The sequence below is a fragment of the Desmodus rotundus genome, chromosome 11 (assembly GCF_022682495.2).
Source record: "Desmodus rotundus isolate HL8 chromosome 11, HLdesRot8A.1, whole genome shotgun sequence".
Classification (NCBI taxonomy): domain Eukaryota; kingdom Metazoa; phylum Chordata; class Mammalia; order Chiroptera; family Phyllostomidae; genus Desmodus; species Desmodus rotundus.
In genome coordinates, this window is record NC_071397.1 from 82443450 (window position 1) to 82515538 (window position 72089).

At 41.7% G+C, this 72089-nt stretch overlaps 2 protein-coding genes and 1 long non-coding RNA gene across 3 annotated transcripts; 1 reads left to right on the top strand and 2 right to left on the bottom strand.

The window, feature by feature from the left end:
- Positions 1 to 17118: 17118 nt before the first annotated feature.
- IL22RA2 (interleukin 22 receptor subunit alpha 2) lies at positions 17119 to 30965 on the bottom strand. The gene is made up of 5 exons (XM_024551666.3): positions 30842 to 30965; positions 27494 to 27629; positions 24942 to 25120; positions 20019 to 20188; positions 17119 to 19042 (listed from the first exon to the last, which is right to left on the bottom strand). The coding sequence occupies exons 1-5, from the start codon at positions 30900 to 30902 to the stop codon at positions 18893 to 18895; spliced, it is 696 nt and encodes a 231-aa protein (XP_024407434.1). The 5' UTR covers positions 30903 to 30965; the 3' UTR covers positions 17119 to 18892.
- A 9849-nt stretch (positions 30966 to 40814) lies between these two features.
- IFNGR1 (interferon gamma receptor 1) lies at positions 40815 to 58787 on the bottom strand. The gene is made up of 7 exons (XM_053914008.2): positions 58654 to 58787; positions 51001 to 51115; positions 49932 to 50095; positions 48213 to 48376; positions 46131 to 46311; positions 43378 to 43505; positions 40815 to 41962 (listed from the first exon to the last, which is right to left on the bottom strand). The coding sequence occupies exons 1-7, from the start codon at positions 58733 to 58735 to the stop codon at positions 41396 to 41398; spliced, it is 1401 nt and encodes a 466-aa protein (XP_053769983.1). The 5' UTR covers positions 58736 to 58787; the 3' UTR covers positions 40815 to 41395.
- On the top strand, positions 58749 to 62996 carry LOC128779540 (uncharacterized). The gene is made up of 3 exons (XR_008425570.1): positions 58749 to 58878; positions 60073 to 60268; positions 62796 to 62996. It is a non-coding gene; the product is annotated as an uncharacterized lncRNA (long non-coding RNA).
- The last annotated feature ends 9093 nt before the right edge of the window (positions 62997 to 72089 follow it).

Genomic DNA, 72089 nt, shown 5'->3' on the forward strand with positions numbered 1-72089 from the left:
ACATGCTTTGGTGTCCAGGTTTGGAGTTTCCGGTTTGCGATTTCTAGGCACACTTGCCTCTACATACCAGATGACTTTTTAATTGGGTAAAATGATAGTGAGGAAGGCACATCATGCTCCTGCAAATATTTTGGTCTTTTTTAAAAAAACTCTCTTTGCAAATAAAATATTACTATTAGCATGATAATTCCTTCTTATATTGCTTTATTTTGAATAATCTAAAGATCTTAATCTATCCCACTTCATACCAGTCAGAGGCATACTTATTTACTCTTTTGAGAACTATTTGTGTCTTTTTTCTATTTATCAATTGCTTTGGGGTTTTTCTTATCGATCCCTAAGAATTCTTCATCTATTAAGGTTATTAAATTTGTTCATTATCTGTTGCAAAAAAATCACACATTGCTTTTTGTCTTTTAAATCAGCTTATGTTAAATTTTAAGATTTAGAAAATTTAAAGTTGTATGGGGTAAAATCTATTAATCTTCTTCTATTAAAACTTCTTCCATTGTTTTTATAATCTAAAATTTTTCACCTTCCAGGCACCAGAAAAAAATTGGTAAAGCGTTTTCTTCTAAGTTTCTTTTTGGTTTGAGTTTTTCAGTTTAATCCTTTGGTTGCCCTAAAATTTGTTTTGATGCGCGGGGTGGTAGGACGATCAGAGTGTTCTTTCGACTGTTGTACAAAGATGGGCCCACACAACGTGGGTCCTATTAAAAAGAAATGAACGAAGACATCTAAAGCAAAACAGCCAAAGGCAAGAAATCAATTAATTGATATTCTCCTTGGAAAATGTCTTTGCAAAGGAAAGAAACTAAGAAAACTTTCATGCCACCTCAGGTTAAGCCCAAGGTTTTTAAAACACAGGGAAACCTCTCTCTCTTTTTAAATCTTAGTTATTGAAGGCATTCAAAACATTACTTTTACCTTATTCTAGAGTACCCTTATCTGGTCCTCTTGGTATATAAAGGCTTTGAGAATTCTATATCTATATCCAGCTCTGTGTGTGTGTGTGTGTATACTTCTCATTTGGCCGCTACTCACCGCCTGCACCTTGTGAAAATAAAATCACGCTCCAGGGAAAGAGGGACTCAGAGTTGTGATACAAAGGACGCGTTGGGGTAAATCTCGGCCATGCTGCAAGTTAAGACCTCAGGAGGGTATTATGATCGAGATTGAATCGTATACATAAATAAATCCCCAGCCAATGCTTGATTTGAATAGATATATGGAAGTCGGGGACGGAATTGACCAGATGCTGGACCATATGATAAACACAGTGGGTCATGGCGTGGTGTAAAAACCGGGCATTTAGATGGTACAGCTGGCCGTGCATAATCTTCTACTAATTTATGAGGCAGGAGCATCTGCTCTCTAGCTGCCACTCTTCCCAATTTTCTAACAGCCTTCTCCTTGAGTTTCTGCTTTAATCAAGAAGCCCCCACCCCCTGCTGATGGAAAGAAAGGGGGTCACCACCAGGGAAAAATGACATGGCCCAGAATCCTGCCTTTCAGAGAAGAAAGAGAAATACCGGGGAGATTCTTGGTCTCATTCTGAATAAACTTCTGTATTGGTTGGTGACATTTTGAAAATGCTCTTCTAAATGGAGCGTCTTGGCTGCCATCCTTGGATCGGGCCTTTCTCCATAAGGAGAAGGTCCTCTCTGTCCTTTAATCCAGAAGAGGAGAATTTAGGCCAACATTAAAGCCTCACTTTGCTTCCAGTCAGAGTTAGTATTAGTTTCTGCTTATTTCAAATCAACTAGCATTACTGGGGACCACACAGGCAAAATTGAGAGGCAGAACGATGATGCCCTCCTTGCCCTACCACTCCCCTCAACAAAAAACCTTGGAGAGGGCCCATCTCCCTACTCACTGGTCTTACCATCTTTTGGCCTACTGCCTGCCAGGGCAGGAAGTCATGGGTCCATGCCCTTTGTTCCCTGCTAGACTAGGCCCAGCTTTCTACCACCCTTTTGTTCAACCCACCTGATGTATTAGTTGATAGAAGCTTAGAATATTTCTATTTTAAAAGGAACTTCTACCCCTTTGAATATTTTAATTTGATACTAAAATATTCAAAGGAACAAACATCTTAATGACAAAATTTTGTTTTCTAGGACACGTAGATAATAGAATTTAAAGAGAAGGAGCACTTTACTTTCAAATAATACCACTTTGGAAGAAACCCATTGGGCTACAGCTTAGCAAAGGCTTCAGGTCTTACTGTGCCTCTAACAGCTTTGTGATCTCACTCATGGCACGTAGCCTCTCTAGGCCTGTGCTTCCCAAACTTCACAGTGGGGATGGCAATCTCCAGCTTATTTTACAGACATATGGTTTAAGCTATAAGATATTGAACAGATGTAAGTGCCTATGATTATATCCATGGACACGTAGGATAGTAGAACCATGAGTAATTTATCTAATCTATCTGAGTAATACAATTTATCATCCAAACTTGGATACTTTGGAGGACTACTCAGGAAGCTGGGTAATAGTGAATTGTTCTGCAAAAACCTGGACATGTCTCCTTGGCCATAAGAGGCCCTAGGAGCCATATGTTCTAATTACTCATAAAATCAGCTTTGTCCCTGAATACTATACATATAAGAGAGGACGTGTCAATCAATCAATCAATCAATCAATCAAAGCTCTTTCCACTGATATTTTGTTATATGTTTGGGGAAACCAAGCACATTTGAAACCATCAATGAATTTGATGACCTTCCAATATTGCCCTTTGACCTAGTTTCACCTTGGCTATTTGTAGCCATGGGAGCCTTTGGCTGTCCCCACCCAATAGTATTGATGATGCATAAGGAAGCATGCCATGTGATTGAGATGATTTCTGCAATGTTTTGCAGACAGTGCACAAGGGTCAAGACAAGACTGTGACCCTGATGACCCCCTCTCTCCTCCTCCTTCAGCTCTACCCATTTTTCCTGGGGTTTCCTTTCATGCTGTCCCTCCATGCCCATGATCTCCCCACCATGTCCTGTTCCAACATGAGACCATATTAAGTGATGGTGCCCTGAGTTTTGATGTAATGAAATTTCCCAAACTCCTCTGATCATGAGAATCACATGTTGGTGGAAATGCAGACTGGTGCAGCCACTGTGGAAAACAGCATGGAATTTCCTCAGAAAATAATATAATAAATATGTTTGCAAATGATACCTTGGACAAGGGTTTGAGCTCCAAAACATATAAAGAACTCACATGACTCCACTCCAGGAAGACAAACAACTGAATTAAAAAATGGGCAAAGGACCTGAACGGACACTTCTCCAAGGAGGACATACACAGGACCCAGAGACATATGAAAGGATGCTCAGCATCACTAGCCACCAGAGAGATGTGAATTAAAACCACACTGAGACACCGTCTCATACCAGTCAGAATGGCCATCATAACAAAATCAACAAACAACAAGTGTTGGAGAGGATGCGGAGAAAAGGGAACCCTAGTGCACTGTTGGTGTGAATGCAGACTGGTGTAGCCACTGTGGAAAACAGTATGGAATTTCCTCAGAAAACTAAAAATGGAACTGCCTTTTAACCTGGCAATTTCACTGGTGGGGTTATACCCTAAGAATCCTGAAACACCAATTCAAAGAACCTATGCACCCCAATGTTCATAGCAGCACAATTTACAATAGCCAAGTGTTGGAAGCAACGTAAGTGCCCATCAGTAAATGAATGGATCAAAAAACTATGGTACATTTACACAATTGAATACTATGCAGCAGAAAGAAAGAAGGAGCTCCTACCCTTCACGACAACATGGATGGATCTGGAGAGCATTATGCTAAGTGAAGTAAGCCAGGTGGTGAAAGACAAACACCACATGATCTCATCTATAAGTAGAACCTAATCAACAAAACAAACAAATGCACAAGCTATAACCATAGACACTGAAATAAAGAACAAACTGACAGTGACCAGAGGGGAGGTGGGAGGAGGTAATGGGGGGGAAAAAGGGATAGGTCATCAAGGAACATGTATAAACGACACATGGACAAAGCCAAAGGAGGGTAGGATTGAGGGTCAGGGGTGGGGCAGGGGGACAAGGGAGACAATTGTACTTGAACAACAATAAAAAAAAGAAAGAAAAAAATAGAATACAGTCAAATCCAATCTTACTTGAGAAGTAAAATTGAGATCTTAATCTCAATTTAGCAAATAGGCTGTTATTTTCTCTGCCTTATAAGTATTCTGCATACTTTCGCTTTCTTATCAGCACAAAGAAAGAAATTTTGCAACACAGGTCTTGAATAAACAAAGACAGCGGGGGGGGGGGGGGGGGGGAGAACCAAGATGGCGGCGTAGGTGGACACACTGCGCCTCCTCGCCTCCTCGCACAACCAGAACTGACAGAGAATCGAGCAGCGGGGGGCACCGACACCAAGGAAATAGAAAATGGACATTCATCCAGACTGGTAGGAGGGGCGGAGACGGGCACCGGGGTGGAGAGGACTCGCGTGGCTGTGGCAGGACTGAGACTGGTGGAGTGTGGGACAAATGGCGCAGGCAGTCCGAGCACTAGCAGACCCTGCGGTCCCACATTTGCACAGATAAACCCAGAGGGCCGGACTCAGAGTGGCGGAGAACATAAACCCAGCGGGTAGCACCCTCTATCTGTGGGCACCACATTCGCCCACAGATAAACTGGACGAACGGAGAGGAGCGAAGCAGACCTCCCAACCCAGGGCTCCAGCTCGGGGAAATAAAGCCTCAAACCTCTGATTGAAAGCGCCCCTGGGGGTTGGGGCGGCAGCAGGAGAGACTCCCAGCCTCACAGGAGAGGTTTTTGGAGAGACCCACAGGGGCCTAGAGTGTGCACAGGCCCACCCACTCGGGAACCAGCACCAGAGGGGCCCAGTTTAATTGTGGGTATCAGAGTGAACGATTAAAATCCGGAGGAGAGTGAGGCGGGCGCCATTGCTCCCACTCGGCCCCTCCCCCACGTACAGCGTCACAGGACAGCGACCAGCGTTACCCCGCCCCGGTGAATACCTAAGGCTCCGCCCCTTAAAGTAACAGACGCACCAAGACAAAAAAAAAAAAAAATGGCCCAAATGACAGAACACTTCAAAGCTCCAGAAAAAATACAACTAAGCGACGAAGAGATAGCCAACCTATCGGATGCACAGTTCAAAGCACTGGTTATCAATATGCTCACAGACTTGGTTGAATCTATTCGAAAAACAGATGAAAAAATGAAGCCTATGCTAAGAGAAACAATGGAAAATGTACAGGGAACCAATAGTGATGAGAAGGAAACTGGGACTCAAACCAATGGTGTGGACCAGAAGGAAGAAACAAACACCCAACCAGAAAAGAATGAAGAAACAGGAACTTGGAAAAATGAGGAGAGGCATAGGAACCTCCAGGACACCTTGAAACGTTCCAACATCCGAATTATAGGGGTGCCAGAAGGAGAAGAGGAAGAACAAAAAATTGAAAACTTATTTGAACAAATAATGCAGGAGAACTTCCCTAATCTGGCAAAGGAAATAGACTTCCGGGAAGTCCAGGAAGCTCAGAGAGTCCCAAAGAAGCTGGACCCAAGGAGGAACACACCAAGGCACATCATAATTACATTACCCAAGATTAAACGCAAGGACCTACATCCAAGATTACTGTATCCAGCAAAGCTATCACTTAGAATGGAAGGGAAGATAAAGTGCTTCTCAGATAAGGTCAAGTTAAAGAAGCTCATCATCACCAAACCCTTATTATATGAAATGTTCAAGGGAGTTACCTAAGAAAAAGAAGATCAAAAATAGGAACAGTAAAAATGACAGCAAACTCACAGTTATTAATGACCACACATAAAACAAAAATGAGAGCAAACTAGGCAAACAACTAGAACATGAGGGTTGTCAATAAGGGAGTGGGAGGGGAAGAGGGGGGTAAAGGTATAGAGAATAAGTAGCATAGATGATAGGTGGAAAATAGACAAGGGGAGGGTAAAAATAGTGTAGGAAATGTAGAAGCCAAAGAACTTATGAGTATGACCCCTGGACATGAACTATGGGGGGGGGGGAATGTGGGAGGGAGGGGGGTGGGCAGGATGGAGTGGAGTGGGAGGGAATGGGACAACTGTAATAGCATAATCAATAAATATATTTAAAAAAAAAAAAAAAACAAAGACAGCGGAAAAAAAGAAAAGAAAATGTCCTCAAGATCATTTAAATCAGTGGTTCTCCAAGTGTGGCTCTCCAACCAGCGGCATCAGCTTCATCTGGGGACTTGTTACAAATGCAAATTATCGGCCCTGTGTTGAACAGGAGCTCAAGAGGTGGGCCCAGTGGCCAGTGTGGTGACACGCTCTCCAGCTGATTCTCAAGGTAGATTAAAGTTTCCGACCACTGCTTTCGACCAACCCTTTCTTCTTGTCCTTCATTTATGGATGAGGAATGCTGGCACTCTCTTCTCTGACTCTGGGACCTTGGTCGCTGAGGTTAGGGACGGACAAATGCCATAATCCCTAGATGATTTTGAACAGGCTGGGAAGATAAACAGTAGCAGCTATTGAGGTTGGGGCATCATGGGGTATGGTCCTCAATTCCTTCTCCCCATTCCCAAAGTGAGGAGTCTTGTCTGTGTAGGTAAGGACTCAAGTCTGCCGAGGGGTGTGCTGAAAAGAGACAAGGCTTCTGAAGAGCCACACCCCTGTGGTAAACCAGAGCCTGGTGTTGATAGTAACACTCCACCTAAGAAATCCCCTGAGAACCCAGACGGCAAGAAGCCCCAGTTCCCTCCAGAGAAAGGCCGGTTTCACTCGTGAAGAAGTTTCAGCTCTGCTTTCAGTGGTTAGTCTCTGCTTCTTCTCAGGGTGGCTGGTGAAAAACTCTTCTAATTAGTGATGCATAAGGATCATCTGAAGTGGTAACCCACGGGTGGATACTGCTGTGGTTCGGTCACACGTCTCCCCCGTCACACTGGTGGGAAAGAGTGAGTGCTCAGCAGAGATCAGACGTCCCTCGTTATGTTGAAAACAAGCGTTGCCAAGCTCCAGCCACTGACTGCAACTTTCACAATGTTTTCAGCGTTCAAGTACAGTATGTACTCCCATTAATTTCATATCTTTCATTTACTCAACTTAAAAAATACTCTTTATGTCAGAAGAGTTTTAAATTTACCAAAAATTTTGTGAAGATACTAGAGATTTCCCGTATACCCCACACTTAGTCCCTCCTATTATTAACATCTTGTATTAGTAGGGTATACTTGTCACAGTTAATGAGCCAATATTGATTGAAACATTATTATTAACTGAAGTCTATACTTTATTCAGATTTCTTCTGTTTTTACCTAATGCCCTGTTTTCTGTTTCTGGACCCCATCCAGGATACCACATTACATGTAGTCATCACATTTTGTTTGGGTCCTGACCTGACCTGTTGAGCAGTGAATCAGTTCGAAATGCTGATACTCTGGTTGCTGCTATTGCTGTGAGTACTGGAGTCCTTCGGCTCTGACCCAGGAATCTCATGTCTTCTGCCGGGGTCTAGGAAACTTTCACAGGCTAACTTGTTAGCTTCCACTAAAGGTAAAACAACAGACCTCTTACGGTTCTCGATAACTTGTTTGTTGTGCAACTGAAGTATGCAAAGATGATATGGAATATATATTAAATTCATAGATATTTAAAATAATTCAATTAGGTTATAAAAATCCCTCTTAAAAGTGATTATTAAAAGTTTCCAACCTTATAAGCACAGTAATTAGGCTTGTGAATTGAATTTAAAAAAACCTCAATGAATTTGAACTTGTAGTTTTCATAAATCAAGTACCAACTGAACAAAATGTTAACATCCCCTGAGTAATTTTTTTTCTGGCACAAAAGCCACTGTTGAGGATGTTGTACATACTTGAACAGAACTCACAATTTCTTGGGTTGCACAGTACAAAACAATTTCAGTCTAAGTTTTTTTTTAATTGCATATTGAAGGAGACTTTTGTTTTTATTTTTTAAACATATTTTATTGATTATGCTGTTACAGCTGTCCAATTTTTTTCTCCCCTTTATTCTCCTCTGCCCTGCACCCTTCCTCCCACCAGCATTCCCTCACCTTAGTTTATGTCCATGGGTCGTACATATAAGTTCTTTGGCTTTTCCATTTCCCATACTATTCTTAACCTCCTCCTGTCTATTTTGTACCTTCCAATTATGTTTCTTATTCCCTGTACCTTTTCTCCCATTCTCCCCCTCTCCCTCCCCACTGATAACCCTCAATGTGATCTCCATTTCTGTGATTCTGTTCCTGTTCTAGTTGTTTGCTTAGTTTGCTTTTGTTTTTGTTTTTAGGTTTGGTTGTTGATAGTTGTGAGTTTGTTGTGATTTTACTGTTCATATTTTTGATCATCTTCTTTTTCTTAGATAAGTCCCTTTAACATTTCATATAATAAGGGCTTGGTGATGATGAACTCCTTTCACTTGACCTTATCTGGGAAGCACTTTATCTGCCCTTCCATTAAAATGATAGCTTTGCTGGACAGAGCAATCTTGGATGTAGGTCCTTGCCTTTCATGACTTTGAATACTTCTTTCCAGCTCCTTCTTGCCTGTAAGGTTTGTTTAGAGAAATCAGCTGATAGTCTTATGGGCACTCATTTGTAGGTAACTGTGTCCTTTTCTCTTGCTGCTTCTAAGATTCTCTCCTTATCTTTAATCCTGGCTAATGTAATTATGATGTGCCTTGGTGTGTACTTCCTTGGGTCCAACTTCTTTGGGACTCTCTGAGCTTCCTGGACTTGCTGGACTTAGTAAGTGAATAAGACACTTAGTAAGTCCATAGGTCTGGGCCAGCCAGAAGCATGATAGGCTAGGAGAGAAAACCTAAATCTAGATGTGGAAGGAGGAGGGAGATTGGGAACTCCAGTGGGGACAAATCACTGCCCCCTCCAAGATGCGATAACATACAAGGTGTTCACAGGTTGCTTGCTGCTGTTGCTGAAGGGAACTCAGACTGGCAGTAGCCAGGTCAGCCTCAATCAGAGGCAGCTTGTGCTTCTAAGCCATATATAATAATCTTTATCCCTACAGAATGGACAGCTGCTCGCAAGCACATTGAGAAAAACTATTGTGTCTTGGAAAGAGGCTGAGCGGGTCATATGTTCTCAGAGTAGGTCATCTTGTCTGTTGATTCCAGAGGTCCTACAGCTTATGTGTGCTGTAAGAACATATTTGGGTCCAGCCTTGGCTATGACCCCTTCCTACTAGCTTGATGATCCCAGAGAACACCCATTTGGGATTGGAAGGTCAGGTCACGTGGTCACTTAGCATTCTATGGCCAGCCTTTGAGCCTCCCTCCGAGCCTGGTGACAAGCCAATAGTTGTTTTCCAGAACTAGACTAGTTATTTGCTGAAAAGGGTGGAATTTTGCTCCCGAACCCCAGAAGCTCTGGCTGTGTCCTACCACGAAGCCTTGCCACAGACTTCCTTCTTAGTCTCCGATCAAGTGTTGTCTCTGCCCATCTATTTGTCATGTGCTAGCCAGAGTGATCTTCCTAAAACTAAAATCTGATACAGCTTTTGCTTTTAAAAATCATTAATTAATTCAGTCACAATACTTGAACATCACTTATGCACCAGTTCTAGGTCATGAGGAACCAGCAGAGACCAAGAGAGAGCAGCCTTGCTTGTGGCCCTGCTAAATCTAGTGGAGCCTGGGGAGAGTTGGAAAGAATGCAAACAAACAAAATAGGCAAAAAGTGTGATAATGCCAATGAGTTGAAAAACGAAGTCTTGTGAAACATAGTAATATAGAGGTAGGGAGACTTACTCTAGGCGGGGAGGGAGGGGAGGCCTTTCGAGGAGAAAACATGAAGCTGAAACCCACAGGATAAGGAGTCAGCCAAGTGAAAAGGGAGGAGGGACACCCCAAGGAGAGGGAACACGAGGTTTTCCCGTCCTCTCAGTCTGCAGGCTTATGAGATAAAGTCCCACAGACTACGTGCGACAAGCAAGGACTTGCACTTGCTTCACCAGCTGGGGATTATGTTCCACTATGCGGAACAGAGACTCAATTCCAATGGCTTAGACAGATCAGAAACTGAAACTGCTATGTGGAAATTTAGGTTCCTCGTACTACAGTGTGAGTACCTCAAATGGGGTAATTGACCGCCTGGGGTAACTTGTTCTGACCTTCAAGAATATAACTGCTCTTTCCGATGCAGTCATGGAGGAATGTGTCTGGCACCCAAGACATTCTCTGGGGTTTCTCCCAGTCCTTCCATGTCCAGTGGTAAATTTTAAGGACAGCTACTGGAACTAAACTCACATGGGGCTCCGAGGCCCCGGGGATGAAGTTCTGGGTGAGTCACCCACCATGCATCCTCAATAATTTCAGGGATAAAGACAACTAGAACACGGAATAGGTATTAGAGGAGGGAAATCACGAGTTCCTACTACATGCTTCTCATCTCCAGCTTCAGAAAGATGATGCTGGAATCTTTCCCCGGGTGTGGCTTTCTTTGCCATTAAAGTTGATGAAGTTGAAAAGTTGCAATTACCAACACCTCCTATAAAAAGTGGTGAGGAAAGGGGTAGAAAAGGAAGAGAATTTTAAAAATAAGCGTATAGTATAGGTATTTATACCTAATTAACCAATTAGATGAGCTGCTTGTTCTGTAACTTGGATTGGCTAGAAAGCCAGGTCCTGTTTTGGGTCAAACTCACACTTGGCAGTTTCTCAGTTTATCCAGTAAATGCTTAGGAGCAGTAAACTACAAGTCTTTTCATTGTCCAACAAGGTCATCCTTGCCGCACCAATTGCTATTTATTAGGATATTTTACTACTCGAGATAGGTGTTAACTTCTGGGGGGGCTCCGCCCGCAGGGCCCCCCCACCCTGGCCACCACAGATGAGACTAAATCTACCAAGACAAGATCTGCTTGGGGAGGAAAGGTGGCCGATCTCTCAAAGGAGAAGGGCCAAGAGCCTTTTCCTCAATGGGCTTTTATTGGGTTCAATTTGCACAGGAATACAGGTAAAGCTCATCAATCATTGTCAGGCAGTAAGGATCAAACAACAGATAACAAACAAAGAACTCTGAGGGCTTATTCTGAGTCAGGGTCAGTTAGCTAAAGGGCTATAAGACTTTGGGAAACAAACTCATTTCAGGCTTGGATCCTTATCATTTAAATTGAGGGTATTAGCAAAGCAGGTTTCACAGGATTTTATGCATCCTTTCTTAGGCCTGATCGCCCTGGGGAATCCACCCTTTCCAGCACAGGGCTGCACTGCTCTCTGTCATTGTTTCAGTCTTAAGTCAGGCAGGGGAAGTAAGGCAGCCAAGAGATTAGGAGACTTCTTGCAGACAGAATGAGGACTCAGGCTATGTCAAAGCCAAGGGGAAAGGGTCCATCACCCCCTTTTTCTATAGCCCCCCCAAGTCCTTCCCTGTGGGCCTCTTCATGACCATGCCTGTCTTAGGTCGTCCCTTCCTTGAGGAATCTTACCCATCATTGGCTAACTGGTCAGGCTCAGGGCCAAGCAGGGTAAAGTAAAGTGGGCAGAGGCGGCCCCTGTCAGGGAGATAAGCTTTGTCTCCTTAATGGCTTCTGGTCCCAAGTTCTCTGACTCAGCCTTAGCCATGGGGGATTACAGCTTCTGAAACTAGGCAGGGCAGTTCCCAACATTAACTTTTAGAAAATTGAATGTCATGTACATTATTCTCACTAGAGTAAGGCAAATAATTTTTTTTTCCTGTAGAGATAAAAATGATTTTCCATGGAAAATATAACCTTAAAGGTTACAGTTTTATTGACATGTAGGACATTAATTGCATTTGTATCTAAATTAGCATTCTTTCTTTCAATGACTCTAAATACTTTTCCCACTCTCATAATCCTTTGAATAAGCTTTGCCATTCTTCTGGTTCCCATATTCATAAGTTAAATCTTTAAAACACGCTCACTTAAAGACACACACATACAAACACACATATACAACCCACAAAGCAACATGACTAAATACCCACTGGTATGGCTAAAATTGAAAATAATAACAATACCAAGAATGTACAAGGATGTAGAACAACTAGAATTCTCTTATTGCTGGTAGAAATGTAAATTGAAACCATTGCTTTGAAAAATGGGTTTGTTAGTAACCACTAAACCTAAACATACTTAGACCCAATGATCTACTCCTGGGTAATATATCCAACAGAAATCCATGAATATGTCTACCAAAAACTTTCATAAAAAGTTCTTAGAAACTTTATTTGTGATAGTTCCAAACTGGAAGCAACCCAATGTCCACGAATGGAATAAATGAATTGTGTTACAGATACACAACAGAAACTTATGCATTAATTTAAAAAATGAACAATTGATACATGCCACATTGACATAACGTCAAAAGAAAGAAACCACATGCAGAAAACTACACACAGTAGGATTTCATTTCTATGAAGTTCAAAAACAGGGAAAACCCATCCCTGGGATAGAAATCAGGATTGTGGTTGCCCCTGAGGGACACTGAAAGGGAGGACTCTACAAAGAAGCCTTCAGCCTGTTGCAACTATTCTCTATCTTGATCTGGAGTATGTACAGAATACAAACCTATATCCTTAAGACTTGTGCACCTTTGTTTATATGTTATAAGAATTTTAAAAAAAATAAATGGATTTTGGGTAACTCACAGGCTCTCCATGGGGCTGGGGTGGGGAAGAGAACCAGATGTGGGGACTGTGAAGCCAGGGACAGTGTCCCTGCTGAGTCACAGATTTGTCCATTAAAGACTCCTGTGCTGCCACCGGGCCACTACAGCTTACATCTCTCAGAGCTCTAACACTAGACATGGGCTACTGCCAACAAAATTGCAGCCACAGCTGTCTCTGTGTCACCCTCCCACCGCCCTGGCCAGAATGGATTAGCCACAAGACTGCTCATTTGTGGCCAAGCTTGCAATTCAAAGTGTGGAGCAGTGGTATCAGATTGGCAGAGCCTTGGTACTTGCCCCTTAGTTGCAAGAGAGGTTTGGAGACAGAGCAGTGCTACCATCTCATAAACTGGGGATCCCTCAAACTTAAGGCAGAGATTCCAATAGGAAGCATCCTGAAAGCATAAGAAATGTCTGCACAAGGTAGGTAATTCAATTTCTCAACAAATACTTAGAGTGTGTCCATGTGTACTAGCCATTGTGCCCCTGAAGTGCCACGTCCTCTTCCAACCATGTTGTCTGACAAGGTCCGGACATGGAAAGAGGGAATTCAAGGAATCCATCTTCCTGGAGGAGAACGTGGCATACAAAGGGGGGCGGTAATTTTCCTGGGATTGCTCTTAGTAACTTCCTTGTTGATATTATTCATGGTCTTGCTTTGAACCTTGATTCCCATGAGAACAGGCCATGAGGAGAAAGAGGCTCGAACCTTGAGGGAACTTCTGAAGGGACAACTAGTTCTCCCCAGACTACTGAATTATGCCCAAATTGTTTAAACAATGTGTTTATAAACCTGAGTAAGAAATTATCCCCGACTGTTCCCATAAAAGAACTCTCTGAACTATCCAAACAGAAATAGAATAAGACATGAGAAAGTCAAGAATGGCCTGTACCCTACAAAATCTAATACAACCGTGTATCACCTTTTAGGTCAATAGGTTTACTGTGGCTGGATTTCCTGTCTATCTCTCCTTACATGTTTGTTTTGGTAATCAAAAGGTGGCGGGATTCTTAGACACCTGTATTTCAGGTTCATTGATTCACATAATTCTAATAAAGTTGTACAAAATAATTTCTTGACCAGAGAACAAAATCCCCTCTAATGAAATAGCCCCTGAATGTCTAAAAGTTGGTGGAGAACAGCCCCTCCTTTACCTTGAATAGAAAAATACAGCAATTAAAATTAGACAGGCAAAGAAATAAGAGAAGCTGGTTAGCTATTACAAACTAAGCACGGAGAAACAATTACCAGGGAGTCATAGCCCATAGTACATAGAAAAACATTTTAGACAGAAAAGATAGATAGCTAAGTTAGACATCACAAAGGCCTTATAATAAATTTCCTATAACCTCTACTCAATCTAGCGTATCCTTATGCCCCATGACAAATTCTGAGAACTTTAATAAACAATAAGGCATTCAAGCTCTGTTTAAAAATAGCATATAGCTATTTTTAATTGTCTGACATCCGGGTAAATTTTTCTGCTTCGCCTAACCACAAATAATAATCACTGCCTAAAATGAAAATATAAAACCCTGCTTGTACTTGCAATAAATGGAACAGAGCTTCACCGTCCTCTGAGGAGTGATGTCGTCTGTCTCCCGTCGCCGACACCTTACCCACCTTTCAGGAACCCCTGGACCCTGCTGCGGCTGGACTGCGGCACTGAAGGAAACCTTTGGGTTGCTTTTCTATTAGGTTGTTGTTTTTTCTCCCTTACTGGCAGGAAGGGAAGGAATTTGTGCCCATTCAGGGTGAAGCTGCTGAGAGATTAAGTTTAGATCTTAAGTACTAGATTAGTTCTTTTATTTCCAGACCAACATGAGTTCACTTTTTCTTTTATAGGTTTATGAAAAGCAAGTGTAATAATCTCAACTACCTTTTTCCTAAAAGAGGAGAATCGATTACTTTTAATAATGAACTTGAACCGTTGGAATACTTATTAATGACGGTAGGTTCCAGCTCGTGGAGGTCTTGGCAAATTGTCAGGATCTTGCCTCCACAGCTCCATTCTTGCCACTGTTGCAAAACTATTGATAGCCCAGGCGCTGTGCCTTGGGGTGTAGTTGCGACATCAAAAACAAGAACAAAAGTCAACTTGGAGGCTGTTGGGCTGATGAAGAGTTGACAAGCAATTGTTTCTGGAAACATTCCTCTTTGCTTAAGTTACTTTGATAAAACAAACAATGACAGATTAATTTTAAACAATGCAAAATATATTTTTTTAATGCAAAGATGAAGGATGTTGGTGAAGTCAGGTATGGCTGGAATTTAGACGGAATTACAAAGCCCTGTTCTCAAACCAGTGGAGATGACATGCTAGGAGCCTATTAACGGCCGATGCTCTGTGTGTGTGTGTGAAGATAGGGAGAGAACAAGAGTGCTGTAAGCATTTGAAACAAGTTCTGTAGACATTGTAGATGTGGTATATGGAATAGAGCCACTAGCATTGTCCTGAGTATATATTAAGATATCAGTAAATAATTGTGGCCTGAACTTGGAGCATTCTAAAAGGACTTTCCTACCTTGAATATTATATTAATAGAATAAGAGGGAGATATTGGCTCTTTGGTTATAGTATCCACACAGCCTTATGATTTCTGAAGAATATTTAATGGGACCTTGATTGCCGTTATGAAAATGAGTACAAATAAAATTCCACATGTATTTAGTACCAAGGTAGCTGTGAAATGAACCAAGGGATATAACCAAGATGAGAATTTGCCGAACACATAAGACCCTGGCTAACACCCTCTCTGATAAAGTCCTGACCAGGATCACAGGCACATTTTTGAAGGGCTTTTCTGAGGTCAAACTGCATTAATTGTATCATCTGTGGAAATACAGACTTTCTAGCAATGTTCCTCTCAATATTTAGAGGTTATAGTAGACTTAAACAAGTTTGTTTTTCTTAATACAGCACACAAATCATGCCACATACACTTCCTATTTATTCCATATGTCAAGGATCTTTTGGTTGAAAATGATAGAATTTCTAGTGAAAGTGAAATACAGAGGAAAGAAAATTATTTGCTCAAAGTTCAGAAGCTAGGCTAGTTTTTTTAAAAAAATTATTTATTTACTTTTAGAGAGATGGGGGAAGGGAAGGAAAAAGAGGAGAGAAACATCAAGGTGTGGTTGCTTCTCACACACACTCTAGGTTGGGGACCTGGCCTGCAGCCCAGGCCTGTGCTCCGACTGGGAATCGAACCGGCAACCCTTTGGTTTGCAGTCAGCTGCTCAAACCACTGAGCCACACCAGCCAGGGCAAAAGCTAGGCTAGTTCTCAGCACAGCTGGATTTCCTTGAATGCCAGCAGAAATCTGTCTCTTTCCATCTCTGCTCTCCATTCCTTTGTGTTGATTTCTCACTCTAATGGGCTTTCTCTGTCTGGGGGGAATGTCGACCAGTGCAGTTCCGAGCTTATTTGGTCCTCACAATGCATAATCCCAGAAGAGAGAGCAGATTTCTCTCTTCCATCATCAGTATCAATATTTGAAAAGAACTCTGAATGACCTACCTGAGTCACGTCCCACTAGGCGATCGTGCTGTATGTGTGCATTGGGCAGGTGAGAAAGAATCCCTTCGATAAAGTGACAAAGGGACAGGGAAGGGAGACAGTGAGCGAGTTCTGGGGGCTGTCATGTGGGAATCAAGGGTTAGTGGGTGAAATGAGGGATGAGTGTGAAAAAAAGAATAAGCTGTCCAGAGACCACCTAGTGGCCACACTGCCTCTTCTCACCCATCTCCCACCTTCCTAGACTTCCTAGATGAAGTAGACCAGTCTCCCGGGCCCTCAGCTGTGGACATAGTATGATTTGGGGGCAGGATGAAGGGTCTTTCTGTCTAAAATATATATACTTCCAGTTGCACAGTGTGTCTGGAGTGAGTTTCACTCCTGGCAGAGCACTTGCTTCTAGATCAATCTTTTACAGGAAAAAAAAAAGCCCCAAATGCAAACATCTGGCAGGTCTGCCTCATTCACAAGAGCATTGGTCAAGCATAACCGGCTGCTTTCTGTAACCATCTGGAGGTCAGAAGGCCCAGGGCTCCTGAGAAGGGGAGGAATGCCCAGTGGGCCAGCCCCTGCCCACATCAGGCCCAGGTGCTGGGGGTAAAGAGGGACCAGCTATTGTTGAAGAAATGTTGAAAGGAATTGAGGTCTTAGCTTATAAGGAAAAAAATCTGTATCTTTGGGGCATTGAGGTCCCTGTCCTTGGACTACCCCTATTCTGAAGAGATCAATTGCAGGAGGTTTTCTCTTAGTTCTGCACAACCTGCCGCCTTACCTTCCTGCACAGGTTGGCGCGGGGGCGCAGAGAAGGAGATGAGCAGAGACCAGAGCTTGTCAATTCTGACCCTGTAGCAGAGAACTTATACACTTTACTCATCTTTTAAATAACCCAAATAACAAATATTTCAAAGTACAGAGCAAAAATTAAAAGATTTATTAAAATAGGATGACAGTGTATTCCTAACACAAGGAAGAATGTGACAGATATTATTTTTCACAACGTATTTCATTCTTGCCTAAGCGTGTCTAAGGGACTTGCCTAAGCATGAAAGCAAACGCAAAGCAAAACAGAAAAAATAAAGCCCAAACTTGATGCTACCTAATAACTTTCATGAGGCAACCATAACTGTTTTTTAAACCATGCTTCAGAACTGTTGGATTTTATAAACACGAGGGCTGTTGGCCACACGTAATCCTTACTCCTCACGCATAATTCAAAACCATAGATTAAAGTAGCCTGTTGTCTTTAGTTACGCTCCAGTTCATTTTTTCTGACCACAGGGGAAAGCAATAAAAGCAGTTCTCCAGATCTTGTTGCATCTCTCACTCTCTCGCTCCATGCTTTTCTGAATAATTTTTAATCCATTTATTATTGTGCATAACTATCTATACCCAGAAGTACTTACTACATTTTTATCACATTTTGGAGCAATTTTCATGAGGAATTGTACATATGTTCTCTAACCTGTCACAAGAAAGACAACCTTACACAGATATGTAAGACTGAGCCCAGAGTGAAGAAGGCAGCTTTCTGCCACGTACAGGAAATGCATGTGGGCCTCAGGCCACACGCATTTCCTGGGGGGCAGCATGGCCAGTGGAGCTGCTAGGACGTCTTTGGAAGGCGTTAACTGGACTTACAGTCTCTGCCAGCACCAGGCCATCTCCCAGGTCACCTGTCACCCACTGTGTGCTTTCTGCTGTAGGCCAACATCTCTGCCTGGTCCTCAGCCATCCCACGCACCTTGCCCCACCACTACCCCCGTCCCCAGTCAAACTGTCATTCATAAGATCCTAGTACATGGGAATTACGAAGATGCAACCAGCAAGAGATTCTCTGTAGGGAGGGTAGAGTAGTAAGTGTGGTATGAATGAGAGTTAAGATTCCTTTCTAACTTTGTTGCTGAAAAATATTATGCCTGATTTTGAGAATACGGTTAAATTCTTCTAAGGCGATATTAAAAACAAAACAAAACAAAAACAGAAACAAAAACCTTAATGTGAGTATGGGCTAAACAAGGGAAATGAATTGGGTAGACATCCTTCGGTACTTGGATGTTTTGTGAATCATCTTGATCTAGATATTAATCCAGACACCATGAGGTATTTTTTCAAATACTATTCTTATTTACGTAGATAAGAAGTTGTTCATCGAGTAGAAATAATTTATAATAAAAAATAACTGCATGAAAAATTATATTAATATAAAACAGAAATATATGGGAAAATCGTTCATGTAAAAATTTCATTCATATGAAAGTTGGCACATCTATGTCAAATTGTCTCAATAGAGAGTGAAAAAGAATGCTTCAGGATTGCTTGTCTAAAATGCCATTTGTCAAAACTTAATTCAACAACAGTTTGTTAAGTGCCCACTATTTCATGGTTCTTAAATTAGAAGGATGGAGATTCTCGTTAGGGATGCTACATTCAGAAGTAAAGCTCTGTATTTCATACAGCCCTTATTCTCGGCCTCTTCTTTAAATTCTAATGTGTTTGGCAGGGGGCATATTGCTTAAATTTAGTTTACAAATGAAATATAAAAGAAGAAAGAATGGATAAACAAAGAGGTCCCCAAAGTGTAATGTGGTTTTAAGAAAGAAAATACAAAAACAGTTGTCAATGAGATCCTTCAAACATGAGCCAACCCATTTTCAGAGAGCTTTTGATTTCCTTGTTGCAGAGCACGCCACACCCCTTCAAGGGATCTCCACACATCTCCCTTCACTTCTCTGGCTTCTTCTGTCTAGCATCGGCTGGTATATTTCAGCTACTACACAGTAACCAGTGTGAGATGTTAGAGCTTCAATTTCAACAGTTCTGTGAGTTCCCTCATAGACCTTTTGCTCCTATACACAGAGAAAATAAAAGAGATGATGAATGGTTTTCAGGAAGTCACTGATTGGCTCTACTTCTGATGCAATCAGTAAATTGTTCCTGGTCACAGTAGTAGATGGGCTGTAGGATTTCTTCCCAGACACACTCTCCTTCTCCAGAGTCCTGGATAAACGGGCAGGTCAAGTGGCCGTGTGGGTACCACGTGAGGGCTGCTGATTGCTTGACCCAGTGGTCAGGCTCTTCTTCCAGAATTTGAACTGTGCGGTCAGGAGAATTGCTTAGATTTGGAGACAGCTGTAGACATGCAACAAGTGACCACAGAGAGGCAGATTGGGGTTCTCCTCTAAGATGTGCTTCTCCATTTCACCTTCCTAGCCACTACAGAGCCTGGTAGCTCTATACTTGTTGCTTCTGCCTGTCTATAAGATTGCTTATTATTTCCTGGTTAAACCCCTCCCATCCACCTATCTATTTTCTATTTGAACCAGATTGAATGGGGTCCTGTTCCTTAGAATTAAGGATCCCTGTCTTAGAGGGCCACCCAAAAAGGAATATTCAACTAACCACCAAATCAAGATAAAGACACAGACAATGAATTAAAACATAATAGCAAAATGGGCACAAACAAAAAATGCTCTGATCCAAAAGCCACTTTAAAATAAAGTGTGGAAAGTCCACACAAATGAATATTTGTGGCGGTGAGGTGGAACGGAACGTTGTTAATGCCAATCTTTAGACTTGCGGGGAGATCGAGTGGAGACCAGGTGAGTGACTGAAAAGACGCAGACACACACACACACAAACTCTGCAGGTAACGCTGAGCACTAATTCCTTATCAATGAGGGTGAGTGAGAAGGAGCTAGAAAATATGCAAGAAAAAAATAAGAAGGGATACAGTGGCAAGAGAGAGGATATTTTATGGCTAAAAGACTAGTCAAATGAACAAAAGAAAAAAAGTGCCAGACTTATCTACTCATCTGAATTTACCTTTTCTAGTGAATTGCTGATTATAAAGACTCGATATACCAGCTCATAGTAAGTTTCCATTGACATATTTCTTCCATTTCGGTTTCTGTATGGTAGATCTGGGGCACGGAGAATCACAAACAAGGATCCGTTAACCTGGGTTACATTCATGACCGGAGGATCTATTTTTGCTGGAGAAAAGAATAGGAAATGTTGGCAAATCATTTAAAAAATGTAATGTTCGCATGGATGCATTTTGCATAACAACTCATTATTAAATTCAGAGATCTGAATAATAATTATGAAGAGACACTGCTGGCACCTACAATATAAATATCTGAGAAGTTTCTTTGAAGATACTTCTTTATTTATAAAGACTAATGGATTCTGTTTCAACTTTAAAAGTACACTTATTTCTCAGTCTCCTTTTAAGATTTGCCTCCCCAACTAAGGCATCTTTTGTCAGGATTCCCTCGATACCTGGTCTTACTCAACATTCCCTCCCAGCCAATATTCTCTTCCTGGACAATTCTATCAGTGCTCGTTGTACTATATGCAAATGGCCCACAAATTCGTATCTCTCGTAGTCCTGGATCTGTATAAATATTTCCCGTGGGTGTCTGAAACCTTGAATGCTGCTTTTAACTTAAGAAGCTTTTCTTTCTTTCTTTTTTTTCTTTTAATATTGCTTTGTCTCTAGATAGACACTAGGAACCAGAACCTTGTAACCTAAAATAATTCCCACTACTCAGAAACAGTTCCCATGTAGGTCAATGCATCCTGTTGGTTCCTTAGGCCTGTATCACAGACTCTAGGAACACGCTGTCCTAACATCCTAGAACTGTGTTTTCTAAAGCATGGTCTCAGAAAGCCTCAGGATCTGTGGCAGGAGAAGGCAAAGTTGGAGGGTGAGGAGAGAGCAGGGAGGGAGGGGCTTTCACTATTGTTTCAGCAAAAGTCACTCTGATTTTAACTGTTTTATTTTTATACACTGGTTTTCTTATTCTTCTACCTATAAGGTCCTGGCATAAAGCTTTTTAAGTTTTTTTTTTTTCTTAATAGGGTATAGAAATAACTCAAATGGTTCTTAACACTATCTCAATTAAAGTATAACTGAGCCAAAGCTTCACCTCATCTCAGCCAATGTCTTTGGCTAATCTTACCAAGTATCTTAATGGGTCATAATCAAGAAGGCTTTGTTTGATGGATAAATTTAAACTGGACCCCATTTCTAGGCTTGAATACAATAAGCACACTACCCTGAAAAATTCCCCTCACTGGAGGATACCAGCTTAGTCATTCAATCTCCTTTTCTTCAGCGAGAGAATTGTGGGTGCAGTGGATTGAGCTCGAATCTCAAGTTATTCCAAAAAACAATGTGCCGGGTACCATGGATTGGTTGGCTCAATTCTCATTCTGCTCTCCCACTAGTTGAAGGAAGAAAAAACTTAAACGTGACTTTTTCTAATCTCCACTACATCTAGCATTTGGGCCATGATCCAATTATTAATAGTTTGGCTCTAATGGAGGACCTTGTACCAGTTAGATCATTAGGGTGAGATTTGGAAGGCACGTGAGGTAATAATGCTGCAAGTTTTAAGATAAATCTTCTTTCATCCTTCCCTGAGGGTAATTGCAAAATGGAGAAAGGTAAGTACAGTTGCTTTGCCTAATAACGGACCCTGATTCTGAGCTGACAGTAATCCTTGGGGACTCAGAATGTGCGGAGGGTTCTTGTAGCTGTCAGGTAATAAACGCAAATTCAATGAGATGTAGATGCACACAGCTGACAGAGTCAATTTCCATTTAGGTTTTCTGAGCTGTGGCATGAAACCTACTACGGGGTGAGAGGTCAAATGGAAGCCAATGGAATTCTTCCTTTGAACAAATAGGAAGTCAAAAGTACTGTTGTATCCCCGGGGAAACTGCAGAGTTTCGTGCATCACAACACCTTGAATGATGCAGAAGCAGTAAGATGTATCACTTCCCCATTTAACTCATTTATTTGTATTATACCCTCTCCCCCACACCCCACAAAAAAAGATTGAATAATAAAAGGGATAATCGTAAAGGTACTCAGATGGTGACTGTGGTGTGATTTCTATTCGCTACAGTGTCTCTGTTCTGGAGCCAATCAGCACAGCCTTTAATATACAGTTACTGCTTTAGAGAATGATTTTTTCTCTTCCTTTGTCCAATAATTAGAAAGTACCAGAACAGTTTCCTTCACTTGGCTTTTGCAGACATGTGGCTCTTTGTCACATGCAATGTACAGAGTCATTGATCCTTTCTCAGGGTATCATTTTGACCCACTAAATCGATCACACGCCACTGATTGCCTGTGGTGCTCCTCAAGTACTGGGCACCACTGGGGCTTTAGAAGCAAACTGTTGGATTTAAATTTCCTCTGGGGCTCGCTTAGACATGTCCTCTCATGGAAAAGACAAGTGGCTTCACTTGGCATCCCTACTGCTGGGAAACTTTCACTGGGCTTCTTAGACCTCTATGAATTTTGAGTGAAACACATACCACATTTAGTTGTGCTACCCATTTGCAAAGTATTCCGTGGGATTTTGAGCTTTTGAGTGTTGATTTCTCTACGTCCTCAGCAACACTTACCTGAAGTTTTATAATCTAATAGTCAGGTAAGTGTTTCTGGGAATGTGGATAAATCAGAACCTCATGGGAATGTAAAATGGCACAGCTGCTTTGGAAAACAGTCTGGCAGTTCTTCAAACGATTGAACATAGAGTTACCACATGGCCCAGCAATTCCATTCCTAAGGTACGTGCCACAAAGAAATAAAAACACATGTCTACACAAAAACTTGCACCTGAATGTCTAAAGGACCACGATCCATAATGGCCAAAGGTGAAAACCACTCAAATGTCCATGACTGAGGAATGAATACACAAAATGTGGTATATCCATGTACTGGAATATTATGCAGCCACAAAAAGAAATAAAGTACTAAGATATGATGAAACATAGATGAACCTTGAAAACATTATCCTAATGAAAGAGGCCAGTCACCAAAGACCACATATTATATGATTCCATTCTTATGAAATGTCAAAAATGGGGAACAGTATAGAGACAGAAAGTAGATTGGTGTGCTTAGGGCTGAAAAAGTAAAGGAATAGGATGGTGATGCCAATGTGTATGGACTTTCTTTTTGAGGTAAAAAAATGTTCTAAAATTGAGTGTGGGTGATGGTTGTACACATCTGTGAATATACTTGAAAATTGAATTGTATACATGATATGGGTAATTATAAAGGGTGTGATTATATCCATAAAGCTGTTTAAAAATCTAGGTGTGGGCAGCTTAGGCCTGCTTGGTAAGTTCATTAATAAAGCGGTGGTGTGAAGTGGATGGAGACCAAACATAGACTCAACAGTATGGACTTCCTCTTGCCAAGCCTGGACTGACACGGCTGAGTGTCCAATTTCCCAGTAGGATGAACCAAGCCTAGTATATAGCTCCTTTTATATAATTGATTTTTTGATTCATTTCAACAGGGAAGGGACAAGTGACGGTGAAATAGATACTTTTCTGATTATAGATTTGTCTTCCCTGCTTCAGTGCTTTTACGAGCGATCCCCCTGACCACTCCCACTCCACGGATGCAATGAACACTTTACTCATGAAGCCAGTGGCCCACGATGCATTGCTCATGACAGAAGAACTAAGCAAATGTGGAAGAAGTGAAGCCTTACCACGTATCTCATCACTCAGCAGCCCATGGCTTTATAGAAAAGTAAAGTGCATAATGTAAAACTCAGTTTGGGAGACAACACCTTGAGAAGCCATCTATGAACTGGTATATGTTCTAAGCTTGTGACCAATAATATATGGCGCTGTTTCTTCCATAGACAGAATTCACTGGTTTAAGATACCAGATGCGGCAGTGGGAGGGGCAATTCCCATAGCAAATGGCCCATGAAGTAGTTGCTTCCCCTGTACCTGATCCTTAATCCTTTTGGTTATAACAGCAAAGATTTCAAAGAATTGGAAACTAAGGCTTCCTCCTAACTGTTTGAAGCTCTTGGTGACATTTAACCAGCAAGGAGAAAATGAGGTCCTGTGTTGTCTAGGACAATTAGTTCTGGTTATCAGAGAGAAATAGAATCTTTGTGGATACAATGGGGGCAGAGAGAAGTGTGCCTGGTATCCTCTGGGGTATCTCTTAGAGCTCCATATCCTGTGATTAAAAGTTAATGCAAGATTGTATCAAAAGGACTCAAATTCCTCCAGACTAAAGAGCTGAGGTGCTGGCTGGAAACAAAGTGAACATTGATTTAATGAGAGAAGAAGTTATAAATATTATCAAAAGCTCGATGACTGGTTGCAGTTATGAGGACTATAATAAATACATTATGTTCTTTCTTGTTTTGCTATGTGTAGCTGTGTACATATACAGTAAACACTTTTTTTTTCTCTTTTCTTTTTGTCCACTCCTCTTTTATATAAGTTCTGTTGGTAATGATTTATTTTTTTATTTTACATCTTAGATTATAATATTCTTCTTCTTCTAATGCTTACTTTCAGAAACTTAACCTCCATGCTTAGGAAGGATCTAGGGCTGTACACCTCCTTTCTGCTGTCTAAAACTCCTTTTTTTTTTTTTTTTACCTAGGAGGTAACAATCTTGCAGAGGGATACAGTGTCAGCTCTGCAGTCAGATGCGGCTGAGTTTGAATCCTGATGTACGTTATACAGGCTGTTAGACCTGGGCAACTACTGAAGCCCAGATCTGTGCCTTGATTTCCTGGCCTGTGAAACAGGGACAGTGAAAACCGTCTTCTAGCATTGGTCTGAGTATTAGGTCCAGTGAAACGACGGTGTGGACCTCGGCAAAGCACAGCGTCTCACAGCTGGCCGTGCTCTACGAGTGCTATTCAAGGGCAAGAAAAGCAAATGCAAAGGAACTCATGGCCTCACTTTCCCACCAGGGAGTGAACCTCTGCGTCATGGTCCAGCCAGAGTGGGTCCCAGCCGAGTCTGTCCTCACCCTCCCGTAATAAGCCTCCTGTACATCTGAGGTTTCATTGGTAAGGTCGCAAAAGAATGCTTGAATACCCCAGCAGTCCTCTTTATTTTTCCATTGTCTTTGTCCATACCTACAGAAGGGAAAAGAGAAATACCTGAGTTTCTTTTTTCCATTGAACGAGTCTGCAGTTTTTTCAGTCTATTAGTTCTTTAGACTGGTTGAAAATTACCCTCCAATATCAGTACTACTGTGAAAGCTTATGGATACTCTAAAGTATTCTTAAAAAGATTTCTTCGTGTTAACCAGAGTAATCTCCTGCTGAAAGATAAACTCAAGTCTGAAAAGTTCTAGAAATATTTAAATACTTAGTGCAGTTTTTCTTCCGTTGTATGGACCAACTTCTGTTTTTGAAAACTAGCTTTCCACATCCTTAATGCTTCAGAGGTTTTAACTCTGTGGTTTTCTTCACTTCTCATCAGCCTGTTGTTGAGTAATGTGGTTGATTCTGAGAAGTTGCTACCATGTTTGATCTCAAGTGATGCTTAGCCAACACATATGGTCAATTTCTTTATTGAAAATCGAGGGGGGATTATAGTTAGGGTTGTATACGGAGACCAGTAATGAGGAGCTGGAAGAGAGGGAGGAGTAACCAGGAAAATTAAACAGAAAGTTAGTGAGGCAGAGGCAGATAGATTGATTCATCCTGAGACTAGGGGATGGGTAACAGCAAAAGGGAAGATTAACGCTTACTTCCTTATCAGTCACAAATCAAAGAAAATGCAATAAGATGATGGTGAGAACAGAGCAGGAATTAGAGGCTGGGAGAAAGGCTTCCAAAATATTTGTTAGAGGACTTGAAATCTATGACTTTCTACAGAATGAGGAGCAGGCTGATATCTTTACTTTGTAAACTATGTATCGGCAGTTTCCTTATATCAGAAGGTAACATTAAAACAGAACCAACAATATAGATTGAGCACAATTTAACAGTTTTTAATTGCTATGTATTGATAAGACATTGTCTTTACTGAATTCAGCTGTGATGACTTGCCTCTCTTTTGATGCGATACCTTGTCCTTCTGTCCTGTCTCGCATGGGACAGACATTAACCGCAGACCCACGTGCACTGGATCGGGCCACAGTAAAAGGTTTCAAAAACATAAATCTGCATTGTGGTTGGGAAAATACCACAGAGCTAAGACTAGATGTAGGCAGTCTCAATTTTATACAAGCTTGGGAGCCCTCATTAAGAAAAAGTATTGCAAATACGTAATTCTTCCCTGTTGCCCTAAAGTTTAACCTCCATTAGTATCATGGTAAAACAACTTGTAACTCACTTTTTATGTTGGGCCACAAGTAGGCCCACTTTGGACCTATTGAGACTGCCTACGGGGGAAGGAGGACAAAAAGAGCTCCAGTCCCAGCTTCCTACATGCAGGAAGTATGTCCAACTCTGCACAAGTCTATTTTTGCAATGGAGAAATACTTACTGTAAAGATTTGTAAATTATACCCAGATGTAAGAAAAGCAGCAGCAGTAAAAGACTGATAGACTTCTAGAAATATTCCTTCTGAAGTTAGTGAGAGGTTAGTTAATGAAAAAAATCTGACCTTGGACCTACTCCATGCTGGAGAGACATGATGAATTTATGGAATAAAAAGTTTTATTTTGGTCCATAGCTGTATCTGATTTTCTGAATTTCTGATGAAAACCCTTGAAAATTACACCATAACAACTCCTGTCTCATGCTCAGCCAGCAAGCAAGCTATGTAAGAGAAGGAAGAACATCAAAAAAAAAAAAAAAAAAAAAAAAAAAGAGCAACAAACTAACCAACCCAGGAAATGCATGAGCGGTAGAACCTGCCATTTGCAAATCAGGAACCTCTGTGTTCAGGCCTCGATTCAAGAGAGGAGTTGATTGCATCTGAGTTTTGGCAGCGATGGCCCTGAACTAGCTTGAAGATCACATGAGAGCAACACGCATCAGCACGTTCCAGTTCGTGTTCAAGTTTACAGGAGTCATTAATTTTCGAAATGGATTTTCTAAATAGTAAACACACTCTAAAAAAATGACTTTTAAGATAAAAATGTATCTTACACCCTGACCTCCAGGTGTCCCATGACTTCTTTTTCAAGTATCAATAATGTCAACTTAGTTAAATGCCTACTATGTGCCAAGCAAGTTGTTTCTAACGCTCCCTTGACAAACACGTACCGAGAGTCCATCACGTGCCAACTCTGTTGGGACGCCGAAGGTGGAGCATGTAAGGGCTTGGCGCTGGGTTTTCAAGGGCTGACATATGTCCCCAACAAGCCGCATGGCATCATGCATTTTGTGTCACCAGGTAGCCTTCAGGGGAGAGAAGACAATCCTGTCCCTACCTCTGGTTTTTCTCAATCTCTCTGAAACTGAAAAAAAGCTCAGATCCTAACGCTCCATTGAATTCTAGCCCATGTTCTCCCAGCAGCCATGTCCATCAGCTGGAAAACTCGAATTACTTACGTTTTATACTGCACAAAGTAGACACTGCTGTTGCTGGCACCAGCCCTCCCAGGCTGCCAGTGCAGAGTGTTGTGAAAATTTCGGGACTGAAAATGTACTCTCTGAGGCTTCAGAGACTCATGGGCTGGATGAGTTTCTAAAATAATAAGAGAGGGAAACACACCGAAAATCGATACGGCACTATTGCTATTAGCAGTAGTTTTCAGTGTAATACCTGGGTCAAGATTTCCTAAAGTTGTGCTGTCAGTGCAGATGGTGGAAGTGGAGCCCAGAAGGCAACATTCTGAATCTTCAATGTGATCATTTTGTGCACGCTGAAGTTTCAGAACAATTGTGTTTCAGACTAAAAACACGTAAGTGATATATCCTCCCACCCCGTTCCCATACTATAGAGGAAATAAACAGTGAGAAAATATTGTCTTTAGTCCCTTCCCTGATGGCTATGGAATGTAATGACTGGAATGAAAGACTCCCCCCAACGCCGTTCACACACCTTCCTAGGAGCTACCATATTCTTCTGCTCTGAGGCAGAATTTTGCCTGGGATCACTTTTGGCTCCAGACCCTGAGGCCAGCACTTGGTTCTTCCTTTCTCAGGCTCTTGCTCAACCTCTGGGTCCTGCCTCAGTGTCCTCCACCTCTCCCAGCAGCCTCGCTGCATTCCGGGCAGTGAGTTGGCTTTGCTGTCCCACTCCTGAATGGCTGTGCTTACCCGCCTGCACCCTGGCTTCAGGCAGCCCGGCACAATTGCTCAGATACACTGTAGACGCTGTCGAAGGAGACCGCCCAGACCCTGCCGTGCGGCCTAGTGGCCCCGAGAAGGGTCTCAACAGCAATCATGGCAGGAAAGGGGATAACTGCCCTGACATAGCTTGTACTTTCCTCCTCAGGTCATGTGGCATGGGTGGCCCCGTCTCACCTGCACTTAGTCCCATGGAGGCAAGAGACCTTTGACAAAATTTTCTTCTGGAATCTGAAGAAAACCAGAATATGTCACCCCAAAATATGCCTCTTTGACATGGAAATTATTTTGAGCTCAAGGCAAGGAAACAATATATTCAGGATATCTTTTCAAACCCTGCCCCCTTTTCTGCCTAAAGACAGGATGTAAAGTCTCCTTTTACTGGAGACGGATTCCTATCAATCCAGAGATGGCACCAGAGGAATCTGCAAACAATCCAGCTTCCTGTCACATATTTAACTTTTCCAGAGTTTTCCACTTTCGGAAGCCTAACATTGTTTGCCTTTCTCCTGTCATGTGTCTACAAATGTATTTTTCCCCTGAAGATACTATGTAAGATAAAAGTGTTCTAACATTTAACATCTAACATTTAATGTCCTAACACCTGACATATATCATTCTAACCCACCATTCTGAGTTACTCTTCATTTAGGTTTCTCCTTTGTGATGTCTCTGCATGCATTATTAATAACTTGTTTTTCTCCTATTAGTATTTCTTTTTGTTAAAGGATCCCAGCCATAAACCTAAGATGTGCAAAGGTAAAGCTTTACCTCCTCAGCAGATCCAAAGTTTCTGAAAAGGGGTAGGAAGTGGAACAGAAGGAGGAGTTGGGAAGCATATCCTGTTTTTCCCCTGACCTCACTTTCTCTTCCTGCTCCACGGTGGTGGGTGTGGTCTCCATCGAGGGTCTCTGCAAAAGTCCTTCCCTTTTCCTGGAATACCCACACACCTCATATCTTTGCTCAAACATCACTGAAGTGGAAGCAAACACTCGTAAGCCCATGACCTCAGTTCTGAACACTCACAATTTGTTATTTCCTAATGTTTCCTCAGGTGTTTTTCTATGAACCAAATAGTGATAATACTGTTATTTGGGGCTTTTGTTTTTATTTTTTTGGACCTCCTTCAGTATATCAAACGGTGGCATGTACTTGGAAAGAGTCTGTTGCCGCCATTATCAATCATATTTAGTATGTAAAAATTCCAAAAGTTTTGAGGAGCTGGCAGGCACACATTCCGGAAGCCCTTGCCTACAATTGATGCTGCCCTGCAGAGAGATGGCTCAGTGCCCCTTTATCTCACTCGTCTAGGGGTTTCCTCTCTCATCATGACCACCAAAACAATAGCAAATCACTCTATACCAGACGCTTGGGGGCTTTCACTTGCAGTAACGCCGTAATCTGCACAGCTCTTCTATGAAAAAGGTACTGTTGTGATCTTCCTCTTACGGACTAAAAACTAAGCCCTGAGGAGCTGATGGAACTTGTGCAGTAGCAAACTCCGGAGCCTGCCTGTCACCACAGAAAACCAGGAACAAAGCCTCTGGAGAGGGGAGCTAATGGACAGAGCAAAACAACTACAGGCTGGAGGTATTCTTCCTCCTCCTCCCCGCAGCTGGCAGTCACTGAACGCTGAACACATATGAATATTAAACTTGTATCAGGCACGATGCTCAAAGCTTTCCTTCTTATTGCATTCCTATAAGCACCAAATAAGGCAGGTATTTTTATTCTTATTTTTACAACAGGGAAGCTGAGACTTAAAGAAGTTGCGTATCTTGCCCAAGGTTACAGTTCTGGTAAGCTGCAGAGCCGGGATCATTTTGGTAGCACATGGATTCCTGCCATATATGCTAATTTAGTCCTTGCTATTACCAAGGACCAAAGGCATAGTCTACGTAACTCCACGCAATCCTGGGAGATGGAGGCTTGGACTGTTTTTATGCAACTGCAGTTACAGGAAACTTGAGCCACTTACACTGAGAGGTACCCATCTGTTAGCTGGGGGTTCTGATGGCCTTGCTCAGAGGTGTGTTGGGGTGGTAAATGGTCTCTGCTCTTGAAGAGTTCTCCATGAACACCAAGAGCAAATTCTCATATGTTTCTAGTCTGCACCAGGCATGGCTCTATGTACTCAGCATGTATTAATTCATTTAATCCTCACAATACATACAACTCCCATCCTACAGATGAGAAATTTGAGGCATAGGGGTAGTAAGTCAACTGTCCAAGTTTTTTTAAAGAGTAAATGGCAGAGCTGAAATCCAGACTCAGTCTGACTCAGAAGACTGCTTGTACCCGCTGTGCTCTCAGGTTCCCGAAGGCAAAAGAAGTGGTAAGCAGACAGAGGCGGATGTACGTTGGTCCTTAGCAAGTTTTTTGCACCCACTAGGAGTGCCTCCTCTGTAGTAGCTACTCAATAAACCCATGTGGATTTATTCAGGCTGCAGAGAGAAACGGACTCCACATCTGTTCTGATCATTTTGTGAGGGAAGAAAGCTGACAGTTTTACAAAGCCCAGAAAAACATCAGTGCCATTTCTAACAGTGCCTTGAACACACTCAGATGACAGAGCTGCGAGCATTTAAAAAGCAATGAAGCACTTACCTGCTACACCCGTCAGGAAGAGACTGATGAGGAAGCCTAGAAGGCAATGTTTGGGCGCCATGGTTGCGAGTGGGACTGGTCTGGCCACAGCGTTCCCCCGAATGAGAGCACAGCTCCAAACAGAAGAGGGAATTAGAGTCCTCACGGGGAGCATCCTCACGTGAGTTTAACAGTGGTTCCTTGGAGCAATCACAAAGTTTATTTGTTAATACATTTTATTATTATTTGGGAAATTATGAAAGTAAAAAATTGCTTCCAAGGACATTTGCTATAAGTCACTTTGATGTGGAAGCTTGATTTTGCAGGGATTAGGGATTCATTAACTGTACAAAAGCCAAAAAAACACTGAGGATTGGTGGAGGGCAGGGTAGGGCAGGGATTGCGCAAGGTGCTCACAGGTGAGTGGATGGAGGAGCTCATGAAATCTTAAGGGAATTTGAGCCCTAGAGGCAAAGAGGTGCCACCCCCACTTTTGTTGATATGACGATTCTGAGTAAAGTGCTTGGCAGTTACAGCTATCAGTGTTCAAAGCAAGTGAGGTCCCTGATTGGCTCTTCCTTTTCCTCTCTTATTGGAAGCTCTCTGACTAATGTCTCTGGTATACCTCATACCCTCCACACCCTCTGCCTCTCCTCAGGGCTCACTGCCATACTCATCGGTCTTCCCAGTCTATGGTGGCCTTGAGTCCCCCTCAAGTAATGCCTCTTCCTTTGAATTCCCACCCTCAGTGCCCATGAATCTGATAAATATTTTGCGTAACTTTTGAGTAAGTCATACCAAATGAGTCCTTAAAAGGATTAAGTGGAGAAACCATTTTGAGCTACATTAGATCTTTTTCATATCTTCTTGGAAATCTGATCAAGCTAGGTCATCTGTTCTTTGCCCATGATTCATTATATCTTCTTTCTTACCAAAAGTTTTATCGCATATCTTTAGAGGCACTAAAACTGTACACTAACACACAAGAGAGTCAAAGATATTTTTTAAAAGAGGCTCAAAAGAGGAAATATATTCTGTCTTCTTTTTCCTCTTGTGTAGTCTCTTTCAAGTTCTTGGTAGAATAGCCTATCTAGTAAGGTATAGTGTTGGCTGCTGAGCTGTACTGATTCATTCACTCATTCAATAATTTAACACACATTTGCTGCACTATCGTGCTCTAGGCATTGTTCTCAGCAGCAAGGCTGCAGCAGCAAATAAGAGAGGCATTGCCCCTGCCTTCCCAGAGCCGACCTCTAAAGGGGGAAACCGACGTACTGCAGCACATGGAGATAACACCAGGCGTTCTAGTGCCTCCATGCTGTGTCGGACTTCTGAATCTAGACTCCTTACTGCCCTCTCCTCCAAGTGAAGTTTCCACTGTTTATAAGCTGACTTAGGTTTTCAAAGAAGAAACTTGCAACATATCTCAAGTTCATTCCCTTTGCACCTTCTTGGTGCTCCTTACCATCTAGCCTTATCAACATCACCCTTTACTTACTGGCTGATAATACCCTCTGACCTCTAGATTTTGCAATAACACTGGTATTCATTTATTTTTTTAGTTTTTAATTTCACTTGGGGGTATATTTTTTCAATTGATTTTAGAGAGAGAGGAAGGGAGGAAAAGAGAGAGAGAGAGGTTGAGAGCGAGAGAGAAACATTGATGTGAGAGAGAAACAATAATCGGCTGCCTCCTGTATGTGCCTCGACCGGGGATCAAACCTGCAACCTTTCAGGGTACAGGATGATGCTCCAACCAACTGAGCTACCTGGCCAGGATGACAGTGTTGGTATTAAAGGGGAGATGATAATCTGTATTTGCACTATTGATGTTCAATAGCTTTAACACCAATAGCTCTTGTTTTGAAGCAAATTGCTCCAAATTCCAGTTGAGGAAAAAAACATTTGAATTCAAGGTTTAATAAGCAGGGCAGCAGAGAATGAAATCTGGTTTCCACTGGGTTACTGACTTTGTAGAACAAATAAAGGAAAAGTAGTGGGGAAAGGGAGAAGACCATACAGTACACTAAAACCCGAATTCTCTCAAATGTGGGAGCGTTTGTGCTGTTAAATTTCGGAAACCGAGCCTGCCCTGTTGGCGTTCAGCGGGCTCTCTGAGTGTGTGAGCATACCTGCAGGAAGCCGACACTGACAATACGCCTCAAGGTAGAGGAAAAGATAAAACTAAATTATGAAACCCCACCAATTCGGGAGCAGAAGAATTTGTACAGAATTGTTTCAAAAGTAGAGAGCATAATGAACCTCCATGTCCTCAAATACCCAGTTTCAACAATTATCAGCTCAATGCCCTCTTCCCCAGCCCCTTGGATTATTTTGAAGCAAACCCCAGACATCCTGTCATATCATCTGTAATACTTCAGTGTGTGTCTCTAATAAATAATAATACAAGTGATAACCAGAATCCGATGTCACATTTTAAAATAATTAATAATAATTCATTAATTAGATGAATTATTGGCCTGCTGGAAGCCACAGGGAGAAAAGAAGGGGATAAAGTCTGTTGACCAGGCACCGTGCTAAGCCTGCAGTGATGAGCAAGGTGGCAGAGCCAGTCCCCATGGAGCCAACATCAGTTTCTTCAGCCAGGGCTTGGTAGTGAAGGGCAATGTGTTCCTTATTCGCCTTCAGAAAAGTGTTTAAAAACTGATCTTCTGGACTACTTCACTGGGGGGTTTATTCAAGGGGTCAGATGAAACTGGTTTCTGCTCCAGGCACTTTCCCTTATCCTATAATTTAATAAGCAGCAGGAGAGCTTTTTAAAGGTCTACAACGAATTATAACTTGAACATCACCCTTCTCCCCCTCAGACCAACAGAGAATCATGCCTATAGCAATAATACCTGGGAAACTATTTGTCCTTTCTTGCCTGCTGAACCCTCAATAACTCTCCTGAGAAAAACCTATGACCTTAAGCAGCTCTGCATTCCGGAAATAATTGTCATGCATCCAAAATAGTTTATGGACTTGAATTAAAAAAAAAAAAGAACTTCATTGTCAAATACAGGCAATAAACACAATGAACCATCTGATCAACTTTAATTTTTATTGATTTTCAGACTATGAACACTACTGTATTATTTAAAATCTTCATTCTTAGGACTTAAGGTTTCATTAAGGCTTTCATTAACTTTGTTCTTCATTCATATTTTTTCTGAACAAAAGATGCTATTAAGATTGTCCTTGACCAAGGTCTTTCACTGATCTTGAAAATTCTGCTGAATGATCCTCATTGTGCCCTAGCATGTGCCTGCACATTGTTTCAACTCTTGAAAGATTTTCATGGCATGACCAGAAGCAAGCCAGTTGCCAGCCCCTCCGCTGCACCCCTTGGGTCCCCACCACCATCACCTCTTGCCTGATTTGTGGCTGCAGCCTCTTTTCCACTCTCCCTGCTTCTGCCACTGTCAACTACTTCAGGGGGGTATTCCTTTTAAAAAGTCAGATCGAAGCCTTTGCTGAGAACCCCCCAAAGTCTTCCCATCTCTCTCAGAAAGAAAAAGTCAAAATTTTCACTGTTGCCTGCAAGGTCACTGTATTACCTGGCCCTGTTAATTCTAAATTCATCTCCCACAACTCTCTTCCTCACCCTTGGTGCTCCAGAATGGACGGTCTTTTTGTTGTTTCTCAAACATGCCAGGCACATCCCAACACTGGGACCTATTACTAGTTGTCCCCTCTGCCTGAATGCTCCTCCTGAGGATATTGGACATTATGTTCACCTGGTGAATATCTGGTGAATTGGTGAAAATGAATATGACATTAGGAGTGGGCATGAATTTACAAGATTTAACCTGAAAGAACAGGAAGATGCTTCTCTGCTCTTTTATGGCCTGGGACGGTTGTCCTGATGGGCTTCTCTGATCTGAGAGGCCAATGAGGTTCAGTCAGGCACACACAGGCAACACTGGCCTTTGCAACATTGTGTGGCGCCATGGCCAGCCCTTCGGTGGGACCAGTTAATCCGTGTGACCGAGGAATTAGCTGCTTCCCAGGGAAATCATCTGGGTGCTTTTCTGGGTGGGGTACAGGGACCCAGGGAGGTGGCATTTCTTTGGCAGTTTTCTAGTTTTAATTCTCCTAGGATCATTAGTCTTTTCAGATTTTCAATTTCTTCCAGGTTCAGTTTCTACAAATTGTATGGACTTTAGAAGTGTGTCCATTTCATTCATGCTTTTACACTTATTTGCACAGTTGAGCAAATTATTCCCTTAAGAAGTATTCAATTTCCCCTGCTTCTGTGGGTTTCCTTTTATAATTTTCTATCTTGAGTAATAATATTGTCACCCTATTCTTATTTTTTAGTTGTTAGCTAGTTATTTATCTTTAACATTTTTGAAGAAACCAGGTTTTGTAACTACTTTTTAAAAAATGTTATGTCTCATTCATATCTTCATTTACCTTTTAAAATTCCTTCTTTCTGTCTTTCATTTAATTTGTTGTTAATTTTTATAAGAACTCCTCGAGTCAGATGTTTATTTTGTTTGTTTTATTCTTTATTTTACATTAAGACAAGTGTTTACACCAGGAATTTACTCTGAAATACATCCCATAGGCTCCCTCTTTGGCTCTAAAGTGAGATATTTTCCTTATTTTTTTTCTCTAACAATTTGCAACTTAGATTACTTTTTCTGATGACAAGGTTTTAAAAAAGAGAATTAAAAACAAAATTTCCCAGTGGAAAAGCTGTTTAATTTTCACTGTTGCTTTTTCATGGTTTCCAGAGAAGAAAAAGATGCTGACTTACGCAACCACGCACAGTGTGGAAATCCCCTCTCTTATGACTTTGCTTTCTGGGAGCTGGCGGGCAGAGAGAGGAATTAGTAGAGGTTAATTTATTGTTCACAAACAAAAATAAACATGGCCAGACAACTGCTTAAGTGTCTGACGCATGCCAGTCTGACAAGATGTGCGCTCAGCTTCTAAGCAGTTTTCAAATCCTTATGAAACGCAGTCAGGGAAATGCATTTTTAAAGTGATGACTTCTTTTGATCTCATGTACTGAAGCATTATGTGTGAGCACCATAATAAATAACTTATTATGTATTTCCAGCTTCACCTAAGGCTATTTCTGGAGCTAGTTTCAGGGTTGTCAAAGTTAAAGCATGCTGTGTATTCAAAGACAAGTGGAAGGTTAATGTCCGTTTTTGAATACAGAAAGCTAAAGACAGCAGACCAATGTGGAAAAAGCCTGGACTTTGGAGGTAGGTGAAACCTGACTTCAAATCCCTCAAAATATACTTCTCTGAGTTTCCCCCACTTACAATGGGGTCCCATCCTGGTACTCAAATACCGCAGGATGCTATTTCTTATCCCCGCCGCCCCTCCCCAAATACCCAGAGAAACCCAGAACAGCAAGTTCATTTGATTTCTGGAGTCTCTAGACTCTTCACCTGAACCCTTTTAAACATCCCACATTCAAAAGGTACAAACCTCCAATTGTAAAATAAATTAGATCAGGGGGCTGTAACGTACAGCATGTTGACTAGAGTTAATAATACTGTGCCATGTCCTCTTCCAACCATGTTGTCTGACAAGGTCTGGACATGGAAAGAGGGAATTCAAGGAATCCATCTTTCTGGAGGAGAACGTGGCATACAAAGGGGGGCGGTAATTTTCCTGGGATTGCTCTTAGTAACTTCCTTGTTGATATTATTCATGGTCTTACTTTGAACCTTGATTCCCATGAGAACAGGCCATGAGGAGAAAGAGGCTCGAACCTTAAGGGAACTTCTGAAGGGACAACTAGTTCTCCCCAGACTACTGAATCATGCCCAAATTGTTTAAACAATGTGTTTATAAACCTGAGTAAGAAATTATCCCCTCTAATGAAATAGCCCCCGAATGTCTAAAACTTGGTGGAGAACAGCCCCTCCTTTACCTTGAATAGAAAAATATAGCAAATAGACAGGCAAAGAAATAAGAGAAGCTGGTTAGCTATTACAAACTAAGCACGGAGAAACAATTACCAGGGAGTCAGAGGCCATAGTACATAGAAAAACATTTTAGACAGAAAAGATAGATAGCTAAGTTAGACATCACAAAGGCCTTATAATAAATTTCCTATAACCTCTACTCAATCTAGCGTATCCTTATGCCCCATAACAAATTCTGAGAACTTTAATAAACAATAAGACATTCAAGCTCTGTTTAAAAATAGCATATAGCTATTTTTAATTGTCTGACATCCGGGTAAATTTTTCTGCTTTGCCTAACCGCAAATAATAATCACTGCCTAAAATGAAAATATAAAACCCTGCTTGTACTTGCAGTAAATGGAACAGAGCTTCACCGTCCTCTGAGGAGTGATGTCGTCTGTCTCCCGTCGCCGATGCCTTACCCACCTTTCAGGAACCCCTGGACCCTGCTGCGGCTGGACTGCGGCAATACTGTATTGTAAATTTGAAAGGTGCTAAGGGAGCAGATCTTACATGTTCTCATCACCAGATAAAAAAATTGCTGCTGTGTGATGATGGATGTTGAGTAGACTTATTGTGGTGATCATTTTGTAATAAATACAGATAGCAAATCATTCTGTTGTACACCAGAAACTAACTTTATATGCCAATTATATTTCAGTGTTTAAAAATCCCGTAGCCCCCAAAGTAGGGGCTCTACCTTCATGCTGCAGAGGGCCGGTATTGGGTTGGAAACATCAACTGTGGAAGCTGTAACGTCTCTGTTTAGGTTGTTCCTTATCTGGGTCAGTGCAAAACAAAGCCATTTAGCTTTTGCCAGCAAGCGGTAATATTCCTGGGGTGAGGCTTGCCTCTGCTTGATGGCACCGCCGAACTGAGGATGAACGGACAGTCTGAAAGGGGAGAGAACAAAAGGGGATTAAAATAGCACCCTTATGTACATTCAAATATGAAAAAAAAATAGCAGCTCAGGATCCTACATTCACTGTTCATTAGGTTTGGAAGTTCCTTCCCAACTCACTGTCCCGGCAGCCACCATTTAATTTATGCTTAAATGCTACTTCCTCAAGAGGGCAACCTGATTCCCAGCCTCAATGAGGTCCACTTGTCACGCTTCAGCAGTAGTCCCGGCGTTTCCTTCCATTAAGAATTTGATGATTTAATTGTTGTTTCCTTCCCACACTTAGGGTAATTAATTTTTATTCAGTGTTTCCATTGGCCAAGTATTGTGCCAAGGGCTCCACGAGATTATCTCATAACCACATTATGAGTGAAGTACTATTACCCCTGCTTCATGGCAAACTGAAGAAAAGAAGGGTGCTGGCTCCAAATCACTTGGCAATGAGCAAAGTTGGGGTTCTCACACAAGGGTCTGACTTCAGAGCCCCTGCTCTTAGTTAACCACTGCCCTACACATAGTCAGAATAGGGACCACCACCAGTGTGTGCTTGGCGCTTAGTAGGTGCTGAATAAATGTTGACTGAGAGAAGAGTTTGCTGCTTTGGCTCAGTGGATTGAGGGCCGGCCTGTGAACCAAAGGGTTGCAGGTTTGATTCCCAGGGCACATGCCTGGGTTGCAGGCTGGATCCCCAGTAAGGGGGGGTGTGAGAGGCAACCACACATTGATGTTTCTCTCCCTCTCTCCCTCCCTTCTCCTCTCTGGAAAAATAGAATATTTTTTTAAAAAGAGAGATTTCTTAGACCACATAATCACTTCAAGTTGACCCATCTTTGAGATTTTGAATTTAAAGCACCCCTTCTCCAGCTATAATTTTTAAGCCAGGGAATGTTAGTGACATTCCATTGCTCAGGCTCACACACTTGACCCTTACGCACGTGTGCAACATGCCATTCTTGACCTCTTACCAGCAGGAGAGAGGGGCTGTCTCAGTCTATTCAGTGGTGCTCTAGTTCCCCTCTCCTTCCAGCTTCTAGCCCGGCAACCCCCAATCACACTCATTTTGAAAAAGTGGCTTCGCACTGACCAGCTGTGCGACATGATCGAAGTTAGTCTTCCTCTCCAAGCCTTAGTTTCTTCACTTATAAAAAACAGGAAATAGAGATGTAGCAATGAGGTAGCACAAGGGAAGCACTCAGCAGAATGCCTGGCAGAGTAAGAATTCAATAAATTTTAATGTTGTTTATCCCTCGCTCTTGGGTTACAGAGCGTTCTAGAGAATCTCAAAATATCTCCCAAACCTGAGCATTAATCTTTAAAGGAGAACACACTGCAACCCAGCAATCTTTCTTCCGTCCTGTCGGCATAGATAATCATCAAAGCTATCGCTGGCTTTATCCGCTTACTTCCTCCTCCCTCCCCTTGAGTTTTTAACCACCTCTAAAATATTCCTACTTTTATAGTCTCTTCCAGCACTTAAGCATCCTGGAATACCTTCTTTACCATCTCTCTTACCACCAAAGAGGCAAATAACCACCAGCAGGCAGCTGAGATTTACTGGCGAAGAAGAGATGAGGCAGAATCCCCATTCCACTACTCACTGAACAAGTCACTTAACTTGTTGACTCGTGGCTTCCTCATCTTAAACGGGAAGAGCAATTTTTCTTCATAGAGTGTGGTAAAGATGAATTGAGCTGAGGTGTTTCTGAAAACAGTTCAATAATTATACATTTGTTCTTCTGTTCATTCATTCATTCCTGGTTGGTAGCTCTCATAAAAAGTGGCTGAGTCCAAGGTCCAGAATGTAAAGACCCAGAGGGGGAAAATGTAGAGCAAGTATGGTATCTCATAAATGAAGCTAACCAATCACCCTACAAAGTTGGAGTTTATTATCCAACTCACCCATTAAAAACCAGTACTGTACCTTAAATGCGACAGACAGTAATCTTAGGCAATTTAACTTGGCATGAAATGATGCAATAACTCGTTTTAGTTTAGACAAAAGATTTAAAGAAGCAGAACAATCAGGAAGAGGATCCCCTTATTAGTTAACATAAGTGGAGCCAAAACGTAGAGGAAGTTTAACGCAACTTGCATGATGCTGTCGTTTACCCAGTTACGGGCTCTCGACCAGTTTATATCCTGCGCAAGGGAAATGCAGGGCCTCAAAAGTTAAAATACATGTCAGTACAAAGCTATGATAATTAACACAGTGTGATACAGATATAAGAGAACAGTAAACACAGTCCCAGGAGTACTGAGAATGTGGCATATGAAGTGTGACATTTGAAATCAGCACAGAAAAGTGGGACGATTTAATACTATTGGGACAACTAATTTTCAGGTGAAAATATATTATGAATTGAATTGTGTCCCCCCAATAGGATATTTTGAAGTCCTAATCCCTGATACCTATAAATATGATCTTATTTGGAAATAGTGTCTTTGTAGAGCTAACCAAATTAAGACTCCGTCACACTGGATCAGCGTGGCCCTAATCCGATGACTAGTGTCTTTACAGAGATTTGGAAAGGGACACAAAAGGAAGAATGCCACGACAGGAGAGACTGAATGCCGCAGCCACGACTCAAGAAAGACAAAAAGAGCACCTCGTTTTAATTTTCACTTTTGAGGAGAAATCATTTTCCATAATTTACTTATTTTAGTCATCTAAGTTGTATCAATTAAAAATTTTTAGAGTATTAAAATTAATTTAGAGTATTAATTAAGAGTACTGTCCTCTTAGCATTTCCAAGAACTCCTTGTATAGTGTAGATGGACATTAACTAGTTCTTATTTGCTCCTCATGGAGAATTCCCTGTTCCCAGCAGAGGCTTCCAAGGGCTCCCACACCCATTTCCATGGCTTTGACCACCATCTCTGTGTTAGAGATTCCTCAACCCACAAGGTCTGGGAATAAATGCGCTTTCCCGCACCCCCCCACCCACCAAAGAGCTCAGAACAGTGTTCTGCAAACTAGATGATAAATACTGAAATAGACATAAAAGGACCATTTTTTAAGGATTAGGCTATTTTTAGAACTATGTTACAGATTAGATATGAGTAATTAGAAAACGATTAATGCATGGGAACAAGCAAATGGATTAAAAATGTTGCAGTTGACTAACTGCCTAAATGCTTGAATAAGTGAATACAAAAATAAAATTTTAAAATCTTTATTTAAAAGCCTTTAAATGTAATGTTCCATAAAAATTATATACATGTTTCTACAATATTTACATATTCTTTTATTACTTTTTTTGGTTTGAATTCGATTTTTAAATGAAATTTTGAAAAGCTTCCAGGATTTCTTCCGAAAGTAAACATTTAAAAATACTATATACTGTACATAAACTTCCAAATAAAAACAGAAACAAAAGCCCACAGAAGCAGAGAAAAGGAAAAAAATCCATTATGTCTGCTGAAGAGTTAGAAAGGGCCCTGGGGAATCACTGCCGTCACAGGAAGCAGGATTATGAGAGAGCACTCGCTGTTCTCACTAACCCTCTGTTGCACACGGAAAGGTTCACACGCAACCACGGTCTGCTTTAGTCACTGCAGCTTTCAGACCAATGCGACAGTGCCGGTCCCGCTCTTTACACTTTCACCTAAACCAAGGCACTCCACTGGGTTAATATCAACAAAGACGCAATTTCTCAAATCATGATCTTTTCATGAAACCACAGCAGAAAATCGTTCAGGACAAGCAGAACCTTTCAGGTTGGCGCATCTTGGCTGATCTTATGAAAACTCTTTGGAACCTGCTGTGACTCTGTAACCAATCAAGGACTCTTTACCACCTTCATCCACAGGCAGATCCACCAACACGTGGGGCTCGTAACCAAAGGAGGTGGTAGCGTTTCTCAGCATTACAGGCTCCGGTTCTCCTGTATTTACTTCAGTTTTGTTATTTGGAGGAAATTCTGAGTCAGATAAGCTGTCCGACTCCACAACGCCACTATCAGAACCATTTCTGGAGTGGTGAGAGTTTAAAGCAATGCTGCAGGGTTCAGACTGATTACTGCTACTTGAATGGCCAGAATCCGCTTTCCTTACTGGGGTCAGAGAGCTACCAGGGGCCATGCCAGAAGTATTTTCTTCAGTGATCACCACTTCTGTCTCACTAGAAAGGTCTTTGGGTTCTGCTTTTCCTGGATCGTCTTCAGTCTGTGTGCTTGAAATTGTTGCTGGAGACCACTGCTCTTCCCAGACCTTCTCGTTTTCAAGGACAATTGGTTCGTAGGTGATGGGTGATACATATTTTGACTCAGATTTTGCCTCTGAAGAGGCATTTTTTACCACAGATACCTAAGGAAGAGGAATCAGATTTAAAATAACAGCTATTAAACTTATGTACCCATCTTCAAAAAAATGGTTCTAAGGGTTAACGGACAACTAAATATACCACTAAATGGCACATTTAGAATAACAATATAATAAAATCTGATGGTTGCCTTTTCTTTCTTTTTAATGAAAATATACTAGGTTAAGAATACAAATGATTTTTTTAAAGTTACTATCTCAACAGTGTACGTTGATTTTTGTGTATTACCTTTCCCACGTATGCACATTACATTTGTAATGGGAGTCCAGCTACTTACATATATTTTTACCACGCACCTTCACAGATATAATTTCTATTGGTTCATATAATTGCTTTACACTGATGATTAAATAATTTCTCTAACAGTAGATATTAAAGTGTTAACAAATTTTACTATTTGCAGAACATGCTGAAATAAATATTCTTACATATCTTTTTATTTGTAAAATTATCTTTCAGAAAAAAGTCTTAGGAGTGGAATCACCAAGTCCAAAGGTGAGGCATGTCTGTGGAACTACAACACTATGCATCCACTGTACGCTTATCTTCCCACCAGGGCTGTGTGACCTTTCAACCTCATACCCCAGTCGTACAATTGCTGCTGCTCTTGGAGACTCAGGTTTATTTTTCCTTCTCCAGTGAGTGTAAAACAGTATAACATGAGATTGCTGTGTGCCTAATTACTAGGAAGAATGAGTATTATAATATGTGAATTGTCTACTACTTGTTGATAGTTCCTATCTACTTTAAGTGTAATGTGTTCATAATAAATTTAAATGTGACCTTTGAATGTCACAGATATTATTCCTGTCATATTTGATTCAGAAAGCTATAATTATTACTATTCTAATGTCCTTTTCATCATACAAAGGATTTTAAATGTTAGACATTAGAATGTCAAACTTCTATTTCAATCTCACTTTTGACCATGTTGCTTTCTATACTCCAACCACAGTGGAATGTTTCTGTATTTGCAGATTATCAAAGGCCATGCTTTCTTGAGGCTGGACCTTAGCACATACTGTCCCTTGGTACCTGGATAAACTCCTATCAGTCCCTCAGCATGGCCTCTGGACAAAGTCCTTGTTGGGACGTATATAATTCCTTTGTTGAACCTATCACACTGTGCACCCACTCAATACTTACCTTTTTCTCCCACCTGACTTTAAGTTCCTTAAACAGACTTGTCTAACTGTACTTCTGCCGCATGCATAAAAAAGTACCTGGTGTGTAGTGAAAAGTATGTGGTTTTGAATGTGTGGTAGTTTTAAGTAACTTTCCATCGGTGACATGTTGCTAAACATCATTTTACTTCTAAAAACTTTTAAGAAACTATCAAAAATGTTCAAATCAACATTTTAGTGTATATAATTAAAGAAAAAATACTTAAATACATTACCAAGGACTTGGGTAACATGATGCTTTTTCTCTTAAATGGATTTATTTTCTTGATGTTACAACACACAACTACCAGGGTAAGTACCAGAAAGAGCAGGACAGCGGCAACAATGGGAATCCAAACAGAATCTGAAAAAAAAAGAGAAAAACCCCAGAAATTGTAATGAAGATGGACTACTGCTATAATCAAGTAATTATAAAGTCGTTGAGCAATTCTTTATATAGACAGCATCAGGGAGCGTGGTCAGAGGGTTATGGAGCAACGGCACCAAAGTGAGGAGAGATGAGTGAAAAATTACGCCCCCGTCCTAGACAGCAGCACCTTCTTCCCAGCTCCACAACCCTAGACTCTCTGTGACCATGCTGTCATGGCACAATGCGGCTAAAAGAGCTTTTTCCCTAACAACTTCCTTACAGTGCCAACGTAGGTGTCCAGAGTTACGTTTTTATCTCAAAGAGGCAAAAGAAGAATTTAAAAAATATATTTCTACAATCATTAAAATATAATTCTATAAAATGTCTATAACTCTTAGAATAGCCCAGTCCCACTCCACGGAATTTGGCTACATTTTATACTGAAGACTGCCAATACTTAGGAAGACACACAGATGTACGCACACAGACACGGACAGGGAAGCTGCACAGGAGCACGGTCCCCCGACTCTCCCTTCGGAAGACTCGTTCCGGAGCGCACTCGTCTACAACCACTGCCCTGTGCCCTGTGTTTTTCTCTAAGGCTGCCTTTACGGTCAGTGCTGTTTTTCACAAATTAACAGCACTCTACATGTCATGGGGGTGGTTGGCTTCTTTCATGGCTTTTCATTACCTTTAATTTCTATTCCAAAGTTGTTTCTTTGGAATAGTAATTCTGGAAGTCACTACTAAATGAATGCTTGTAGCATACCTGTTACGGGATGTGAAGACAATTAAAGTATTACAACAGTAAAGAGGTAAAAAATAACTACATAAGTAAACTAGCACTGGGCTCAGGAGCACTGAATGGGCAGGCGGGGACGAGCCACAGCGGTGCCGCCGTGTGGCTGCAGTATCAGCCCAGTTTATCATTCAGGCGTTTTTTTAATAGTTAAGTCTGGGTCATTTGCATTCTTTTCAAATTTTATATATTAAGATTTAATATTTTAAAATAGCATTAGGCAAACTGGCATATAATGTTCTGCATTATTTTAGGTCACCCATTTAAAATCCTTGTATAAAGGCCTTAAAGTTATTAGTATTACATTTTAGGTGTTTGGTCTGATTCTTCAGCCCAGCTTTTCATTCTTAAAAAGATATTTGTATCATAAAATCTTTTGTACATTTTTAACCTAGAAAATATATTCTAAAAATATCCTAACAATTGAAAAAAGATATATACACAAAGTCATCAAAACGTGATTTATTATAGAGAAGAATGTATAAATAATCTCAAAGCCCAAAAATTGGGGAACATTAAGTAGAATACAATCTAATGATGAAATATTCTACATACATTGGAAAATAATAATAAAGTATGTGAAATAATATGGAAAAATATTTATAATATATGCCTAAATTAGTATACCAAATTATATATACTATACAATATTATCATGGTTATATAGAAAAAAACTGGATGGAAAAAGCCCACCAAACTATGAGAACTAAGTATTCATTTTGATGGTAGAACTACAGATAACTTTGTTTTCTTCTGGCTTTTTATATTCTATAAACTATCTGTAATGAATATTTAAATTTCAAAATGTCAAAAAGGCCCAAATTTTTGTCATGGCGCCTGCCACTTGAGGACGACAGTTCCAAAGTCCTGCTATTGCATACATCCAACCACGCGCAAAGAAAGGATGAAATAAAATAATTATTTTAAAATGTTATAAAAATGACCCATAATCCATTATTTAAACTGATCTATATTTACTTTTTTAAAGATTTTATTTATTTTTTTGGAGAGAGGAATCAGGGAGAAAGGGAGAGAAACATTGTAATCTGATGCCTCTCACATGCCCCCAGGCATGTGCCCAGAAGGGAATCAAACCGGCCACCCTTCCGTGTTGGGGACAACAACCAACCCGCACCAGTCAGGGCTGTATTTATTTTTTAATATTAATTTCTAATGCTCGTGCAGTTCACATGTCACAGAATTTTAAACCATTGACATTCCCACTATTCAGTTTTTAAACTTACTGTGCTCATATAGAACATACATGAATATATATTGTATCTTGAATATATACCATCTTTCTATATATTGAATAAATTGACTTATATGCATAATCCTGAAATACAGACATTTATGTACAGTTTTATGTGTTTATTACTTTATCTTTCTTGTATGAAAAGGTTATCACATGGCTTTCTAAATTGGTTATTTTGTATCTTTTAATGACTGACAAATAGCCTTATTTGCAATTCTGAAATGCTCTGAGGAATGGAACTATTTTTAAAAGAGCAGAGATTATGCCCTGGCTGGGTGGCTCAGCTGGTTGGAGCATCTTTCCGTACACCAAAAGGCTGCGGGTTCAATTCCCGGTCAGGGTGTATATCTAGGTTGCAGGTTCCATCTTTGGTGGAGGCGCACACAGGAAGCAACCAATTGATGTTTCTCTCTCACACTGATGCTTCTCTCTCTCTCACTCTCTTCCTCTCTCTCTAAAACCAGTAAGAAAGGCAGAGATTACTGAAATTGAAAATTTCCTTTTTTCACACTATCCTATGTTAGTTATCACTCCCTATATTTAGGCAAAAATGGTAAGAACTTACCGTCTACGCTGTTATGACCAATAACGGAGACACAAAGTTCTTTGGACTTTTCAGTTTTCAAGGGCCATAGCTCCACCTCGGAGACCCCTTCTGCTGAAACACAGTACTCAGGAGTAAGTAAGGACACTGGGACAGCTAAGTAGCACCAAGTCCCATTGCAGTCATCTTCCTTCAGGATGAGCTGTGTGGAAAAAGGAAACAACGAAAACACACGACTCCTTTTAATCTGGAAAAACAGTCACTGTATTTATGTTGCCCAAACACAGGGAAAACATCCATGTGATGAATGTTGAGCAAGTCGGAAAACAGTGTTGGTATCTAACAGTAAGTCAGTCTGTTACTTCAACATAGCATGTTGCTATGAGTTCATCGAAATGTTCTTAATGGGGATTATAAATTTTAAACACAAATAGCAGGAATGTTTACCGTCAGTTAAGTCAACAAATATTCATTAGTCCTACTTCCATGGTGCTAAAAACTTAGCTGGTGAGAGATAAAAGCATCTTATAGGAAGAATAATGAAGGTATTATGCAAAGGCTATAGAATCTCGGGGCAGTAATATGAGGAAGGGATTGAAGCAGTCTGGGAGTTGGTGCTCATTCACCCAGCCCAAGTGCGTGGGTCACCTGTGCCAGGGCCTGAAAACTCAAAGGCACAACAGTGGTACCTGACCTCAACTTACCATACGGTGCAGAAGAGATAAGAAAGGAATGTGAAGGAGTACCGAGTGCAAGAGGGCAACTTAACGGAACAAGGCATAACCAGACCGTAGCAAAGGAAACAGTGCACTGCATCAGAAAAGAAGTCAAAGGGGAGCTGATACTCCGGCTGAATACTGAATGAGTAAAAATCTGCCGAAGGTGGTGAAGAAGGACATTCTACGGAAGAGCACATTACTTACAGGGAACTAAGAACAGCAAGTGGTTCACCAAAGCATGAATGCAAATAAAAGCTGGAAGAAATGGGGAGATGGGGTTGCTGGTAAGGATGCAAGAAGCCAATCACGAAGGCCTTGCAGGCCATACCAGGAAGGAGAATTTAGGTATTATTTTGTAGGTGATGGAGATTTGTTAAAAGGTTTTAAGCAGGGATGTAATGTGGTTAGAGATGCACTTTAGAAACAACGCTGCTGGCTATCAAAGTGACGTTTTAAAACCTGAATGAGATGTCACTCTTCTGCTTAAAATTTTCCAGAGGTACAAAGCAACAACTCACTTAGAATAAAAGTCAAACCCCTCCAGTGCCCTGAGTGCATCTGCTTCCACACTCGGTGGAGCCCTGCTGCTCCCTGCACGTGCCCAGTGCCCCTTTGCCAGGCCTTTTGCCCAAAACACTCTCCTCATCATCACCCAGGGAGCTCACCCCTCACCTCCGCCAGCCCTAGCTCCAGTCATGCCTCGTCCAGCAGGGGAGGTCTGCTCTGCCACCCTACTCTGCCAGAAAATCCCTGTGCCCCTAACCCCACTGCCCAACTCTCTTCCCTGCTTTTTCCTCCACAGCACTTATCACTGGAGTGTTGTTTGTATTCGTCGCTGCTCGCTCCTGGTGCCCAGAAGGCACACAGCACGTGCTTGGAAGATATCCTTAGATAAAGGAAAGGCAGCACCGTGGCAAATGGATGGAACAGAATCATTCTAATAAAAGTGTGGTCTGCAAAACCAGTGCCAGCATGTAATGATATGCCCACAGCACTACCATTAGCTCTTTCTCTCAAAAACACTGACTCCAATTAGAGCTACATGATTTTGTATTACTACCAATGAGGAAGGTTAAAATTATCCTCAGCCTACCAGTTAAGAAATGAAAATATCCAGGTTAATATCCTAGATTAGGGCTATGCTGTTATATGAGGCAAAGAAAAAACTTAAAGGTGCTCACCTGGGCAGTGTTAGTGATTAACTACACCACCAATTCCAGTCAACGGCCCTTATGTACATCACTTCATTTTTCTTACTGAAACCTAAGACCTGTAAGTCTCGCCTGACTACTCACAAGCATTTGCCTTTCTTACACTACATAAACAATTTGTGCTAATGAGAGAAAAATTTCCCCTGTGAAAAAGATGAAACGAAAACACATACCAGAGTTCCATTCACTCTCACATACACATTGTACGTGAATGTGGCACAATGTTCTCCATCATATACGTCTTCCAGCTCTTGTTCAAAAGCTAAAGGGTGCAATATATCAACAATGATTTGGTCTCCCCTTTTTCGGGTGCTCAGTTTAGGTGGTCCAATTTTCCCTGGTGGGGGCGGGAGGAGACAAAAAAGAAGTAGAATTAGTTGGCCCTGGAACTTTATAGTACATTTTATAAAATGACCAACATCAATCACCCACTCCTTTTGTTGCTGTTCTAAAGCAGCACCACATTTAAACCATTCAAAAAAGATCTGGAAGATATTCTAAGTATCCTTAATAAAGAAATGTTTACTGTATCTTCTCAGTCAAGAAGTCTTCTCATCTAATATAAACTCCTCTTTAACAGTTTAAAATCTTTTTAAATCCTACAGAAAGATAGCTGGTCATGAATCTTGGTAAAAAAACAAAACAAAACAAAAAACGAACCTTGACACACTAGAAGCTCTATTAAATTATTTTTCCTTCATTTTGGTTCTGTAGATTTTTAAAAAGTAGTCTTCTAAGAAATGTTTCTGAAAAGGCATTTTAGTTATCTTTAAATCTTCAAAGAAACGCTTTGTATCTCCAGCACCTATGAATGTTTGGCGTGAAGGCTCTATAAAAGCTCGCTAAATGCATTCGATTTTGTATTGTGAAAATCAGACTTAGATATTCATTCATTCAACAAATATTTATTATGTGTCTTTGGGACTTTGTTGGCGAACCATTTAACTGCTCTTTACATATTTACTGTATACCTACTGTGCGCCAGCAAAGTCTGTTTTTACTCACTAATGTATCCTCAGGGTCTAGATTATATTCTGGCACAGAGTATGCCTTTAACAAATCTGTGTGGGGAAAGCATGACATACAAAGGGTGTAGTTAACCGATGACAAAAGCGTGACCTTGGGGAATAAGACTATTTCAAGGGCAAGTACAGGAAGGGCTGTGGAAGAGACCAAATAGGCACAGTCTGAACAGCAGGAGCAGAAGGAGGTAGTGGTTGAAGTGATGAAGCATGAAGCTGGACGAGGACAGAAGTGAAGCTGGAAGGCACAGCACTGAAAGACTACGGGCTTCTTTCCCCAGGAATGAGGGTATATGTAAGAGCTATGAGGTAGGATTGCTAGTCAGAAAAGAGGAATTGGCACTGAAGATTCTGGAGCTTGAAGTGATGGTAAAGATTGGGTATACTATGGCAATGGGATGCTGGAAGCATGAAGAGCTTAAAATTACCGGGATTGAAGAGATTACAGAATTCTGGTATTTTCTGAATGTATGAAGTTGGTATTAAAGTCCCCACAGGCCCTGAGGATTTAAGGTAGAGAGGAAAGATAAGAGCATCTGCCAAAGTCCTCAGTGAATGTAATTTAGAAAAGCATGACAGAGAAACAGGGAGCGGAGCGGAAGGGCAGTGCAGAGTCTAGTTTGACAGCACTGATCCGCATATTTACATGGAGTGGAAATGTAATCGTTTAACAGGGGCAAAGTGATGGGTACCTCAGCCCTATTTTGGGGGGCATGGGAAAAGAGGAAAATGCAAATTCCCTAAATTGCTCCAAATGTTTCTTGGGCATTGTAATGATTTTTAGCAATTGCTAATAAAAGCAAAAATATATAGAAGACATGTGCAAGTACTCTCAAATTTTAAATTTAGATGTGTATACATTCTACTCACATTGTCTGCATAAAATAAATTCTTTTGACTCTGCAAAGGCCGATTCTTCTTGTCCAACCCTGGCTTTAACTCTGGCCCAGGCAGAATTTATTGGATCACCAATCATGGAAAAGATGTTACATTGATGATGAGAGGTACTGCAAGCAGTACTCCATGTTCCCCGCCTAAAATGAAGAGGAATAAAGAAACACAAACATAAAGAAACACATCTCTGTCTATGCTTTGCTTTTCATTCCCAGCAAGGAGCTGGTAGAAAGAGCTAAATAAGAATAGGACGGAGAAGCTAGACAGAGTAGGAAGGAAACCCTTACTGTTTGGTTAGAAGTACTACAAATTTCTTTACAATAAAGAAGCTCAATTCAAATTACAAGTTCTGTACAACCACATTCCGCATGTAATTTTAAAAAACCTGCTCTTTAGCCCTGGCCGGCTGATTTGGTTGGAGCTTTGTCCCATAAAGCAAAAGGTCAAAGGTTCAATGCCTGATCAGGGCGCTATCAAGGTTGGGGGTTTGGTCCCCAGTCAGGGTGCACGTACAAGAGGGCAGCCAATCAATGTTTCTCTCTCACATCAGCATTTCTCTCTCTAAGAGCAAAGAAAAAAATGTCCTTGGGTGAGTCGTAAAAAAATCTGCTCTTTAAACTGTAGTTTCCATGAACATACATCATTACTTAATCACAGAACCCAACACATCGTGAAGACTCGTGACGCTTGTCAAAATTTTTTTTTGAAATTTCTGTCTTTTTACTCAACAGTTAGTATATACTACATAGGAAGTAAGATGGCATTATTTTTAATACAGAACTGTAACCTTTATTTATTGTACCTTAAAATCTGGTAAGTTAGTGATACTTGTCTACTTCAATTCTGACAGCAAGAACTAAGGGGCAGGAAGCATTCTGAGAAGAACTGATTTACATCCTTGGTGAGCGCTTCTGAAAATCTACAAGCAGTTCAGGAAGTTCTGCCACATGAGAAGGAAGGATACTGGAAGGGATCCCAGAGAATTATGGAATGTGCAAGGACCTATACAAAAACAGAATAAAAGGGACAGAAGAGTAATACTCACTCGTAGGTTTTAACCTCTACAATAAAAACTGGTGTCTGCGGTATGGCTGGGTAATCCCAATGCACAGAAGTATTTAAGTCATAGGCCTCGATAGTAACATTGGTTGGCATAGGCACTGTAAGAGATTCAAAAAGTTAAATAAACAATAGTAAGAAATTAACATTAACATTAGCAAACTTGTAAGAAGCCATGTTAACCAAATATAAAAATTCATTTTTTAAAAAAAAAAGTAGGATTCATCAGAATAATAAAAATATTTAAACTGGGAGATTTCTAATTTTTTTTTTGAAAAAGGTATAGAAAAATTCTGATTCATTTTAAATTACTGAAGCAATACTGTAGTATAAGAGAAACACAAATATAACGTGAGATAATAAATTCCTACCTTTTAGGAGTTTGTTTGTTTGTTTTTTTGCAAAGTCCATTGAGAAGCTTTTTCTTCCTTTTTTATATTTTATTGACTATGCTATTACAGTTGTCCCAATTTTCCCCCTTTACTCCCTTCCACCCAACACCCCCAACTCCCTCAGGCAATCCCCACACCATTGTTCATGTATAAATGCACTGCCTATTATAATAATAATCCTCTTAATCACTAGAATTTTCTATGTATGACACCACAGATTGTATTTGTGTCTAGAGAAGAACTGGCTACACCAGGGATGGCCAATTTCACTCTAAAATACCACCGCCCGCGCTCTCAACCCTGGACCCAGTTCCATTAAACACCCTCAGTACCTTCTCTACAGCACAAGACGGACTCCTAAAGACGGACTGAAGGAGCCACTGGCCCTTCCGATTTCATCAACATTTTGCTCTCTGGGTGTGCAGAGCTTTTAAAAAAACAAATCCAGTATTTCTTATTGCCTATGCTCTTTTAAACAATTTCAGAAAACTTTGGTTAGTAAGATGTGAACCATATTAAGTCACTTGAACATATTTTCATCAGACATTACCAAAACTGTAATCTAGTCATTAAAAGTAGCCATTTCCCCCTGGTCAGTGTAAAAGGTTATTGTTCACCAATCCTAGGAAAAATGCATACATACACACATCTCCTCCCTTTCCCCTTCTGCTTCTCCTCCCTTCCTTCCTTTTGATATGAATAAACATGCAGGTATTAGATACAGTTGGTAACATAGACACAAAATGGAAAACTCTACTAAACATGATTTACTTATCCAATTAAAGTAAATAAATGAATGGCAATGTGGCTGAGGTTCAGTGGCTTCCTAACGTAACTTATCATCCTCCTCAGAAATTCTGAGAGCTACGAGTGTACTTTTTAAAGCAATGTTAATGACGATTACTCAGGTTTGTATCAAGTGGACTGGTTCTAACAAGAAAAATATTCCCTGGTGAGGCATTAAGAAATCTGTGTTCTTTTCTGCTATACTACTAGTCATTTCAGATTTCCTCATCTGTCAAGTAAGGTGTTAATTTCACACATATACAAAAACCAAAAACCAGAATTATCTTCTGGAGGGCGGGCCCCTTGTAGTACAGGCTTCCCCCACCAGGTGAGTATTCTAGGAACTTATCCGTATCAGTGTACCAGCTGGCGCTGTTGTGAGAGGCTGCGCTTGGCTTCGGTAACTTTATTTTGAAGACTCTTTCAACACATTTGCCCATTTCGTGATGGGTGATTTACAAGTGTACCTGCCCACACTGTGCTGAGTGTTCAGCAATTTTTGAGCAAAAATGGCATAACCCTGGTGCCCCACCCTTCCTATTCACCCGATCTTCCCCGTATCTCCTGGAGTGACTCTTTTGTTTCCCTAGATGAAAAAAGTCCTCACGGGGAAACATTTTGCTGATGTGGAAGAGGTGAAACAAAAAACAGTAGAAGCACTGAAAGGCATCAAAATCGATGAATTCAAGAACTGTTTTGAGCAGTGGAAAGAAGTCTCGATATATGTATTGCACCAAATGGAGAGTACTTCAAAGGTGACTGAAGTTTAAACATGTACGAATAAGTACACAATTTTTTACAAATAAATTCTGAGGTTTTTTTGGGTCCCTCCTTGTACTCTATAGACAGAGTACGACATTCCCCAATCTACTTACCAACCTTTCTATGGGAAGGACAAACAGCAGTAAAAAGATGTGAAAGGGCCAGAGTAAAGGGGCCAGTGAGTAAATTGTTTTTGTGGCTTTGAAGTCACTTGACACAACTCAAAAGTGAATGCTCCAAGTTAAAGCATCCAGACCCTTCCTGAACGAGTAACTCTCAGATAAAAAAATCCAACACCCCCAAACTGAAGATGCAGGGCCATAGGTATTTTCACAAAGATTTCTTCTTACAGTGCAAACAGAGAAAGGGCATGAGAAATCCAGATGAAAAAAAGTAAAAAATATCAAATAAAGACTACTGCACTTTTCTCAGAATATATATTTTTCACAATCTACCTCCTGAATGGTTTTATAATGTTGATAAAATGGCTATTTTTCTTAATGCTTCCCAATTTCTTCTCTTTTTATTTTTTTCTCTCTGTTTTATTGGGATATACGGACATACAGCAATGTTTAAGACATACGGCATGACTTGACTTAAATGCACAGAAAAATGATAACCACAGTAAGTCCAGTTAACACCCATTACCTCATGTAGCTACAAGAAGGAAAAGCAAAACCAAATGTTGTTTTCCTTGTGATGAGAACTTCTTGGACCTCTTCTCTTTCTTAACAAATGTTTGGTACAGAGAGCAATGTTAGCCATCGTGTTGCACATCACACCCCCACATTATTTTCTTGTACAAGTTTCAGAACTAGGGCTCTGAGTGAGGGGGACACCTAAAGTCCTTCAAGTCTACCTCACCTTCTATGTAACAGTTCCCCAGCTGGGTCAAGTACCACAGTATCCCCGCAGTCTTCTCTTATTCCTGTCTGTTTGGGGACCTATTCTGGTTTTATCACTCATTCAATCTTTTAAAATATGGGGCCCAGATATGATGCAACAGATGTGAATGAAATACTTTGTTTCTTTTCTCTCTGTCTTTTTTAAAGAGATGGGCATATGGGATAGTGGGTTATACTGAACTTGTAATTAACTAAAATCCCCCAGATCTTTCACTGAAACCACCGGCCAAATGAGGGCTTACCCAATAAACACCTGCTCATCCACTCTCCTGACCTGAACCCAGGATTTCATTCCTGCCTGTTTATTCAACTTCACCTACTTGGGTCTGCTTGGCATGCCAATGAATTCTAACCGGAAGTGACAAACCCTGGTCTCTGGCAGTAGTCATTTCTCAAGACTAATTTGGACTAAGTCATTATAAGTTGAGAAATAACTTAGGAACTGAAAAAATAAAATAGGCCTTTTTAATCTATGGAAGGAAAAGGAAGAAGAACGAGTTAGCTGCTGAGCCTATTTTAAATTTCTCCTATTGATTTGGATGAGGTTTCTTTTCAACACAATTTCTCAAATATAACTAAATAATACTTTAAAATACATGTTAAAATAATGACGCACATTTTAAAAGTTCCTACGTGACAAGGGAAGTGCTTGACTTTTTTATGCATCATCTCAGTTAAGCACACAGCCATCCTATGAGGGAAATAATATTATTATACATGTTTTTTACCAATGACAAAACAAAAGCTTAGAAAAGTTATCTAAAGTCTTGACAATACGTAAACTTTCATTGATGTTTAATTAAGAAAAGAAAAAGAAGATCAAAACTGTGAACAATGGCAAAAAATACAAATCTATCAACAACTGAATCTAAAAAACAAACTAAGCAAACAAGAAGAACAAAGATAAAATCATGGATACAGAGAGTGTTTTGATGGCTGCCAGATGGGAGGGGGCTGTGGGGGAATGGGTGAAGAGCTAAGGGGATTAAGAAGTATAAATAAGTAGTTACAGAATAGCCACGGGGATGTAAAGTACAGTATAGGCAATGGAGTAGCCAAGAACTTATACACATGACCCATGGACAATGGTGGGGGGAATGCCTAAAGGAGGGGTGGGTGGAGGAGGGGAAAGGGGAAAAATCAGGATAACTGTAATAGCATGATCAATAAAATATAATTTTAAAACATTATATTAAAATATATCTGCTATTGGAAAGAAAAGTGAAAATAAGCTGCTTAAGTGTTATTTTTATGATAGTTTAATAAAATAAGGGGGAAATAACCTCCATTTATAAACAGGAATTGGAGATGGTTGTTTTCTGATGACTTCACAAGCACCTGCTTCAAGTAATTTTACCCGATTTATTGTACTATCTCAATTAAATGATGGCCACTGAAAAATCTGAACAGTGTATTAAAGTAAATCATTTTCTTAGACTGTACATTTAGAACAGACAGTTCCTTAATAAGGAAATGATGAGTAAACTGATTTCTTCCTGTCAGAAATTCACTTAATTCTGGTTCAACTCTCATTCTCATTCATTAAAATGGAACCATTAATTATTCATCTAGTTCATACAACAACTGCATTATTGCTGGGTGCTGCCAAATTTTATAAGGTAGCTCTTTAAATGGGTTATTTTTCTCTTCAATTCTTTAAGTATTTTTTTATGTAGAACTGAAATGTGGAAACTGCAAAGTCCATATGAATCATGAATCAGAGTAAAATGAGGAAGAAAATTATTATTAATACTTGTTCATTAAGTATAATTAAAATGTATTATCTTAAATATCTTGAATCTCTGAAATAAATAAAAACAGAATCTAAAGAAAGTAATGAAAAATGTAAACACATGCAGAGCATTATCCTCAAATCAGAGACTGGGTAGAAAGAAGCACAGCTGAAAAAGTGGAGAAGGTGAGTTAAGAGCCCCACCCACATCTGTGCTCAAGTGCAGTGTGTTCTTCAGATAATACTCACAGTGGGAGACCAAACTGGAAGAAGGCAGCCACTAGGGGGCACTGATTCACTTAAAATATATATACTACTTTTATATGTAAAAGTATCTGAAAAGTGAAGTACTACTAGTTATTAGATGGCACACACGGACTTACTTTCCCTATAAATGCACTTAGGAAATATTAACAAAAGACCATAATTGTAATATATTTCCAACCATTTGGATTTTTCACACTCTGGCTATAAACCTTTGCCTGTTTCCCTCTTCGTACCAGGTTCCCTCATCTAAGATGATCCTCCAAACACGCAGTCAAACTCAGCACTAATAAGAGTTAACACACAGAGGGTGTATTAAGTTCCAGGCACGGAGGAGTCAGGGAAGCTAACTGAGAGGCAGAAGCAGGTTGTCCCTGTGGGTTTCCCTCCTTTACTCTGAAGATTTTGCATTTTAAACTAACTTTAAAAGCAGACAGAACACAACAAAACCTAGAGAAATGCACTTGATAAACTGTACTGGAAATGCACTGAGAAACGGGTGTTTCCAACAGCTGTGTTTACGAAATGCTGACGTCCAGAAGGCTACAGCAGATCTTTTCATGGGGGACCGGCAGGCAATTCTACTCCCAGGGCCTGCTTCAAGAATGTTGAAACTGTGCAGCTACAAGAGGTACCATGCTCAGGAGGGCGCTGTACTCTGAAGGGAGGGCCTGACAGTTGGTTTAACACTCTGCCAGGAACCCGAGTCATGCTTTTCCTCTTTTCCATATCCAGTCACCGAGTTCTGCTGACTCAGCCTTCTACACGTTCGTCCAACTGTCCTCTGCATTTCAACTGCCACCTCTAATCGACTCCCCCCAGGCTTAAGCAGCTACCAACTGGACTCCCTCCTTTCATTCTACCCCCAAACTCTTTTACCAGATAAATGGTTTTTCTAAGTGGCATATCTAATCCTGCACAAACTCATTTCTCCTCCTAAAATAATCCAATGGCTGCCCACCGACTGGAGCAAGGTATGCTGAGCATATTCTTTTGTTAGTTCAGCACTTGTACTTCTTCTGGAAACATTCCTTTTCTTCTAGGAACTCCCCTACTGCCATCCTCTGACACAATGTACTTCCCGAGTAAGTTGGCACCTGACCCAAGCTGGGCAAAATTCACTTGGGATTTTGTTATGATGGAAGAAGCTGCAAAATGTCAAAACCCAAAAGCTGTCAACAGCCACGACTGCTGCCAACTAGGGAAAGTTGTCAATGCTGAGGGTCAGTAATAAGAAATGGGAGAGTCTTGGCAGTTCGACTTCCTGGCTCAGCTTTCCGAAGCCCAGCTGGCATCTCCACCTTTCTGTTTACTTCTTGCTGAGAATCTCTGAGCTGATCAATTCCTCTTTTTGCCTAAGTCAGGCAAAGCTGTGTTTCTACCCCTTGTTGTTACATGTGACCATGACAAGGCACTTCATTAACTGGATCCTACCTCTCCACCTCACACACATTTTCTTCAATAAAATGCTTAATGTTCCACCAATTCAACATGCTGTTTCACACCTCCTTCTCTGCAGGAGAAGCCTCTCTGTAACCTCCAGTTCCAACTCTGGGGTCATCTTCTCTGACTCCCCTGGTCGGAGCCAGGTACCCATATGTTCAAGCCCTTATGTACTACAGCTACCCTTGTGGATGACTAACTTGACCTGTCAATGGCAGTTTGCAGAGTAGTTAAGAACTTGGAGCCTGGAGCCCAACTGCCAGGCTCTCCACTGAGTACCAGGGAGGAGACTCCACAAGTTGGGTAGACTTTTCAGTGCCTCGATTTCTCATCCATAAACGGAGATACCAACAGCGTCTTCTTTATAGGGTTGCCTTGAAAATGAGATGAGGAGAACAGTGCCTAGCACTTAACTGTTAGCTAAATACTCATGATCCTTGAAAACAGAAACTAAGCAACTCCCATTTTTGTATTCCCAACACCTGGTACAATGCCTTCCCCAAAGACTATGACTACATGGTTGCTTGACTTTTAAAGAACAAGCCCAAGGAGAGCTGGCTATGGATGCGAGACACCCAACAGTAAGGGGCGCACGGAGTAAGTCCTAATACAGAGCTTCAGACCCAGTCTGCCAAGGATGATGGAGGTTGGGCCCCCCGACCCCTTGCGGGGGAGTGTTAGCTGTGGACACCGAAGAGGCACTCAAGACTAACGGAGTGTCTGATAATTTAGGTTTATCCCTCTTGACGAAGGGTTTACTGATTTTATTAGAGGTCCGAATCACCATTACACAGAGCTTTAGAAAAGCGTATTCTCAGCATCTGTTTCCTGGGAAATCTCAATAGGCAGGCAGAAATAAACTGCTTCCAAGGACTAAGCTACGCGGAGACTTACCACCTGCCTTGTCTGGCTCGCACTGCACCACTCGCAGACGAGGATGGCCAGTGACTGCCACCTAACTCTCAGCTGGCCAAAGAACAACTTCGCCCCATCCCTGAGGATTCTGGGTTCCCCCTAAGAGTATAATATTAAGTCAAGACCTGTCGCCACAGTTTACAAATGCTGACCAAGAAACCCACACATTAAACATAAATGAGAAGAACTGAAGAATTGAGAGTCCTGTTTTGTTGCTTCTACAAGAATGAGAGGGAACCGAGGAGTGCAAACCGCGGAGACCCAGAGTCGCCCACCCGGCAGCCGCCACCTTAGGGCTCGACGCCCCCGAGCGTCTGCGAACGGGGCCAGAGCGGGTGCGGCCCCGCCAGGCGGGCGTTCCCGGAGAGGGAGGCTTCCTCTCTCCCCTCCCCGCCCCCTCCGGCCCCATCCAGCCGCGGCCCCGCCGCACGAGACAGTACCCGAGGACAGCTTCGGATCCGCGGCGCTCATCTCAGCCAAGCTCGCGACTTGAGTAACGAGGACGAACAGAAGCAACGCCATACTGCTCCCGACACTCCGGGAGCCGCCCAGCGCGGCGGCGGTGGTCCCCCGGCGCGGGCCTGCGCCTGGGCTACACGTCACTTCCGCCGCCGACTACCAGAGAGCCCCTCCGAGCCTGGCAGCGGATGGACAGTGAAGCCTAGGTCAGGATGGGAGGCGGGACTAGACCCAGCAGGCCAGTGGGGGGGGGGGGGGCGGAGGGAGGCGGGGGGGGGCGGAGGGAGGCGGGGCGGGGGGGGCGGAGGGAGGCGGGGCGGGGGGGGCGGAGGGAGGCGGGGCGGGGGGGGGCGGAGGGAGGCGGGGCGGGGGGGCGGAGGGAGGCGGGGCGGGGGGGGGCGGAGGGAGGCGGGGCCGGGGCGGGGCGGAGGGAGGCGGGGCGGGGCGGGGCGGAGGGAGGCGGGGCGGAGGGAGGCGGGGCGGGGCGGAGGGAGGCGGGGCGGGGCGGAGGGAGGCGGGGCGGGGCGGAGGGAGGCGGGGCGGGGCGGAGGGAGGCGGGGCGGGGCGGAGGGAGGCGGGGCGGGGCGGAGGGAGGCGGGGCGGGGCGGAGGGAGGCGGGGCGGGGCGGAGGGAGGCGGGGCGGGGCGGAGGGAGGCGGGGCGGGGCGGGGCGGGGCAGCTCGGTCTGGGAAGCGGTAGTGGGCGGGTGAATAGAACCAGAAGGCAAGGCGAGGCCAGCTTCCAGGGATGACGGGTTTGTGCGGAACGTGGGTCCAAAGGTTTTTTTCGTCTTGGCACCACCTCCCGGGCTTCTACTTCCTATTTCCTCAGTATCCTTGGGTTGCAGAACTTTGCTCTAGGCCACAACCCTGCCACAATCATTTTACTCTATTAGATTTAGCCATCAACGCATCTGGGAACCTGGGAGTTTACAACAGAAAGGGCTTAAGTGCCTTCTCTAATCCCTGCATTTGTATTTGAGGAACCTGAAGCTTCACTGTGAAATGATTGTGCAAACTTCCACAGACCGAGTCAATTTGGCTTGGCCAAAATCTACATTATTCCCGGGGGGTGGGGGTAGGCGGAGTCGGGAAACAGCCTGTATTACCTTTATAGCAATTAAATATCAAATAGCTATTTATTCAGTAGCTTCTCCTGAGATCTGCCCACTTTCACATATGCTGTTATTCCCCATCTCTCCCATTCCTGTGCAGCCACAGTGAATGTGCATAAAGCTAACTACCTCACCTGCTTCAAGTCTCTGCTTACCACCCTCTTTTGCAAAAATTTGAAAGTACAGACCACCTTCCTTTCTTTTTATACTGCCTTACTAATTTTATCATGGCATGTAGCACCTTCCCCTACAGTCTACAACATGCATATTGATATTTATTTTCTCAGGCTCCATAGGACTGAAACCGTTGGCACTCAGTATTTGTTGGATGAAAGAATGCATGATACACCAGCGTTAAGCGAAATTTTAGAGAGGAAAACCATATGAAAGTACTGCACGAACTTGAGAGGAATTTTTAGCTGGATCATTTTATTTCTATTAATAAATTTCTGAGCTCAGCACTTCTCCAACTTCAATGTACAGGTGAACCATCTGGGCGGGGGTCTTGTTAAAATGCAGATTTGGATTCAGTACGTCTGATTCGGGTTGGGGCTTGGGACACTACGTTTCTAACAAGATACTTGGGGTTATCAACGTCACTGGTTCTAGGGCCACAGTTTGAATAGGAAGACTTTGGCTCCATTTAGTCAAAATTTGGGGGAATATTTTGCTTGATGTGTTTATGATGCCACTATCTTAGTGCATTCAGGCTGCTATAACAATATGTCACGGATTGGGTGGCTTAGGAAAAACAGAATTTTATTTCTCACAGTTTTGGAGGCTAGAAGTCCGAGATCAGGGTGTCATCATGGACCACTGAGGGCTGTCTTCTAGGTAGCAGACTTCTTGTTGTAACGTCACATGATGGAAGAGGAAGGGATCTCTCTGGAACCTCTTTAATAAGGACACTAAGTCCCACTCATGATTTAAGCACCTTCCAAAGGCCCAACCTCCTAATACCATCACCTTCCAGAGTTAGAATTTCAATACGTGAATTTGGGGGGCACCATAGCGCTCACTATAGGAACGGCACTTTCTAGTCACTGTAAGGATGCACGGATAAATAAGGACTGATCTTTGCTGTTTAGGAGTTTATGGAGTAGGCCGGAACATAATACTTGGTTCAGTTCAGTAAACATTTTTGTAGCAGCTGCCACAGGTTGGGTTACCCAGGAAGCAGAGTCTGGGGGTAGATTAGGACACAAGACATGCCCATGTATGCTCTTTGGGTCAGCCTCTTGAAAAAGAGGCGGAGGAGACAGGACTGGGCAGAGGCAGAAGCTGAACTGTCATCGCAGCAAAGGCTTCAGAGGCCCTTGGGTCTGCAATGGCCTTTTAGAGGTATCTTGAGTTGCTATGACTAGCTGGGCCTTCAACTGCCAGCATTGATCAGACATTGGCTGCAAATCACTCCTGGGAGTGGACATAATTTGGGGCTGTCCATTTTTCTTTTTTTAACTGAGGCATTCTCCAAAGAGTGCTGAGAGCTGAGGGTTTCTGCCAGCAATGGGGAACTGGGAGGCTAAGTCTTCTATTTCTGAAGGGGGATCTGGGCAGAGCTTCAGAATCGGCATCTACCACAGCAGAATATCCTTTTGAGGCACTGTGCTAGTCACTTGTAGACTAAAGATGTTTATTAATTCACTAAATATTATTGGGTGCCACTGTGTGTTTGTCCAACATTGCTACACACTGAGATACAGACCTGAGCGAGACAGGCCCCTGCCCTCCTGGAACTTACAGTCTACTGCGGGATTAAACAAGCATTAATCAAACTATTACACAAATAATTACTGAAATTGTGGTCATCGTTATCAAGCAGAGCAATGGATTTACAATAGCATAGACAGAGACTTAGCTTAGTCTAAGTTTTAAGAAAATTCTTTCCTAAGGCAGTTACAATTATGTCATGAGGAGAAGGATAAGGGAGAATTGGCCTGGATAAAGCTGAGGGGGGAGGGTAAGGGGGGTCACAAGCTAGTAAGAGAGGTAGAAGGACGATTAGTAAAATATATTTAAAAATTCAATATATAGATCTTATATAGCTACACAGAAGGCAAATGAGCAGTGCCAGTTTCCTTGGTAAAAACCCAGTGCCTAATGGCTAAAGAATATCCAAGTATAAGTTGGTCCTACTATATCCTCTGGTGAGCTTTTAAAAACCAATGTGGAGTATGGGGTGGATAACTCCAGAGCAGTGCAACCCTGAAGTGCTGCTCTGGAGCAAGGCTGCGGTTTGTAGTCCACACTCAACACAGCCCAGAGGAAGGAAGCTGAAAGGCCATGTGAATGGGAACAGGATTGGGTGTGCACGAAAACTGTATACTTTAGTCTCCTGGCGCTGTGCATTTCCTTCCCCTCTTCACTAGAGCAGAAATGTCTGCCGGTTTCCCTTTAAAAGAGGCAGATTGAAAAGTCTGTGGCATTTAGTTCTAAATTCTGATGTTCTATAAATTATAACCAATACTCCCCTCTCACTCTCTCTATGCCCTCTAGTCTCACTCTGCCCATGCCTCCACACTGCCCCTTTCTTAGCTCTGTTTTTGCCGTAGCACTTACTATCAATCACAAATATGTAAGTACTGAAATTGTGGTCAGCATTACCCAAAGAGAACAACTGCACCTAGACAAGTGTCTAATCATTCCATTAATATTGAGTAAGTGTTCAACATTTTGCAAAAAGTCTTCTAGTAGATGGCTTATCTTTGAGCACTGCCAAAGATAGATGCTGCATACAAGAGAGTGGCTGTGACAGACATTTTCAACTAGGTGACCACTAATAACCTTTCTCAATGTCTTTGTACCTTGCGGTCTTCCTACTATAGAGGCTCTAAACGCTCCATACTCACTTTCCCAATATTCACAGCAGTTAAGCATAGTCATATGACACAGTTCCAGTGAATGAGACCTAAGCAGGAGTCTTCCTGCATGCAGGCTTGCACGTGCAACAGATGCAATCGGAAAGCTTGCTGGCCTTGACCCTTCTCCTATCTTCCTGCCTTCAATGTAGACACGTGCCGCCTGGATCCGCAGCAGCTGTCTTGCAGCCAGGAGGCAACATGATTGAGGATAAAAAAATCAACAGCTAAGTGGAAGAACAGAAGGATAAGCCTGAGGTGTTGATTTTAGCCTTGAGTAACTGAACCAATGTCTGCAACGACCAGTAGGTGCTAGACTATTGTTATAGAACAAAAAATAAAGTCTTATTGATTTAAGCCACAGCCAGTTTGGTTTTCCATTAATTGAGCTGAAATTTTTCTCACTTGGTGCCAGGCCAATCTAACTAAATTCTCTTTCAGAGAACTGGGATGTAAACCACAGTGGAAGGGAAGATGGCTGGGGGGAAGGGGGAAAAGAGAAAAGAAGAAACCACCAACTCAAGGACAGAAAGTAGAGCACTAGGATGGTAAACAAAGAAGATCCCTGTTGAGGAGAAAACAAGTGGCCCAGGCCTTGAAGCTGCAGCTGTGGCCAGAAACTTCGTACCACTTTGTGTATCCTGAGCACTGTTCCCTCACTGCAGCCCCAGAGGACCAGCTCACTGGTGACTGTTTCCTCTTCTGACTTTCCCACACAGCTTCACCAGACTCACTTGTCACTAGAGGTAATCTGAGTGTCTCTGTCCTTGCAACTAAAGGAGCCCAGCTAATAAGTTCTAGCCACGGGTCCTCAGTCTCATAAAGGACTGCTACCATGTTTGTTTAGAAAACACTTCTCAATATCACATAAAACACTGGTCTAGAGAAACTTGTTGCTAAAAAAAGAACTAAGCAACGTGGAGAAGCAGGCAGTTTGTCCTCAGTAGCTCACACTTCCTCTCTGAGGGCTTCTTCCTCTTCGTCTAAGGGCTTTCCTTCACCACCCCAATGCCCAGGGCCCTCTTGCTGCTTTTTCCATACTCAGAGTCCTCCTTTGAGAACCTAGAACTGCACTGGTTCATAAGGCTTCAGCTTAAGGCTTCTCTCCATCTTGATCTTCGTTCAACATTTAAGTACACAAATCTGTAATCTGCAGGCAGGTGCAAAAAGAAAAGGATCCTGGGCTCTTACCCTTTGGGCTATAAATATATTTCTGCAGAGGGAAGATAAGACTTGAGTATCCAGCTTTATATCCCAGGAAATGCCTCCATTGTCCCGGGATGGAGTGGAGTGAGTGTCTTCATTTCTCCTCAACATAAAACACACACACACACACACACACACACACACACACATGCAGGTCTGGGGAGGTAAATCTCTCTGGAATTCCTATCCGGTAGTCACTTATAAATTCAGTCCATGGTTGTTCTTTTAGCTTAGATCCCAAATGTCAGTAAAATTTGCTCAGAAAATTTAACTGTACAGAAATGAAAATTTTCTCTACAGCCCACAGTTCCCCAGCTGAACCAGAGGCCCACTGTCTTGAGTACCACACTTGCTGCTTAATTTATGCTACCTTCTTGGTTCCTGTAGGCATTTGAGTTTAGGACCACTACCTCACATCATCCTTTATTAAAGTTAACTTAAAGAGAATTGAAATATATTAAGTGTGTGAATGAAGAATTTATAACATGATTTTTCAGAGTAGAAATCAAAATGAAAAGATAATTTTTACTACTTGCTATGAACTGAATGTATCTCCCAAAATTCATATAAGTGCTAATTCCCACAGTTATGGTATTTGCGTCTGGGGCCTTTGAGAGGTTATTAGGTCATCAGGGTGAAGCCCTCAAAAATGGGGTTAAAGCCCTTATAAAAGAGACCCCAGAGAGCTCCCTGCCCCTAGACCCTGTGAGGACACAGTGAGAAGAAGATGGCGCTCTGCAAACCAGGAAGTGGGCCCTCACCAGACACTGAACCTGCCGGTGCCTTGATCTTGGACTTCCCAGCCTCCAGAACTATAAGAAATAAATTTCTGTTGTTTATAAGCCACCGAGACTATGGTATTCTGTTAGAGCAGCCTGAACGGACTAAGACGCTATTCCAAATTATGTAGAGAAAAATTTTACCTACGTGCAAAGGTGTCATGGATACGTGTGTTAATCTTGTTACAGGATCCTAGCTAGTGGTTAGGACTGAGCAAGATAGTCTGTCCTTTAGGCAGTCCATCCCCAGACCCTTCATGGGAGAGACAGCACAGTGCAATAACCAAGCAGGAAGCTTCCGGAGCTGGGCCACCTGGGCTCAATGTGTCCACCACTATTAATTGTAACCTTGGGGAAGTTACTTAGCTTTTCTGTGCCTCCACTTCATTGCCTGTGAGTAGAGATAGAATAATATGTACTGCACAGGATCTTTGTGAAGGTTAATGAGATGACTGTGAACAGTGCTTAACCCCATGCTTGATGAGTAAGCATATAAACATTAGTTGTGTATCATCATTTGCTAGATCCCCACCACCACAGCAATTTGAAGAAAATAAGCTATAATTCTCTCTCCGAAGGAATTTACTCTGAGGCTAAAAATGGCATTATACCTTTGTCCTGCAATAGAAATTTTGCCAGCTTTGGTAAGAACACAGCAGAGAGTGGTCAGTCCTATTTGAAGAGATGAGTAATAATGAGAAAATTATTTACAGCTAAATCCTGAAACCAGTTTGAACTCTCACCTTGGGCTCCTAGCAACCACCAAGTGGTGGTGAAGGAAAGAAAACAAAAAATTTAACAGCATGTCTTTCTCTCTAGATGAATAAGAAATGGTTATCTCTGACCCCCCAAAATGCTTACTACCTTAGATTTCAGTGATTGTAAGTAACAAATCTGTCAGCATCATCACTTGCATTTCCCCCATTTTTGCCTTTTATAGCTCCTGCACCCACAAACCTACAAGCTATGCACCCCCACTCCACATTCCTTAGTCAAGTACATCAGCAGTCTGGTAGAAGAGCTTGCTTTAAAAAAAAACTGAGGTATAACCGATATATAACAATAAATTAGTTTCAGGTGTACAACGTGAAAATTCAATATTGGTATATATTGTGAAATGGTCACCATAATAAATTTAATTAACATCCATCCCCATATATAGGTACAAGTCTTTTTTCTTGTGATGAAACTTTTCAGGTCTACTCTCTTAGCAATTTTCAAATATTCAATATAGTATTATTAACTATAGCCAGGATGCTGTACTTTATACCCCTATGATTTATTTATTTTAACCAGAAGTTTGCACATTTGACCCCTTTACCAATTTTGCCTACTCTTCACTGGTCTGTTCCCTATATCTATAGGTCTGTTCCCTATATCTATAAAGGAGCTTGCTTATTGAAATAAAGATATAATGAAGCCAACACTGTCCCTTAGGCCAAAAGAGGGAAGAATAAGTTAATAATGACCTAAGTCAAAACATTAGCATAATTTCTTAAATTGCATCAAAAGAAGAGGAATGGTTATAATGAAAACACAGGAAAAAACGTGGCATTCAGGAATGCAAAATTGTTCAGTGTGTCTCCAACAGAATCTCATAAAGGATGTCCTTTCCTAATTATGCATATACCTAGTTTCTTTGCCAGAGAATACAGGAGTTAACTGAGGGTATGGGAAACCAGACTGCCTAGGTTCAAATCCCAACCCCATCATTTAATAGCTTTGTGACTTTGGATAAGTTCTCATACCTCTGTGTGCCTCACTTTTCTGATCTGTGAATGTGGATAATAGTCATACTCACCTCATAGGGCAGATGTGAGAATTCAGTGAGTGTGTGTGAGTATAATGCAGTGCCTGGCACAGAGGAAGTGCTTTAGAAATCATAGCCAGTATTTCTCTTTTTTCAGCATCATCTGGTAACAGTTTTCTCCTCTTTGCTCTCACTCCCAGCACACTCTATATGCAAGCCCACTCCACTTGACCTTCCTACCGTTAACTTTCACTATTTAGAGAGGCTGAAGCTGAGCCTGGCAGCTGGTGGTAGGTGAAACCACTGGACTCATCAGAGTGCATGAAAACAAACAAGCCTTGGATGATCACACAATATTAGAGACTTGCTGGGTGTGCCATAGAATGGTCAGGAGCCTTACACAGGTGCTGGAGGACCCATGATAGGTAGCAGGGCCAGGCCATTATTGGAGCTGCATTCAATCAGTTGAGAGTCTTAACAGAACAATGACTGACCTCCGGCTACAAGACGGAATTCTACCAGCAGACAGCCTTTGGACTGGAACTGAACATTGACTCTTCCTTGGATCTCCAGGTTGCCGGCTGCCCTGCAGGTTTTAGGCTTGCCAGAATCCACAGTCACGTGAGCCAATTCCTTAAAACCAATCTCTCTCTTTTACCCCTCAAGGGCCGCCCCCCCACCCCCCGGCTCCACATGCTATTGGTTCTGTTCTATGAGGAATCCTGACTTATACTATGATGCTTAGTGTTTCACAAGTGTAACTGGTGATGTAAAAGACTACGATGATAGCTGGCTCTTTCTGACCAAGCCTAGGAAAGTGTGAGGATCTGCTCTGACCATTGTGGCTGTCTCTTGTCCTGTCTACCCCAGCCCTCCCCTGCTGCATAGCCATCAAGGGTTTTGCTTTACACAAAGGCTGACAATTTAAATGTAAATCTCATCGAAAAACACCCTCACGGAAATGTCCAGAACATGTTTGACCAACTATCTGAGCACTGTGGCCCACTCAAGTTGACATAAAATGAACCATTACAACTATCCTGTTTGTTCTGCAAAAGTGAAAAAGATTTTTTTGTTTTTGTCAAGATACACACTAAACATAAAGATAGATTCTGAGCGCTTTCTCGGGATAATACAATCCAGGAGCACATAGGTTTTCCCACTCACTCCGGTGCTGGTTGATGACATGGGCAGAACTCGATCTTCCTACTTAGTTTGGGAGAACTTGTCTCTGAGCAGGCCGAGGAATGAGTTGGAGACTGACACAGAAGCAGACCTGGGCAAGTAAGAAAAGACCTGGATGCCTAGCCACACAGTTGAAGTTGCCCCAATGACCTCTGGAAGGAAAACACCCAGTGGAAAACAAGTTAGTATCATCAACTTCAGGAAGAAGATAATTGGTGTCCGGGACACCACACATTCTGGGTGTGATAACACAGGAAAACTGGAAATTGAGACAGGAGAAATCAGAAGGGTGCATAGTGTCATGAACTTGCCTTGCAGGGGCTCCATTTCTGACGGGGTGAGGACAAGAACCACACCCTCCCCCCCTCCACCCCACCTCAATCCTTAAGCCACTGTTGGCTGTGTCCAACCTCGCGAGGAACAGATTCTGAGATTATGTCTCATAGCCTTAACAGTTTCAACAAATTAGAAGTTTCATTATATAATGGTTGTTAGTTGTGATTATATTAAATTTATCTATATATTTCTTTTAGGAAAATAAAAGAAAAGACAGGAGAATTTTTTGACAGTAAAAGTTGTTCTCATTTTCTCTGTCGAAAAAATCAGGGAGGTTTTGAATGACAGCCTAGAAGTTTGAATAGCTATAGCGATGAGTTTCATTTTTAGAAGGTGTGAAATTCTAACCATTACTTCATTATCACTTCAAAAGATCTGGTTTTTCAACTCTGTGGCTTCCAATGCACGTGTTACAGTGTCAGCAGGGAAGAGGAGCTGTGGAGATTGTTGAACTGTAATTGTAGTTTTTAGCTAGAACACTCACTGTAAACATTGCTTTAGTCCAAATTCATGTAAACAGACTCTTCTCTTTCAAATGGAAGACTTCAAAACAAAAAATGGACTGGGCATACAATCTACTTTTTAAAGATGAAGATTTGGGTCTAAAAATCCAAGTCCAGTTCGGAGGTTGGGAAATGAGAAAGAGTAAAACATCTAAAGAGATTTTGGGAGTCTATTCTTGCCACTAGCTACACATGGCCACTGAACACTTTCAATGTGGCTAGTCCAAATAGAATATGCTGTAAGTGCAAAATACATATTAAATCTGGAAGATTAAGTGTTAAGAAAAGTAATACACATCACTAATATTTTAATACTGATTACATATGCATGATTATACTTTGGATATAATAGATTAAATGAAATGTATTATTAAAATTAATTCTACTTGTTTCTTTGTATCTTTTTATACTTGACATGGCTACTAGAAAGTAAAATGACTTATGTGACTCATTAAAATCTGCTGGACCAGAAAATGATGTCCTTCATGTCTGCCATTTTCTCTGCATACCTGGGGTCATCATGTCGGTGTCAGGCTCTCTTCTGGTACTGCAACAGCCTGCCATCTGCCACCACATCCATTCCCACCTCATTCCATTATAGGGGAGGGACAAGAGTTTTCCTCCTATCCTTCTAGATTCTTCTGGCTGGTCTAATAATCAAATTGGCATGAGACAGATTAACAGGAGAAAATAACCAAGTTTATTATGTATTTACATTATTCCCTAAAAATATGAGACCTGAGGACAAATCAAGCAGTTGAGGCTTATATGCCATTCTGGACTCAGCAGAGGAAGTCAGGGAGCTGAGACATTAAAGGGGAAGAAGGTAGTTCACGGGTGGATGAGAAGGAGAAACATTTGGTAGACAAATTCTTCTCAGGACACCCAGAAACAATGGGACCCAGAAGGGAGTCAAACAGATTTTGCTAGATTCTTCATTGTCTGCCACACTTAGTTCAGATTATGATGCTAAGGTGATAGCTTCCTTCCTTTAGCCTCCCGAACAGGTTTTTCTATCTGAATCTCTTTAGGCATGTAAGGGGGGGGGCTCTGTGGTCCAGCACCTCCCCTTGTTCCATTTTGACTTCGGATGCGCACGTGCTTGCCTCCCTCTCCTCCCCTCCACAAACTGGTACTGGGGGTGGAGTGGGAGGCGTGTTAATCCTTGGCCTGCAATGCTGTAATCCCCTGGAGTCCCTGAAGCTGTAGCTTCCTGTTGAAGCAAACAGGCTTCTGATCCCTGGTTGATTATGCTCCACAATGTCCAATTCACTTTGCTTCCTTCCTTACTTGGATCGTGGAAAAGGAAATTTTAAGCTTTGCTAAATAGATGAGTCATTGTTTCAAGATTGAGGAAGCCAAGATAATATTTCGGGGATTTTTTCAGGAGGGTAATGAGAGTTTCGTGAAGTTGAAAACAGGCGGAAGAAAGAAGGAAAATAGGCCCCACGTTTTTATTTTCCCTTCTCCCTTTTGATGCATGTACTTCCTAGTATATTTCCCACTGGCCATGTTTCTCACTAATTTTAACAATGTTTTTGTTAAAAATGCTCATCAGTTAAAAATTAATTTTCTTCTCCAACATTGTGTTTTGCTTTCTATACCATGCCCTTGAAGGGGACCAAAGTTTTGCTACTCTAAAGCTGTCTTTTGGGGTCCTGATGTTAACCCGTTTATTAAGAAACAAAAGACTCAGAAAGGACCTTTGACTCTCCCCCCTTTCTCATCCAAGAGATTCAGACAGAAAAACCTGTTTCAGGAAGGGAGCCTTGGCTTACTCACCTCAAGAATATTCACACTATCGTAGGTCAGGAAGACTCCAAGCATGCTACCGCATACCCTACTCCTTCTGAGTTGCCCAGTAAGGATTCCCGCCATTCATGTTCTGCTCTTCATCAACAACTACCTGTAAATCGTCCATTCTCACTCTGAAATCTAAAGCCCCAAGTCCCCTTTTCTCCTTTGTCCAAAAATGTCATATATATACCCAATCTTGCCTCACTGTCTTCGAATTTTCAGTTATTAAAATTTTGATTTTCTCCTCTTAATCTACCTCTCTTAATTTGTATTAGCCCAGTTAGATAAATTTAGAAGGTGGGGGGAAAAGTATTAATTTTTAGCCCCCCCAAATCCTTAATTAACTACTCTGTATGTTAATACATATGTTGATACATATGCTTCACTGGGAGTTTTTCAAAGAAAACCCTTCTACTAATACTCAGGTGTGCTCTTGCTGGTCTCTCTCTCTCTCTCTCTCTCTTTTTGGCTGTCCTCATTCTCCAACATTTTACCTGTTTGCAAAACCTCCTTGCTTCGAAGGAAGGAGCTATTCATTTTCTCACCAGAAGACATGCATCGATAAGTTACATTCATAGCATAACGCTTTTCTGTAAATGTATGTTCCTTAAATATTTTTTACTAGCCTTGAAATGTTTTTTGGGGTACTTAATGTTATATGTGAAAATCTGGGATTAATTAGCATTAAGGTATAAACTGTTATTATTATTATTATTACCTGTTTGCCTGTTGTAGTAGGATGAATTAAGTTTCCTACTGAGAAAATAGATTAATTAGACAATGTTTGTTTTTTTCAATTACAATTTGTGGTATGCAGTTAGACACACAGGGGCAGAGAAAGGCCAATGGGCCAGGTACAGAAGGTCACCAGGGTGAAAAGCCCCAGGTGTCTCTCAAGGAGCAAAACTGGGAAAACACGACCTTGTCCCCAGGGTAAACTTCCTTCCCCTGCATATCACTGGTCATGTGTTTTAGAGCCTCTGGCATTTCATATTGCTGATCATGTATGTGGTTTAGACCTCCTGACCTTTCTTATCACTGGTCATGCAGTTCAGACTCTCCCCTGATCTTTCCTCCCTGGCATGTTGCCAGCCACATGTGTTAGACACCCCCAGAAGGGGAACAGACAAGAGGGCTGGAGAATAGCCCTTAAGCATTAAACCCTCAACCCAATGAGATACTGACCTGCATTGAATGCATATAGGCCTCAGTTGGGTTTCAGCTCCAGGCCCAGAAAAGCAGCAAAAGCAGACAGACAATGCCTCGGCTGACCCCGAGACCAGCGGTACTGGTTCATGCCCCTCTGCCCTGGTGTGGCCACGCAGGAGACACTATGATCCTGAGAGAACATTTCTGAAAGCTGATGAATATTCGATTTGGATCTTCCCCTGAGATCTACAGATAAATATCCTCAAGCTGGAGGACCCAGTGTGGCGCTCTCAGTGGAGCACATGCATGCCTTTCCCTGTTCCTTTTCCCCAGGAGTGTTTTCCTTGCCTCTCTCTTTCTCCTAAGCTTCGAGGGCCCTTCTTTTGCAACTTGTAACTTGTTTCCTGAGCCCACTTCTTTTATGGCTCACTTCTACCTCCGTGACTTTCCAAATAAACTTTCTCTTATAGTTTGAGTCTTGATTCTGAATTCTTTCTTAGCCACAACCCAAGTACCAAAGTTGCTGAACCAAGGTCCAGCCTGACTCTAACAGTCTAACACCTGGTGCCATTTTCACTACCAACAAGTTTACTTTCAATATTATTTTGTATCGGTTTCAGGTAAACAGCCTAGTGGTTAGACAATCACATACTTTACAAAGCGTTTCCCCTGGTAGTTTCAGTATCCACCTGGTACCATATATAGTTATCACAGTATTATTGGCTATATTCCCTGTGCTGT

Excerpts from the sequence above, each read along its gene's own strand:
- IL22RA2 (XM_024551666.3), bottom strand. The coding sequence starts at position 30,902 with ATGGCGCCCAAACATTGCCTTCTAGGCTTCCTCATCAGTCTCTTCCTG. Across the intron at positions 27,630-30,841 it reads CTTCCTGACGGGTGTAGCAG|AAACTCATCCAGCCCATGAG; the intron begins GTAAGTGCTTCA and ends TTATTATTTTAG. Across the intron at positions 25,121-27,493 it reads TACTTTGTGCAGTATAAAAC|GTATGGACAAAGACAATGGA; the intron begins GTAAGTAATTCG and ends TCCCTTCTGTAG.
- IFNGR1 (XM_053914008.2), bottom strand. The coding sequence starts at position 58,735 with ATGGCGTTGCTTCTGTTCGTCCTCGTTACTCAAGTCGCGAGCTTGGCT. Across the intron at positions 51,116-58,653 it reads GGATCCGAAGCTGTCCTCGG|TGCCTATGCCAACCAATGTT; the intron begins GTACTGTCTCGT and ends AATCTCTTACAG. Across the intron at positions 41,963-43,377 it reads TCATGTTACCCAAGTCCTTG|GTATCTGTGGTAAAAAATGC; the intron begins GTAATGTATTTA and ends CCTCTTCCTTAG.